The sequence below is a fragment of the Pinus tabuliformis genome, chromosome 5_2 (genome assembly GCF_031772625.1).
Source record: "Pinus tabuliformis cultivar Carrire ecotype Pingquan chromosome 5_2, CPIR1, whole genome shotgun sequence".
Taxonomy (NCBI): Eukaryota; Viridiplantae; Streptophyta; class Pinopsida; order Pinales; family Pinaceae; genus Pinus; species Pinus tabuliformis.
Genome location: NC_142306.1, coordinates 579,883,383 through 579,955,471, shown reverse-complemented (window position 1 = coordinate 579,955,471; position 72,089 = coordinate 579,883,383).

The window sequence follows — 72,089 nt, the reverse complement described above, 5'->3', positions numbered from 1 at the left end:
TCATCAATGTCCAGCAGAGTGGCATACTACCACGAACTTGGCAGTGGGTGGAAGCAAGTACACTGCATAGAAGAAGAAGAAGGAGGCCAAGTTGAAGATCGCACAGCTAAGAGGAAAAAGGAGGCCACTGAGAAGGCCTAGGTGGAGCAGGTAGGAAAGCAAGCAGGAAAATAGACAGGTGGAACAGAGTAGGGCTCTGATAAAGGCACGAGGTCACCTTCACCTGAGCCAGAAGAGGAAGAAATAGAATAGCACGGTGCAGACCCTCAAGAGATGTCCGCCTACATCAAGCGCCCAAGAGAGCTGAAGAAGGGGGGGTCTAGGAAGAAGTCAAACGTGACCAAAACCTTGTTGGACCCTATCACATTGAAAAAGGGAAACTTACATGATATTGGTGACACAGTCAGGGATGTCACCACGGAGGCCCTGCAACAATTTGAACAACAGCAGCAGATCATCCTAGGGGCCATCCAAACCAGGTTGTAGGAGTTGGAGACCTGCGCGTCGCAAGCTAGAATAGTGTCCACAGGTTGGCTATCAGCACTTCAAAGGCTACCGATATGTTGCGCATGAAGGCTTCCAGTGCAATAGTGCTACCAGATGGAGCACTGACCACAGAAAATGAGGCTGATAGGCCCACTTTCAGCGCCTTGAAGGGAGTTGGGTTGAACCTAGTAGCGCTTCTACGTGAAACACTCCACCTCTTGTAGGATGGAGTAATTGTAGAACTGAGCGCTCGAGAGCATAGTGCCATACAAATGATCAATGAGCAATGGATCAACAATGAACAAATGGCCCTACAAAGAAATGCTTCCATCGCCACTGATACTAAGGCGACCAATCAAATCAAGAAGATTATGTAGGTCATTGAGGAGGCATGTAGAATGGTCCCAGAGTTGGCCATTCCAAAGGAAGAGCCAGTCAAGGTACACATCCGCAAGTTGGCCATAGGGATGTGTGACACTCAAACTGAGATGGCGCGAGTTCAATTGGAGTTGAACCTGAAAATTATAGAGCTACAGTTGAGGGCCCAGCCTTCAACACCGCCAAAAGTAAAGGAACAATGAGCAACCGTTGTCGCAGAAGCAATCGCAGAGGTGGAGAGTGCAGTAGCAGACTGCACACAGTTGTTCGAGCAATCATTTAAGGTTCTAATAATCTTACAGGAGGACCCAAATATACAGAGGCTGGAGATGGAAGCGTGCGAGCTACAACAATGCTACGATGAAGTCAAGGGCACAGCACAAACCGTCATGCTAACATAGAGATTAGCCAAGCTGCAAGAGGCTAAGCAGCTGAAGGAACAAGTGGATGCAGCACTACAAAAGGAAGCAGTGCTGAAGGTGAGACTAAAGCCCTAGATGGAGTAAGCTTATGCAATCACAGGATACATCAAAGGCAAGCTTGCGACTCTGTAAGCGACGCAACAAAATCTTCAGGCTGACAGCGCAAGAGCAGTGACCGAGAAGACAGTGGAAGATGCGAAGCAGGCGGCAACTCATTGCATGGCCAAGGTTGTGGTCATATGGGTCAAAATGGACAGGATTCGTGCAAAGATCTCCACACCTACCAAGTGATTTAAGGGCAAGTCACAATGTTTGTGTTGGGGGCCTATTGGGAACAGGATCCCCCAAGGGCAGTTTTGGGGCTAAAAGCCCATGTTTGAGTCAAATTTTGTAGTAAAAATGTAAAGACTCCACATTTTGTGGTCACGGACCGCGAAGGTGTCATGTGTCATAAAGGGTAGTCCACCCTTAGTTTTGTAAAGTCGACTGTAAGAGATCTACCCATGGTCCACGGACCATGGGATTGTATAAAAAAGAGCCAAACTCTAAGTAGTTTTAGAGATATACAATGATGAATTATGTAAGAGAGTTGTAGCTCTGAAGTAAAAGGTGTAAGTCTTGGGTCATAGCGTAGGTAGAGGCTCTGCAGCTGAGTGCGCAGACCCCTGTAGTTGTGTGTGCAAGGTGGACAGAGTTTGTAAACACTTGGAAGATATTAATAAAGGGAGATATTCTACAATTTCTGTGTCTTTGTTCTGTTGATGCATCTTGATATGTTACGTATGAATTTCCTTTATTATGCTTATGAGCTACACGAATGAATGCAACTACATTGAATAACTGAACGCCTTTATGAATATCTATTTACGTGGTGTTAAATATAAATTGGTTGATAAGATAAGTAAGTAACTTAGAGTAATTAGGGAGTCTGCACAGCAAGCTTCCATAGCAGCGCGAAAGTACCTGAGCAGCAGGCTAGGGCTGTGAAGGTCGATTGTACCCTTCCATGGAGGTATTGAAGGATGGAATAGAGGGCTCGTCTTGAAAAGCCCTAGAGCGAAGCAAACTACGCAAAGGTAGGGATAGAGAGAATCAAATGACATCACAACCATCTCAGGGTGTGGAAACTTGGTTCTAGCATCCCCCCATACTGCTTCAGGTGAGAATTTGGTTCACGCTCCTCGGGCTGATGCTGAAATGGCCAGTAGTGTAGGGATTTGTTTGGCTAATTAGCATTGAACCTGGGTCAGGCCCCCTCAAGCCAACAAGCATCGTCATCACGACAGTGTTCAAGGTGATAATAATTTGTTATTGTTTAAGTTTCCTTTGATTAGAGACTGAGGAGGGAATGTGTTTATTACTTCAAAGGAAATTTGTTGTTCTGCATATTCTGGGAGATTGCAACAAGATTTCATCTATCATAGCAAGATAAGGACTCCAAAATCAGGGAAAGTGATGTCTTTTCATGAAAAGCTCAAAATGAAAAATTCAAGAAAAAATTAGTGGATTGAGACTAGAAGGGTGAGGTAATTGTACCCTCATCTATTTGTTGGCTAATAAAGAAGTTTTGGAGGTCCAAAAGCTTCTAATAGGGAGGAGTTATCCGGTGGATCAAAATAATGCTCAAAATTGAAACTATGCAACAAAGCTCAAAACTTGTATGATTAGATAGATCCCAACGACCTGAATCCAATGCAACTTGTTTCAATCCAATCTGAAATTGGATGCTCCCAAAATCGCGTTCTGATCGATTTGGGAAATAACTAAAAACTTTGGAAAATGAGTTGGAGGTACACCTAGTCAGCAGTCTATATGCTGATTAGGCCATGACTTGGTAGGTGACTGGGTTCTTCAACGGCCAATGGTTGGTTGACACTTGGCATCATTTGATTGGTTGAAGTGTGGTTTTTTTTTTATTTGTTAATGGTTGGTTTGGGTGGACCAATTAGGAGGAGCCATGTGAGCCAATCCTTGGCTACCACATGGCCTCCTAATGGCTAATTAAAATTTTATGGAGGCCAAACAACACCCCCGTGAGATTCGAAACATAGACCACGTGCCAATTAACCAAGGCCCACAACAATGCACTACATGTGTTACTTATTACCATAACGTTGAATGGTTTTATTTAACATTGGTTAAACATGCCATATGGGAAGGGGTTAGGCTAAGCCTAGCCCTTGGTAGACCTTGCGCTATAGGACCATGGGGGGGGGGGCCAAGGGATAAGGTCTATCCCAGCCCTCACGACCTTCACATAGCCATATGCTCGCATGTCAGATACTAGCAGTGAAAAAGGATATGGGGGCTAGCCCTAAGCCTTATGGGGCCTCATGTGACCAACAGTCCGTACGGAAGAGGGACCATACCACGGTCACCTGCACTGCATGGAACCAAGGGTGCACACCAAAGATGGGGGCCAGACAGAGCCTAGAATACTCCGCCCCCTATGTGGTCACATGGCACCACGTGACCAAGAATTTCAAGACTGGGGGCTTCATGGCGCCCATAATGGTCCTACAAATTCACTCGTTGAGCGAGAATTGTGCCAAGTTCAGTGCGTCAGTTCTGTGTTTGGGGCGCTCAAGACAGGTTGAGGCCGAATTTTAGGATGGTTAGTAACAAAATTTGGGAAAATGAAGAAAGAAGCATAACTTTCTCATTTTTTGGCCAAATGAGGTGCATAAATAACCCAAATAAGGCTTTCTTACAGTGTTGGATCCATTGGAGGCATCAATTCTTCTATGTGAACTATGTAAACCATGTAAACATACTTTTGAGCATTTTTAATGAAAGATGCCCTACATTGGAAGCTGGACCAAGAGATGTAGCCCAAGAGAGCGATGAACTCCTTTATCATGCTTTTTGTTATGTGTTTCATATATGCTATGATTTGTCTCTATTTGACTATAAAATTTAGTTAAAATTTACTTGTGTATGTGTTTAGTAAATTGATCATATACCCAAACACATATATATTTAACTTGTAAATTGTTTAAAATATTCAAGTTTACACATTCAGATCACCCCACCTTGGATTTTTCATTTGTTTTGTAGCTTGGGGGCACCTTTCCCTTGCTTTGGATTCACAGATCCAAAGTATCACTTCCTCTGTTTAAATCTATGCTCGATCTTAACAGTGTATCGATAGGAAGCACCAAGCAATGAGATGTCCAAGAATTCCCTCTCATCCTGGATGTACTTTTGTAAAAAACCGCGGAACTTGAGTACCAAATGCTGCTCAGAATCCTTTATACCCAACTTCGTGTGAAGGATATGAAAAATATTTGTGAACTCTGGCACATATTGGTTCTTTCCTTGCCGCATCGTGGCCCACTTTATGTATTAATCTTCATAGCTCCCGATAGGGTAATACTACTCCTTGATGGCATCATGGAAAGAATTCCAAGTGGGTGCAACTGAGAATAATGAGGGTTCACTCTCATCCCTCTTCTCGTAGTAGGTTTCCCACCAATCCTTAACGTGGGTGGAGGATTTGAGGAGTGCAAAGTAATCTTTTCCTAGTTGGAAAAGTCATGAACTGAGAAACATCCTTCTAACAGATTTAACCATTTATATACAACATCCACATTTATCTTACCTTCAAATATGGAGATGTCAAAATTAACTTCTACCTTAAAGGGAGTAGCACTCCCAGAGTTGTTGTCAGAAGAAGATGCAACGCCTGTCAGTAGCTGTTGAAGGATCTAGGCAAAAATGTCCATCATCATGTTCCTCTGTCACTTGAGGGCTTCTTCGAGAAATATTTTGAAAAGGTCTCCTACTCCCTCGTCTTTCTTTTCTTCCACCATGGGAGGTCATCAAGGTTTGTGAGGCTGGTCTTGCAAGGGTTCAACCAGTTCAAGCTTTAACTACTTGTACCCCAACCTCGTTGGGGACATGCAAAGAAAAACAGAGAAAGAGTATACCGCTCTAATACCATTGATCTGAACTTAAATAGGAAATGCAACAAATTACATATATAACCACAAATACATAGATACAACAGAAATAACACTTCATTTCATTAATATTAAATAACTGAAATATGCTTACAAACAAAATGGAAATAAACTAGCTCAGGTGATGGTAGCTTATCTCTTTACATGCCTCTGAACTATGTTACAATGAGGCTCAAAGGCCTATTTATTATTGAGAAATGACGGAAAACCCTAAACATCCAAAAACCTAACCCTAGGAGATGAAGCGCCAAAATTGTGGGCTCCGTTTGGGTAAATTGGTACATCAACTTCCTGGGGTCGTAACTTTGGCATACGATCTTCGTTTAACGTGCACAATACCTCGCTAGAAAATATTTGTCCGAGGACTACAACAACTACAAACATCTACCATAATTTTATGTGTTTATTTTTTCCAAAACAATGTTGTTTAGGGCCTCAAAACGACTCCAAAAGTTCAGGACTCGAAAAACTGCCAAAAATAGTAAATTGTGCTACAATTAAGGAAACTGAAAAACTGAAAGAATCAGCGGTGGGGATCCAAGTGGAATAAGCAGGTGGCCACAAATATCCACTTGGATAAGAATTTGAATTGAAAAAATATATATAACTAACTAGAACACCATATCCAACGATAACTTGACAATTTTAAAAATGAATCGTTTGCCAAATCGCAAAAAGCAAGGGGGCATGCACATTACACGACTCAATATTTATGGAAAAAGAAAGTATTAATGTGACAAGGCATTCGAAAATAGGACACAAATGGAATTAATCATGCACTTAATTCCATGACTATAAAATCAAGAGAGTGACCAACCTCTGATTGCTACAAGACCAGTGCCTAGAACATCTAGATTTGATGTGTCTCCAATAGTTCTTCAAAGAATAGAGACATCATATATAACTTTTCATATATAAATAATTTGACTGGTTTAGTCATCAAAGAAAGACATAGTCCATGATCTCTTCGTCATTCACACACACACACACACACACACATATAATACCCAGAAATATGAATGATAAATCGAGAAGGCCAAACAGCTCAAGGAATTACAGATGAAAGTAGACAAAAAAGAAGGAATAACCCATCACGTAGAGCTCAAAATATCAAAAAATATACACTTTTTTGAGTTTAGAAAGACATAATGGATAAGCATAAGGAATGAATGCAAAGATTCACGGAGCACAATTAAAGAGTTAACTTCTAGAGACTCATACAGGAATTTGTACTAATATCTTAATTCAAATGAATCTATAACAAAGCAAGAAACATATATGGTAGCTACATAACGTGGAATCTGAGAAGAACATGAACATTATGGAATTGTAACAGAGAGAAGACATATTGTAATCCTAGAATGAAGGAGTCACCATGATTTTCATTAATAGTCTCAGAGATACATTCTTCAAAAAGTAGAGATTTTCTCAAAAATAACCTAGAGTTTTCTTTCACCAAATTCTGAACCTGTTTTCCTTTGTCAAGAGAATATATATACAAAGACATTAAAACATAGGCCATTAAAGAAATATTCTTTCTTGATATTTTCCATCATTGAAAAAAATCACGTATCAAAATTTTAGCATGCGCAAGGGCACAACCCTTCTAATCATAATAAAAAGTCTTGTTAAAAGCATAGTGAAATATAGAGTAAAAATAACTAGAAAATAGAATAAAAGGGCATAAATGGAACAATAAGAATGATCTTTCAGGGACAATGAGATGAAGTTGATGCTTTGTGAGAAGCAGTTGAACCCCGAGGATGAACCATTTGAAGTAGAGGAGGGTTGGAAAATTATTTGCATCACTGCCACATGGTTGGAGGAGGTGGAGGGATAGAGTTGAACTATCAATAATGAATTATGAGATTGATCACCCCTACATAATCTAGTTTGTGTTGAAATATACCTCTAACCATCTTGAGAAGGCGAAATTATTTCTCAAGGAAGTTCGTTATGGTCATTTCTTTAAGGATCGATCTTTTCTTGGGAGCTGCTCCAGTCTTGCTTTTAATCTTTGTCATTTTCTAGGTATATAATTCCTTTGTGAACAACTATCCATTGCCCCCCCACAAGTTAGGTAACCCAACTTCAAGGAGATGATTGAACTTGCCATTGAAAGCTGCCACCTCATTTTGTAGCTTTTATAAGCTTTGTTCTGCTTTAGCTCTAGCTTCTTCTTTTGAAATAACCTTTGAAATTTCTGCCACTGCATCCATTCTATCAGCTATATCAAGTGGCCTTAACTCCTCGATTGATCTCTCAGTCAAGAACTAAATATACTTCTTAGCATACTGTGATATGGTGATGCTAGCTTGTTTTCCATTTAGGAGAGAAGGGGAATATTTAGCACTGAGCACTTTTTGATCTTGTATCAAAGTTATTTGTTCCCAGCTTTGGTTGATCTCATGAATGATCTTATCCTATACCACTTTCATGTCTTCAATGAGAGACAGATTTCCTTTGAGCCGGGTATTTAGGTCTTTTTTGTCTTGAGCAGAACTCTGTAGATCCTTCATGAGATTCTCTATGTTTGTATTCGAAGCTTGAAGCATCTTCTCTTTCTGGGCTACCTGAACTCTGGCTGCATCTAAATCACTCTGAGCTTTTATCAACTCATTCTCAAATAGTTTGAGCCTGGTTAATGCCTAGGCAAGGTGATCAATGGGGTTTTGTGTATCATTTGGGAAAAATGTTGTGCAAACATGAGAAGTTATTATGTTCTGTAAATCTGTTACTGTCAACTCTAAGGTAGTAACTTTGTTCCTGCTTTCGTTTAGCTCCTGCATTAAAATTTCTTTCTCCTTTTCGCTCTGGATCAACTTAGGGGTTTGAATGTGCTCACCCCAAGGCATCTTTAATTGTTGTCTGAACTCCATATTCTCTTTCTAAGTGGCCTGTATGATAGTTTCCACTACTGCATCATCTTCGAGATCCATTCCCATCTTCATGATCAGTTCTTTATATACTTATTTCTATTGAAAAATAGCACGGGACCTGATCTTCTTAGACTTTACCTTTTCAAAGATTTTCTCTATATAGACTTGAGCCCAATCAATGGTCATCTGGTGCTTGTTGATGTCATTGTACAACATCTCTCCCACCTGCCTATGTAGATTGACTTTGTCTACTAGAGGGACACTAGTCAAATCGAGAGACACATCTAAATCTTGGAATTCGGAGCCAAAAGGCAGGGTTTGGATGGAGGGATGCTTCAATCTGATTTTCATCTCCTCCCTCTCTAAGTCCATCGCAGCTAATACCCTGGTGTGTTGAGGGGTGATTTTGGAGGCCATTTCTTGGTGTAACTTTTCTTTTTCTCTCTTGTTTCTCACTTGGATGACCTTGCCCTATGACCAACCTATTCCTGCAGCATAAATGCTTTCCTCAAACTCTAGGAAAACCACCTTGGTCGAGGATTTTGATGAGGAAACTAGTGGTATTTCTAGGTTGACACGAAAACTTGGATTATCAGGCACTTGTGTTTCAATATGGATGCACTATTCTTACTCCTCTTGTTCCTATTCCTACTCTTGTTCTAGCCTTTGACTTCTAGCCCTTTTATGAATCGGTCCTTCTTCCATGTCAGTTGTCTCTGAAGTGTCAACAATCCTCTTTTGTGCTTTGTCCGTGCTAACTAGGGACTCAATCTCCATTTCTGTATTAAGAGGCCAGGAATCAAAGTTAGCTTTCCATTCAACCTCGAGCTTAGGATCATGCACATAAGTTGAGGCTTTAATATTTTCCCTTCTCCGAGCAAGGAGGCCTCGGGGATCGTAATGCCAAATTTGTCCTTTCTCAAACTCCATGGCTTTGAGCAGGGCCTCAACTATTTTGAAGGCTTGTCTGGTACTTATCACAAAAGGACCTACCGGCTATCCCATTTTAAAAATGTAACCTTTCTTGGCCGGTACAAAGTGGAGCAGGTCAACACTAAGGATTTGCCTGATGAACTCAAGGGTGAATATCGCCATTGGCAGAAACACTAGCAGATGATAAGGAGGGAGTTCACACCCTTAAACCTAAATCTTTGTGTGGTCCTCATAGAGGTACTAATCTCCAATGGTATCTTCCTCGTTGAGTTGGAGGAGTTATATTTGCTCTAGGAAGATTCTAGGGGGTGGGACTCCATGGGTGATTTTGTAAGCAATGAACATAAAGGACGAGAGGAAATGAGAGTACCCACCCAAACCTAGGCTCTTCCTTACAGAGATATTACAGTCAAAGAATGTTGAAAATAACAATTTGTAATAGTTAACCAAAGTGAGTTGACTTAGTTAACTTACGAATTTCGAGTTGGAAGTCTTTCTAAAGTCATGTATGTGTTCTTCCTATATTATAGGGGTTGAGGATGAGTTAAGTATGAGTGGTAATTAGTTAACTTAGTTTACTCAGTTAAGTCCAGTTAAATTAGTTCCAAACTATTTGAGGAATTAATAATGAGTTAACAATTAGTTGGTGCACTAATGCATTAACTAGTGCTACTCCAGTTAATTGAAGATTCCCTCATCAGAAACTCATGCATGTCGATTCTGAGAAAGACCCAATTGAGACTAGAGTGCAGGGGCAATGTACTATTTGTTGCATAATTTTCTAATTTGTACTGATAGTGGATGTAATCAAGAACTGATCCTTGAAGGGATTATGCAATTTTGGATGAGGAATTTCCCTTTAAATATAGGCTAATTCTCTTAGGAATTGTGCAAAGAATGAGAAGCTTGGAGGCTTGTAAATTTGGATAAGTATTGGCCAAAGGAAGTCATCAGGCGAAGGATAGGAAATACTTGTGCAGGTTAAGCTCAAGGGTTATTAGAGAATATTGTATTTATCCAAATTCTTTGACCAAGGGCACAAGGAAATAGGAGGCTTGGAGAGCAAAGAAGAGGCCTGGATTTGGCTTGAGCTTGCTTGTGAGCTAAAAGATTGATTTACTAAGTGATGGAATTGTTCTTGTGATAACAAGCATTATATTATAATCTTGGATTTCTGATTAATGTGATACAGATAGTGGGGTTTTGAGTTGTGGCTTTCCCCATATATTTATTGTGTTATGTGTCATTGATTCTCTTCCTCTATTGATTATTGTTTGCTCGATGTTTATGGATGCCACTTTAAAAAGTAGAAGTATATTCTTGTCTCTTGCTTTAGAAAATTGCATTAGCTTGTGAATCTACAAAAGAAATGCTAAAAATAGAATCCAGAAATTCCAGTTTAATTTGTCCTTGAATTAAACTGAGAATTAAAATCGAATTCTTTTCTCATAGCAACTTGTAAATAGTTAATTAAGTTTAATTAACTTAATTAGCTTACGAATTTTGAGTTGGAAGTCTTTACGAAGTCATGTATATGTTCTCCCTATATTATAGGGGTCCATGATGAGTTAAGTATGAGTTGTAATTAGTTAACTCAGTTTACTGAGTTAATTCCAGTTAAATTAGTTCCCAACTGTTTGAGGAACTAATAGTGAGTTAACAGTTAGTTGGTGCACTATACTCAACTAGTGCTAGTCCAGTTAACTGAAGATTCCCTCATCAAAAACTCATGTATGTCAATTCTGAGAAAGACCCAGTTGAGACTAGAGTGTAGGGACAATGTGCTACTTTTTGTATAATTTTTTGAGTTGTACAGATGGTGCATGCAATCAAGAACTGAACCTAGAATGGATTGCGCAATTATGGATGAGGAATTTCCCTTTAAATACAAGCTAATTATCTTACGAATTGTGCAAAGAATTAGAAGCTTGGAGGCTTGGAGGCTTGGAAATTTAGCTGAGTATTGGCCAAAGGAAGTCATCAAGCGGAGGATAGGAAATACTTGTGCAAGTTAAGCTCAAGGTTGAGCAGAGCATATTGTATTCAACCAAATTATTTGACCAAGGGTGAAAAGAATTAGAAGCTTGGAGGCTTGGAAATTTGGCTAAGTATTGACCAAAGGAAGTCATCACACAGAGGATAGGAAATACTTGTGTAGGTTAAGCTCAAGGTTGAGCAGATCATATTGTATTCATCCAAATTCTTTGACCAAGGGCGCAAGGAAATAGGGAGCTTGGAGAGCATAGAAGAGGCCTAGATTTGGATTGAGCTTGCTTATGAGCTAGGAGATTGATTTTACTTAATTTTGGGATTGTTCTTGTGAGAAAAGCATTGTATTATCATCTTGGATTTCTGATTTAATGCAATATAGATAGTAGGGGTTTTGAGGTGTGGCTTTCCCCAGATATTTATTGTGTTATGTGCCATTGATGTTCTTCCTCTTACCGATTATTGTTTTGCTCGATCTTTATGTGCTTTCGATGTAAAGAGTAGAAGTAGACTCTTGTCTCTTGTTTTAGTAGATTACATGAGCTTGTGAATCTACATGATTTTTCTACATGGCATCAGAGCTGAACACAATATACTAGAGGAGATTTCGAAGTTTTGAGTTTTGGGCCATGAGTTTGAAAAGCAGATCTGAACATTTTTGTGGAAAATTAAAAAAAATAACAGATCTAGATTTCTTGCAAAAAAATACCCAAATTCAAAAAAAAAAAAAAAAATTGGCCAAATCGGAGTTCAGATGAAGGAGATATCTCTGATTTTAAATCAGCTCTCTTTCATAAAATTCCATGACAGGGGGATAGATGAAACAGATTGGTGTGCTAGCCAAGAAATTGTATGCACTTGAGGTACAAGATGCATGTAAAGCCTTGAGGATCAATGAAAATGTTAGAGACTTGGTGGTTGAGAGGGAGAGTAAATTACCTCTCAACATGCAGCCCTAAAAGAAGCCTTTGAAGCAGCTTCAAGAAGTTTTGGAGCAACCACAGCTATAGAAGCTGAGAGGAGACCAAATGGAGAGATACAATCAAGCAGAGAAGAAGAATTCTCAGACAATTGTGGAGCAGCCACAATTGGAGAAGCCAAGAGGATACCGAGTGGAGGCATCTAGTCATGCAAAGACCTCCAGTAGGGGCAAAGACCTCCAGTAGGGTGAAATTTCGAGCCAGGTGAGCAAAGGGATCACATGTAGTCATAGCTCCAGGTGTAAGGTGGGGTGATTTGAAGTGATATTCCCATGAGAGATGAAATTGGGCAGGGTCCATTGAGTGGTTTTATCTCATGGATCGTACCTTGCGACGAGAGCCCAAAATACATAGTGGTGGGAGGAATCAGCAAGATTGACGCAGTCAGAATTTTCAGTCGATAGAGGCAATATAAGTAAGATACTTTGACGACAGAGGCATCATTTTGATTAAGGTTGGATGTTTTTTGTTTCTGGAGTTGTTGGAGCAACAACACTAGAGAGAAGTGTTGCATGCAGAACATTCCAAAGGTTCAGGATCAGGATCAAGTTGAATTCCTTTCTTGTTGAGAGGGAGTGTTGAAAATAGCAACAAGAAATGATAAAAATGGAATCCAAAAATTGCAGTTTAATTTGTCCTTGAATTCAACTGAGAATTAAAATCAAATTCGTTTCTCATAGCAGCTTGTAAATAGTTAATTAATTTAATTAACTTAATTAAATTATGAATTTTGAGTTGGAATCCTTTCTGAAGTCAAGTATATGTTCTCCCTATATTATAGGGGTTCGAGATGAGTAAAGTATGAGTTGTAATTAGTTAACTCAGTTTACTGAGTTAAATCCAGTTAAATTAGTTCCAAACTGTTTGAGGAACTAATAGTGAGTTAACAGTCAGTTGGTGCACTAATGCACTAAACTAGTGCTACTCCAGTTAACTAAAGATTCCCTCATTAGAAATTCATGCATGTCGGTTCTGAGAAAGACCTAGTTGAGACTAGAGTGTAGGGACAATGTACTATTTTTTGTATAATTTTCAGAGTTGTACAGATGGTGTGTACAATCAGGAAATGAACCTAGAAGGGATTGTGCAGTTATGGATGAGGAATTTCCCTTTAAATATGGGCTAATTCTCTCAGGAATTGTGCAAAGAATTAGAAGCTTGGAGGCTTGGAAATTTGGCTACATATTGGTCAAAGGAAGTCATCAAGCAGAGGATGGGATATACTTGTGCAGTTTAAGCTCAAGGTTGAGTAGATCATATTGTATTCATCCAAATTCTTTGACCAAGGGTGCAAGGAAATAGGAAGCTTAGAGAGCAGAGAAGAGGCATGGATTTGACTTGAGCTTGCTTATGATCTGGGGGATTGATTTTACTGAGTCCTGGGATTGTTCTTATGAGAACAAGCATTGTATTATCATATTGGATTTCTGATTTAATGCAATATAGATAATAGGGGTTTTGAGTTGTGGCTTTCCCCAAATATTTATTGTGTTATGTGCCATTGATGTTCTTCCTCTTGTCGATTATTTTTTTGATCGATCTTTATGTGCTTCTAATGTAAAAAGTAGAAGTAGATTCTTGTCTCTTGTTTTAGTAGATTACATGAACTTGTGAATCTACAAGATTTTTCTACAAACACTTAATTTCTCTCTTTATTGGGAGAAAACACATCCAGGTGGAGATATTGGAATTCCTTAAAATGGGCATAGAGGAACAAGTAAAACAACAATGAGTAGTAGCAGAAGAAGGAGGATACCCTAAATTAGTTGAATTGGAAGAGAATGGAAATTGAAAGGTATTCTGGGATGTTCAACTGACATCTAGGCTACTTCATCTTATGCAAACACCCCAAGGAAACCCTGCTTATTTTTAGGGTGGTGTCTTCACCCAATATATAAGAAACAATGGTTAGGACCAACTGAATAGAGGTCTTAAAGAGAGTTAATGGAAATTGAATGTTTGGGGGCAGGGTTTTGACATCTGGAGCAAGAATTTACTCCAAGAATGATTACTGCTCTCCAGTTGGGAGTGCGATGAAATAATTGACTAGGCCTGCATCAGTGAATATGTACATAGTGGAAGATGCAAGGAAATTGAGAGCTCTTTGGATTAAGAGGGGGTTTATCTCAAGGATTACCACCCCTGAAGTAGAAACAAAGCGATTTTTCTCCTTCTGATAAGAGTCAGCCAGCCAAGTTACGAATTCAGGGAGGTGATGGATTGGAGGGGAAATTTGATAGTACAACCAAGAAGTCACGACCTTAAAAGGGTCCTCGTTCCTCACATGATCGGTGAAATCAGTGAAAATTTTGTAACGGAGGTCTGCAAGTGGAAAGGCATAGACAAGGTCATTTATGTGGGCTTCGGTGTCTGTTAAAGGTCCAGCATCGGTGCTTTTGACCTCATGGGTGTTGGAGGTTGTAGGTGTCACACTCTTCATCCCTATGAATAAAAAAAAAGCAATCAAAAAAGGTGGTTGGGGTTTCAAGTTACCTGGAGCTTGCAAGGGAATGAAAATGACTCAGGAGGGTGTGTGTGACCTTTGGGACTGTGCACAGAGGAATCTTGCATTGTTTTCCAGATGAGAGGTTCTTTGACTAGGGCTGAAAGATCATTGTCAGGCGGTAGATTTAGGGTTTAGGGGATTTATGCAAAGGACAAGGATATATGCCCAGGTGGCAGGAGACAAATGTAGGTGCGGGAAACACGTGATCATTCAAAATTGGCTCAATATGACAGGGGATGAGCTTATGTTTAGAGGCAGGTAATTCCTAACTTCATCATTACTTATCCCTATACCTCTTTACTTGATACCTGATACCTAATTTCTTCTCCTTGCGGAAAAAATAGGAGAAGACCACATGTCCGAAGGCCTCTACCTTGTTATGACAGAGTGTACTATGGATCGAAAGCAACCTTCATCGAGTGTTGGAATGAATCGGGACCATCAGGTGAGCGTTGACAATTCAACGCTAAGGTTCTGTGCCTTCGCATGCGTGCTTCCGGAGTTGTGGTTAGGTGTCAGCGTATTAGATTCGTGGGCAACCCGATCCTTGGGTTTCACAGTTTATAAGCCTTGATCAAAACTTCAAACCATTTTCTTGAACCTTTAATCATCACCTAAAACTTCTTTCATAAATTCTTCCCTCCCAAACCCGATATACATAACCTTTATGGGTTAAGGTACCTGAAACAGATCTCTCTTGCCACCTTACAGATTAACATCTCATCTCTTTTCTCATAAGAGACCTTTGGGCGAGATGGAGATAATCTTGGCTCCACCTAGGGACGAGGCATTGGATTCCAATGCATCGAGGACCTACAGTCTAGTAAATTCCTTTTTGGGCATGGAGTTTTATTCAACAAACATTTTTTTTTATGGAAGCAGATATTTAAAAGAAAACTTGAAACTTCAGAGGGTATTTACAATGCACACACCTATATTTACAATGTGTGAGGGAGTAGTACCTTTAATTTTGAAAATAGAGTTTGAGGAACTGACCATTGACTGGTAGTTCCAATGACTCTCCTTCCAAATTCTCAACCTGGTACGCATTATTTCCTTTCTCTTCAGATATTTTGAAAGGACCGAACCACAATGGATCAATTTTCCTGTGCTTGCCTTTATCTTCCCTTTTGACATCCCATTTTAGGACCAAATTGCCTGGCTGTAAAGGTCGATATTTGGCCTTCTTGTTGAACAAAGATTTCATTTTTTGCTGATATTTTTCCAATTTTGTCCCTACCTGTTCCCTACTCTCATGGAGTTCAACCAATTGATTTATCCTTCGAGTCATGGCGTTTGGTTCCTCTTCTGATTCCTACAACAACTTTTCCACTAGCATTGCCAATTAGATTGGGAAGATTGCTACCTTACCATATACTAGCTCAAAGGGTGACTTTCCAGTGGTTCATTTAGGAATCACTTTGTTAGACCAGAGAGTGAATTTCAACTGATTATCCCAGTTTCTATGATTCTCTATGATGGTTTTCTTCAACACTCTTACCACTATTTTATTTTAGGACTCAACTAACCCATTCCCTTGAGGATAGTAGGTAGTGGAATGTCCAATTATGATATTAAACTTCTGACAGAAACTGATAAATTTAGTGGACTTAAAGACCTGGGCATTGTCTATAATGATCTTGGTAGGGAAACCAAAACGTGATAAGATGTTTTCCTCCATAAAATTAATCACCACAGACTCAATAGAATTTCAGGTTAGGATGGCTTCCACCCACTTCATGAAATAGTTTGTGGTAGTTAATATCCATTTATGCTGGCCACTGGAAGGTGGGTTTATCTCGCCTATGAAATATAACCCCCATTGTCTAAAAGGACCTTCCACATGTATTGGGATTAGAGGGAGAGGGACCAATTTTTGCTTTTCAGTGAAGACTTGGAACTTCTGACATGCCCAGACTTGTGAATGAACTTCTCCAAAGAGCGTGGGCTAGTAGAATCCAGCTTTCAAGATCTTGTGAGAAGTGGTCTTCCAGATGTAATGACCTCCACAAACCCCTCCGTGAAATTCTTCAATTACTTTGTGGGTTTCTCCCTCCACTAAGCACAGCAACAAGATCCCCACAGGGTCCTTCCAATAGAGTTGGCCATTCGATATGATAAAATTTTGAGTTTGCAGTCTCAATGTTCGGTATTTGGACTTATCCATTCCTAGTGGACACCTCAGAAATAAGAGATAATGGATGATATTTTTATACCAAGATGATGTTTCATATTTGGCATAGAATTTTTGTTCTGAGGTTTTGATATCATTCTGTTGTACTTCTACTTCATATTATTCATTTATCAGATTTATCCACAAATCTTGACAGTTGGATTCTGATAGGATCTTGGCTAGTCCCTAGCCTTTTATGAGCTTAGTAGGTTTTATGTCCAATTCATATTCCTGAATCTTAGCGATCCACCTTCCCCTTTTCCCCTCATTGTCTCCTTGCACCAGGATATCTTTAACTGTTGTTGTTGGAACATACGTTGTAATATATGATAGTAATACATATACTCTGAACACCTTCAAAGCTTTGACTAGAGCATAGGCTTGTTTCTCCAAGATATTTTATTTCAGTTTGGCATCCTGCAAGACTTGGTTGAAGAAGGAAATGGGTTGATCATAACCAACTTTATTTTTTTTAATAGAACTGCAGCAATAGTATGAGGAGAAGTGAAGGAAAATATATAGAAAGGTGTTGAGTAGTCAGGGCTGACTAGTACTAATGCTTCAACAAAGGCTTCTTTGATCCTAGCGACAGATTCTCGAGAACCAGGACTCCATTTGACTTCATTTTCCTTTTTCAGCATATGTGTAATACTCTTCACTATTTCTGCATAATTGGGTATAAATCTTCTCAAAAAATTAATTCTTCCCAAAAGCACTTGGATCTATTTCTTATTTCTGGGTAGGGGAATGTGACTGATAGCCTCTACTCGCTTAGGGTCAATTTTCACTCCTTCCTGTGCCATTGTGTGTCCTAGAAGTTTTCCTTCCCTTAAGGAAAATTGAGATTTCTTCAGATTCAGAGATAATCCATATCTCATGCATTTTTCAAAGGTGAGTTTCCAATGCATGATATGCTCTTTATCAGTGTTGGAAAATACAGTGATGTCGTCTAAATATACCACTATGAACTTGTCTTGTTCCCCCACAAAATCTATATCCATAGCTCTTTAAAACGCGGCTCCTACGTTTATAAGACCAAAAGGCATGCGAGCATACATGAAAGTTCCCCAAGGGGTAGTGACTGTCGTTTTCTTCTAGTCATTTGGGTGGAATACCACTTGATTGTAACCTAAGAACCCATCCATCATGGACATTCTGGCTGATCCAACCACTTTCTGTAGTATGTAGTCCATCTTAGGCAGTGGGTAGTTATCTTTCAACAATGCCTTGTTAAGGTTCCGAAAATCTACACATAACCTTATTTCCCCGTTCTTTTTTTGGACTGGGACTATGTTTGCGACCCACTATGAATACCTTAGAGGCACTATGATTTTAGCTTGCAGAAGCTTCCTTACTTCCTTCTCAATAGAGGGGAATAGGAGAGGATTGATCTATCTGAGCTTCTATTTACAAGGTTTCATTCCATTTTTTAAAGGGATCTTATGATGTATAATGTTAGTATCAAACATATTCAAATCATCATAAAAGCAAGAAAAAACGTCTTTATAGACTTTGAAGAGATTTAAATACATTTTTTTATATTGAGAGTGGATTTCCTTTGATAATTTGACCATCTGGGGTTCATTCTCTGGTTCAATATTGCAGTCTTCTACCTATTCGTCCATCCCTATAGTTGTTGGTTTGAAGGCCACATCATTCTTGTTAAATAATCTCTCAAGCAGAGCTAGACCACAATGAATGGTATTCCCATTCAGTTGTAGGACTCTATGCCTAACAATTATGCCTTCCCATGAGGTTGGCCATTGGTCTGCCACTTTTTCTTCTTCTTATTCAATAGTTGAGTTAGAAAAATCCCCAACTACTTATATAAATTGTTTGATCTTCTCATCATCCTTGAATACCTACCAGTGCTTCACATTATCAGGTATAGAGGGTATGTGCCTAACTTCCACCTCATACCTGAGAAGCAAGTTTTGAGGAAGTTTGAAGTTGCTTGTTGCTATAGTGAGGGAATTGGCCATTTTGTTTCCTTCCTTGGACAGAAATTGTACATTAAATGTGAAAAAGAGGTTTTCTATTAATTCCCATATCTCATTCTTGTAAGTTCTCAATCTGGGGTGCTTAGCCTAGCACTGATTTTTAATCTGCTTCACAACTAGCTCGGAATCCCCATATATAGTCAAGCACTCAATATTCATGTTCTTTGTTATTTGCAACCCAAGGAGAAACACTTCATATTCTGCCACGTTATTTGTTGCTTCAAATTCCAGCTTAAATGAAAGCGGGATCAAGCTACCCTCAGGGGATACCAACAATACCCCTACTCCATTTCCTTCTTCGGAATTAGCCCAATCAAAGTATAATTTCCATACTTTACCTTTATCTTTGTGCTGATCAAATGACTGGACCACTAGATGTACTTGTGTTTCTTTTGAAATGATCTCATCGTCTTCTAATATCATACAAGAACGATTGCTCTCTTTCCCATATACAGGGGAATTCTTTGAGCCCTCAGATCTGGTCACTGTTTTCATGAACCTTGACTCTCTGTACAACCTTCTTTATTCACCTCCAAAGGAGGGAATGGTGGCATAAGTCATATCTAACTTGATAGAAACTCCTACTTTGGAACCCCGGGACCTAGATAGAAGCATGCCAAATCGAGCAGGGATATCAGCTACCAAAATATCCATTACTACTCTCTTAACATGAATCTAAGCCAAATTCACTATCACGTCTTTTATCATCCCTAAGCATTATAATCTCTTAGAGTCGAAGGAGTAGAGGTCCTTCTAAGGTCTGGTGATTTGTAAACCAAGTTGCTCCATCACAATCAAGGGCATGAGGTTATGTGAGGCACCATATTCCAACATGCAGTTATGAAGTAGGAGGTCATGTATCACAAGGGTTACATAGAAGGGTGTAGTACAAGGATCTAGCTGTTCAACATGAGGTCTAAAAACAACCATGGGTCTTTCCTCTTGAAGGCTTAAACAATCATGGTATGGTGAAGAGGTGGATGGAAGCATGAACTGAGATACTTGGGCTTTATAAGTGGGTTGTTTTAGGAGTTCGATTAGAGGAACAATATTTTTTACCTTTTCAAGTTCCCTCTGAATGTTGAAGGCAGATTGGCATTTCTCCATGCCCCCATATTCTATTTGTTCTCTTTCTCTTTCACAAGTAGATTTCACCGGAGCCGATGACTTCTCCTCTATGTGGTCTTCAAGTCTATTTCCTTCTCGAGTTAAAGAGGATTTTACCTTGGATATGTTGGGGTCTAGTTGCCCCTTTTTTGGGGCTGTGGGAGTATTTTGGGGAGAAACGCCTTCTTGTTGGTCTAGTTCCATTAATCTTTTTCTTGAGGATCTGAGATCATACCTCCGGTGTAGCTGCACATGCATGAAATCTGTGAATTATTTGCAATAGTCACCTATTTCCTCCTCATTGACTATTCCATCCATATCGTGGCCCGCCTTGTGATGAATTTTGTTTTCTTGTTCCCCTTCTGAGAAGGAAGAGTACAAGTTACCCTGCATCTCATGGGTGTCTTGTGGTTGTTCATCTGGGTCATCTTATATGTATAATGGAGGAGGGATCTGATCGAGATGATCTTTTCTTTCCCTTTGTAGTATCTGCAATGGTGGTCTTTTGTATTGTGGACTATAACCTCGATTTGGGCCATGGACATTCTGTTTGGGGAGACTTTTGTTCTCTAGCTCAAGCTTTACTAATTTATGTGATAAGTTTTTAATCGGATTATCCATTTCTTTGTATCTGAACGTGTGGGGATTTCTAAAAGCTAGGATGATATTTGAGACTAAGATTTGTGGAGTTGCCAAGGCGATGAATATGCAATCAAGACATCTTTTCTCACCTTCACAAAGAGTGCCTCAATGTCGTAACCCAGGGGAAATATCCTCTAATTCTTCGGACGACAATGGTGCCAAAAGATGTTGTTGATTCTAGAGACAACCTCTGATTGCTACGAGACCAGTGCCTAGAACATCTAGATCTGATGTGTCTCTGACAGTTCTTCAAAGAATAGAGACATCACATATAACTTTTCATATATAAATAATTTGATTGGTTCAGTCATCAAAGAAAGACATAGTCCATGATCTCTTTGTACATTCACATATATATATAATGTTGGGTTGTGTTATATTCTTTCCATGACTAGCCACCCTAGTTTACCGGGGGGTTAGAGGGGGGGCGGAGCCCCTCCTTCGTTGTACCGACTATGCAACAGGCAGGTTTGAGGGGGGTGGTTATCCCCCCTCTATAGGGTCCAAGACAGCGCCCCGGGGAAATTTTTTTTGGACCCTATATTAGGTGGGCGGACCTACCTATGGTTTTCACACATGGTTTTGGGTATGATGGTTTTCAGTCCATGGTATTGGATGCTTCAGCATATATATATATATATTGTAACATTGAAAGGAACATAATGAAAAATCAAGCTGGTAGTCTCAAATTTAGGATCCAGGGGAAAATCTCTGTGTATATGTGTTTTATGTGTTATTCTCTTGCATTATTTATTTTCTGTGTTTTAGAATTTATATGTAGGTAATTTATGTATGGGATTGAAACCTACATTTGGTATCAGAGTGGTTTTCGCTTCAAGGGGAAGCTTTTGTTGCTAAGGAGTTTTTCTTGGGCCTGCACTAGACCCTGTTCAGTGGGAGATCTGCGGGATCAATTCTGGTGGTGAAAGAAGAGGGCGAGCAGTGGAAAGATAGAGATCGAGAAATTTAATGGTCAAGGTTTTGAGTTATGGAAACTCAAGATGGAGGATCTATTGGTAGATAAAGATCAGTGGATCACGGTAGATCCAGGTACTAAGCCAACGAGAGTGTCCGATGAAGAATGGAAGAAGTTATATCGAAAGGCAAAGAGCACAATGCGATTATGTGTCTCAGATTCAGTATTGTTGAATGCATTAGGGGAAGCTACTACTAATGCTTTGTGGTAAAAGTTAGGGACTTTGTACCAATCTAAGTCTATGGTGAATAAATTGTTCCTACGGAAAAAGATGTACAACCTGAGGATGAAAGATGGAGACTTGGTGACAAAGCATCTGAATGCATTTAATACTGTGGTAAGTTAGTTATTATCTACTGATATTAAAATTTCAGATGAAGATAAGTGCATCGGTTTGTTGTTTTCTCTACCAGATTCATGGGATAGTCTAGTTATTGCAATAGGTAGCAATGAACCTGCCTTTCATTTTGATGAAATAGTCTCATCCTTACTGACGAAGGAGATGAGACGAAAAATATGGAGAGCCAGAATGGTGATTCCTTGTCTGTACGAGGAAGGTCCCAGAATAGAAATAAAAATAAGTCATCAAATGGGAGATCTAAATCTCCAGGAAAACCTGTAAAGGTGTGCTGGAAATGCAAAAAGGAAGGGCACTACAAAAGGGACTATAAATCTAAAGCTCCTGGCAAAGGAAAGGGATCTGGTGATGCTCCTTCTGCAGAGGCAAAAACCACCTCAGATGAAGGTGGGGATGTGTACTTGGCTTCTTCAAGTACACATGTAGATCATGAGGCATGGTTGATTGACTCAGGTGCATCCTTTCACTTCACTCCCCATATAGAGTGGTTCTACGAGTATGAGAAATATAATGGTGGTGATGTCTTCTTGGAGGATGGAAGGAAGGCTAGAATAGTTGTTTGCAGAAAATTCAAGTTGAAGTTGCAAGATGGAAGGATTAGAACACTTCCAGGTGTTCTACATATTCCTACATTAGCCAGAAATATGATTTTTGTAAGCAAGCTGGATGTTGCAGGTGTAAAAACAGTGTTCGAGAAAGATACCTGCAAGATGGTTCAGGGAGCACTGGTATTCATGCAGGGAGTTCAGATTGTAACTCTGTACAAGCTGCAAGGTAGCATTGTTGATGATGGGTGCACCAGTTCTATGGTTCCTAAAAGTGGAGCAGAAAATCTAGTGGTCTCTGGAGAAGAGACCATGCTATGGCATCAAAGGCTTGGACATATTGGAGAGAAGGGCCTTTGAATACTTCTTAGTAAAGGTATGGTAGAAGGTATGACTAACAGCTCTCTAGATTTTGATTTTTGTGAAAATTGTGTATATGGAAAGTAGAATCGAGTGAGTTTCCCCTCTGGTGGTAAGAGGGTGAACAAATATTAGAGCTTGTGCACAGTGATGCATTTGAACTTGTGAAGGTTACATCACTGGGTAAGTCTGTGTACTATGTATCATTTATAGATGACTTCTCAGGGAATAAATGGATATATTTCCTTAAGAAGAAATTTGAAGTCTTTGACAGGTTTAAAGAATTTAAGGCTCTGGTGTAAAACCGGACAGAGAAGAAGATAAAGGTGTTGAGGACAGATAATGGTGGAGATTTTTGCAAGAAGGAATTTGGAGAATTCTGTAAGAAGTGTGGTATAGCAGGGAAAAAAGATTACTCCATACACACCTGAGAAAAATGGAGTTGCAGAAAGAATGAAAAAGATGTTAATGGAAAGGGCAAGAAGCATGCTCAGTGGTGTTGGGTTAGGACATGAATTATGGGCAGAGGTGGTGGAGACTACATGTTACCTAGTCAACAGATCACCTTCATCAGCATTGGAGGATAAGACTCCATAAGAGGTATGGACTGGTAAGAAACCCTCTCTTTCACATCTGAGGGTATTTGGATGTGATGCATATGTACATGTTCCAAACAAGAAAACAAAAAAGCTGGATAGTAAATTTGAAAAGTGCATATTTATTGGGTATAAGGATGGTTTAAAGGGTCATAAGATTTGGAACCCAGTAACAAGGAAGGTTATGTATAGACGAGATATGGCGTTCAGAGAAGTGAAAGATGTTATTAAACATGAAGTCCCATCAAAGGAAACTGAGAAGATAGAGTTTGAGCTTAAGGAGGAAGAATAAGGCTATACAGCAGGAGAAGAATCAGAAGATGAAGAGCCACAAACTCCGGTTGTGAGAAGATCAGTTCGAGAAAGAAGGCATCTAGTATGGTATAGTCCATTTGCTTTCTGTTCAAATTTTTCTTTATCTATTATTGATGATGATCCCATAACTGTGAAGGAAGAAGTAGATTTAAAGGATGGAAAACTTTGGAAAGAGACCATGGTTGATGAAATGGAACCTTTGCACAAAAATGAGGCTTGGGATCTGGTGGAGTTGCCAACTGGAAGGAAACTCATTCGCAACAAATGTGTGTTCAAGAAGAAGACAAATTCAAAAGGAAAGGTGGAGAAATACAAAGCTCAGTTAATGTTATTCCCAGGTGCCAAGAATTGATTTTGGTGATATTTTTTCTGCTGTTGCCAAGGTAGCTTCTATTAGATTACTTTTATCTATTGCTGTTGCTTTTTATTTTGAGGTAGAACAGATGGATGTGAAGACAACATTTCTTCATGGGGATCTGGAAGAGGAGATCTACATGAAGCGACTTGAAGGCTTTACGATGAAGGGTAAGAATGAACTGGTATGCAAGTTAAAAAAATCTCTGTATGGGTTAATACAGTCACCAAGGATGTGGTATCAGAAATTTGATACATTAATAAGGGGACTTGGCTTCACCAGAAGAAAAGCAGATCACTGCATGTATTTTAAATTAATTGGTGACCATGTTATTTATTTGCTCTTGTATGTGGATGATACATTGTTGGTTGGAAATGAAAAATAAATTATCTAGGATTTGAAGGCCCAATTTTCCTCCAAATTTGACAGGAAAGATCTTGGTGATGCAAACTATATTTTGTGCATGGAAATTAAAATAGATCGAGAAAAGAGGAAGCTCTGGTTAAACCAAAGGAAGTGTGTCGAGACAATACTACAGAGGTTTAATATGCAGAATAGTAAAATGGTGAAGGTTCCTATTCTTGTAGGTGTGAAGCTATCTGCTAAACAGTGTCCCAAGACACAAGAAGAGGAAGAAGATGTGTCCTGTGTTCCATATGCAAGTGTAGTCGATAACCTAATGTATGTGATGGTCTGTACTAGACCAAACATTGCACATGCAGTGGGAGTATTGAGCAGGTCTATCTCAAAACCAGGGAAGGAGCACTAGACAACAGTGAAGCGGGTTTTCAGGTATTTGTGTGGCACTAGTGATTATGGTTTGTGCTACCAAGGAAGACCAGGATTGGATAGAGTGTTGGATATTCGTGGCTTTGTTGATGTAGACTAGGGTGGAGATATGGATCAGAGAAGATCTACAAGTGGGTATGTGTTTAACCTATTTGGAGGTGCAGTCAGTTGGATGAGTAAGAAACAATCTGTAGTGGCACTATCAACTATAGAGGCAGAATACATTGAAGCCACTCATGCAAGAAAGGAAGCAGTTTGGTTGCAGAGATTGTGTTCAAGTATGGGGTTAGTACAAGGAGCTATAAGGATAGACTGTGACAGCCAAAGTTAAATTTTCTTGGAAAAGAACCCTGCTTATCATTCAAAGACAAAGCACAATGATGTTCAGTATCAATTTGTGAGGTATATGATAGAAGAGAAAAAGGTGTTGTTAGTAAAGGTGGACACTTTGAAGAATACTGCAGATGCATTGAAAAAATCAGTGAGCTATGAGAAGTTCTCTTGGTGTAAAGAAACAATGGGCATTTCAGGGCTGGATAAATGACTAAGCTCTCCCGTGGAAAGAAAACAACAATTGGGAGAATTTTGGGTTGTGTTATATTCTTTCCACGACTAGCCACCCTAGTTTACCGATGGGTTAGAGGGGGGACGGAGCCCCCCCTTCATTGTGTCGACTTCGCAGCGAGGGGGTCACAGGGGATTTGAGGGTGGTGGTTAGCACCTCTCTATGGGGTCCGGGGCAACACTGTGAGGAAATTTTTTTTGACCTTCTATTAGTTGGGTGGACCTACCTATGGTTTTGTTCATGGTTTTGGGCGCGATGGTTTTTGGTCCATGGTATTAGATGCTTCGGAATATATATATATATATCTATATATATATATATATATATATATATATATATATATATATATATATATATATATATATATATATATATATATATATAGATATAGATATATATATATATATATGTATGTATGTATTGTAACATTGAAAGGAACATAATGAAAAATCAAGCTGGCAGTCGCGATTTTGGGATCCAGGGGAAAATCTCTGTGTATATTTGTTTTATGTGTTATGCTCTCGCATTTTTTATTTTCTGTGTTTTAGAATTCGTATGCAGGTAATTTATGTATGGGGTTAAAACCTTACCCAGAAATATGAATGATAAATCGAGAAGGCAAAACAGCTCAAGGAATTACAGATCAATTACTTTAGTAGTGGACTTATGAAAGAAGACAGAAAAGAAGGAATAACCCACCACGTAGAGCTCAAAATATCAAGAATTCTACACTTTTCTGAGTTAGGAAAGACATAATGGATAAGTAGAAGGAATGAATGAAAAGATTCATGGAGCACAATTAAAGAGTTAACTTCCAGAGACTCATACATACATTTTTACTAATATCTTAATTCAAATGAATCTGTAAGAAATCAAGAAACATATATGGCAGTTACATAACATGGAATCTGAAAAGAACATGAACATTATGAAATTGTAACAGAGAGAAGACATATTGTAATCCTAGAACAAAGGAATCACCATGATTTTCATTAATAATATGAGAGATACATTCTTCAAAAGGTAGAGACATTCTCAAAAATAACATAGAGTTTTCTTTCACCAAATTCTGAACCTGTTTTCCTTTGTCAAGAGCATATATATACAAAGACCTTAAAACATAGGTCGTTAAATAAATATTCTTTCTTGATCTTTTCCATCATTGCAAAAAATCACGTATCAAAATTTTAGCATGCGCAAGGGCACAACCCTTCTAATCATAATAAAAAGTCTTGTTAAAATCATAGTGAAACATAGAGTAAAAATAACTAGAAAGTGAAATAAAAGGCCATAACTGGCACAATAAGCATGATCTTTCAAGGACGACGAGATGAAGTTGATGCTTGGTGAGAAGCAGTTGAACCCTGAGGACGAACATTTTGAAGTAGTGGAGGGTTGGAAAATTGGTTGCATCACTACCACATGGCTAGAGGAGGTGGAGGGATAGATTTTAACTGCCAATAATGAAGTATGAGATTGATCACCGCTGCGTAAAATAGTTTGCACTGAAAGACACCTCTAACCATCTCAAGAAGGCGAAATTATTTATCAAGGAAGTTCGTTATCATTGTTCCTTTAAGGACCAGTGTTTTCTCGAGAGCTACTCCAGTCCTGCTTTTAATCTAGGTCATTTTATCGGTGTATGTAAACAACTCTGCATTGGCCCCCCACAAGTTAGGAAACCCAACTTCAAGGAGTTGATTGAAATTTCCATCAAAAGTTTCCACTTCTTTTTGTAGCTTTGCTAAGATTTGTTCAGCTTTAGCTCTGGCTTCTTCTTTTGAAATAACCTTTGAAATATTTTCCAGTACATCCATTCTATCAGCTATATCAAGTGGCCTTAACTCCTCGATTGACCTCTCGATCAAGAACTAAATATACTTCTTAGCATACCGTGAATTCTTGATGTTAGCTTGTTTTCCATTCAGGGGAGAAGGGGAATATTCAACACTGAGCTTCTTTTGATATTGTATCAAAGCTATTTGTTCCCAGCTTTGGTTGATCTCATGAATGATCTTGTCCCAGACCACTTTCCTAGCTTCAATGGCAGCTTCCTTTGAGCTGAGTCTTTAGGTCTTTGTTTTCTTGAGTGGCACTCTATAGATCCCTCGTGAGCTTGTCTATGTTTGTATTCGAAGCTTGGAGTAGCTTCTCTTTCTGGGCTACCTAAACTCTGGTTGCATCTAAATCACTCTGATATTTTATCAACTCATTCTCAGATAGTTTCACCTCAGTTAATGCCTGAAAAAGGAAATCAAAGGGGTTTTGTGGATCATTTGGGACAACTATTGTGTAGACATGAGAAGTGATTATGTTCTATAAATCTGTTACTATCAACTCTAAGGCAGTAACTCTGTTCTTGCTTTCGTTTAGCTCTTGCATTAAAACTTCTTTCTCCTTTTTGATCTGGATCAACTCAGGGTTTTGAATGTGCTCACCCCCAGGCATCTTTAATTGTCATCTCAACTCCATATTCTCTTTCTGAGTGGGTTGTAATACAGTTGCCACTGCTGCAATCATCTTCAAGATCCATTCCCATCTTCATGATCAATTCTTTGTATACTTCCTTCTGCTGAAAAATAGCACGGGACCTAATCTTCTAAGTCTTTACCTTTTTAGAGATTTTCTCTGTATAGACTTGAGCTCGATCAATGGTAATCTAGTGCTTGTTGATGTCATTGTACAACATCTATCCCACCTGCCTGTGCATATTGAATTTTTCTGCTAAAGGGACACTAGTCATAACCAAGGACACATCTAAATCCTAGAACTGAGAGCCAGAAGGCAGGGTTTGGATGGAGGGATGCTTCAATTTTATTTTCATCTCCTCCCTCTCTAAGTCCATCACAGCTAATACCCTGGTGTGTCGAGGGGTGATTTTCGAGGCCTTTTCTTGGTGTAACTTTTTGTTTTCTCTCCTATTTCTCACTTGGATGACATTGCCTTGCGACCAACCTATTCCTGCAACATAAAGGCTTTCCTCGGACTCTGGGATAGCCACCTCGGTTGAGGATTTTGATGTGGAAATTGGTGGTGTTTCCAAGTTGACCTGAAAACCTGGGTTATCAAACACTTGTGTTTCAAGATGGATGCACTGTTCTTCCTCCTCCTGTTCATGTTCTGCTCCTATTTTATCCTTTGACTTCTATCCCTTTTATGAACCGGTCCTTCTTCCATGTTAGTTGTCTCTGAAGTGTTAGCAATCCTCTTTTGTGCTTTGTCCGTGCTGACTGGGGAATCGGTCTCCATTTCTGTATTAAGAGGCCAGGAATCAAAGTTAAATTTCCATTAAACCCTGGGATTAGGATCATGCATATAAGTTGAGGCTTAAATCTTTTCCCTTCTCCAAGCAAGGACGCCTCAGGGATGGTAATGCCAAATTTGTCCTTTCTCAAACTCCATGGCTTTGAGCAAGGCCTCAACTATTTTGAAAGCTTATTTGGTACCTATCACAAAAGGACCTACCGACTATCCCATTTTTAAAATGTAATCCTTCTTGGTCGGCACAAAGTGGAGCAGGTCAACACTAAGGATTTTCCTGATGGACTCGAGAGTGAATATCCTCATTGGCAGAAACACTAGTAGATGATAAGGAGGGAGTTCACAGCCGTCAACTCTAATCTCCATGTGGTCCTAATAGAGGTACTAGTTGTTTGGTCAATTTAGTATGTCCTAAATTGCTATTTAAAATTTCAATCCGGGATTCATAAACTGATGAAGTGAAGTGCACTGTATGTGTAAGATAACCGTTTTCTTAGTCTTTTGTCGTTTTTGAGTTTTTTTAGTTTGTTTTTGGGTTTATCTTCTGTGGATTCCCTAGTGTGAGATGGCGAAATTGAAAGTTAAGTATGGATGGTAATGGTGATTTCTACAATGATTTTCCAAACTTAAAAGTTCTCAAAAAGAAGGTTTCGAGCTGACTGTAATGAAATCAATTCTCAAAAGGAAGTAAATGTACCAAAACAGTGAACTAGTGACAATGGCCCAGTATCCTTACTGCTGTATGAAAAAAAGAAAATAAAAACTGAACTTAAAGCAACTCAAAGACTGAAAGAAAAGCAAACAAAATCACACTACTTCAACCCACATTCTGACCCTTCACCTTTCAACTTGCTCCGACTATAGGAAGTAATCATAAACAAGCTGAGTAATATGATATCTAAATTGAAGGAAATTAAATTGCATAAAAGGAAACTAATATTTAACTACTCATTCATATTTCAACTCTTGAAAATGACATAAGTAATTCAATCTCTAACTTGCAAGAAAGCAAACTAAATCATACTACAACAAGTAATATTCTGATTCCTTACTAATTGAGTCGCTTGGCTATAGAAAGGAAATCATAAACAGATGAGTAATATGATGTCTAAGTAGCAGAAAAGTAAATAAGCAAAACAAGACTTGAAAGAAATGACAATGCTGGAATTAAACTCAGGAAATGAAAATCAGCAGAAAGGACAAGATGATCTCATGTCAGTAGTTATCAAAAATATGTAAATTTGCCCGGGCTGCCTACAAAAACCTGTAAAAGAAGCACTGATCAGCTAACAGTTATAAAAGAAAACATAAAGGAAATATGGACAGCAATGAACATCAGAATAACGCAATATATATACAAGCAATGATTATAAAAACAGTAAATGAAAGCAAGTAAGAAACTATACAAAGCTTTGGTGTACAAGGGCCCTCTGCAACCTCGGCCAGTCAATCACTTAGTCACAAATTGAATTCAGGAATGTTGTCTTCTCATATATTTAAAGTGCAGTAATAAAACAAAGTAAAGCACAGTACAGTGGGCTGATAACAACAGTCAAAATTACATCTCAAAAGCTAACTATCCAGCGTATATCAATGCGTTATTTATAAGTGAAAATGCTGCAACTAATTCCTAGATTTTATGCTGCCAAGAGACACGTAAATCTCCACGGCCTGAGATCTAGCGTTATGGTCATCATGACAGTTGAATCCATGGAGTGGTGGCTGCTTGATTCAGTTCACGGGCTGATCTACAGGTGTGCCAGTACCTCCGAAAGCTAAGGATCGTGCCACGCAAACCTTCACGTTGGCAAAACAGAGCCGTGCCACCACAAAACTCCTCGTTTGGCCCTTCCTTTGACCGTCGTTGACCATGACCGTTTATGAGTGATTTGGCTTAACTGAGGGGACACACTCCATGTACATGTCACTTGCAGCTTGCCCATGTGGCTGATTTCTCCATTGGACACCTGTAACATAGCCTTTAACAAAATGGCTACGGAAACTTGGGCTGGCTGCGGAAAGTGACAAGTTTCTGCAGCTGTTTGAACAAAAATCTAAATCAAACAACAGTCATAAACATAGTTAGGAAACCATTTCATAAGCTCTTTTTAGAATAATATGCAATGATTTGACAGCTTGGTAGATGAAGTAAATGGAAAAAGAAGGCTGAAAGGGTATATAGGGAAGTGCAGGTTTGGGACTCAACATACCCCCACTGTGAAGGTGTTGCATGTCCTCATGCAACCAAAATTTAGTCATTCCCCTCTAATCCATATGTTCTAATGTTTCTGCTAGGACATCTAGCCCTCTTTTCTTCTTCTTTGGCGCTACCACCATCCTTGGTTTCCTTATTAGACATCTGAATTTGAGATTGATCAATGCTCTGCTCAACTTTTTGCACTTTTTCTTCAGTTTCTTGTTTTTCTTTTGCCATAGTCCCAAATGGAGCATAGTGTTATCATGAATAATTTTATCTACTTTGCTCTGCTCCTTGAGTGCTTCATTTTCCTGCTTGATATGCCTGTTTAGGACCTCTAATTCAGATACCTCCTGCTTTAAGGACTGAACTTGTGCATCTAGTGGCAGAGTGGTACTCGGACCTACAACTGATTTTTATAATGATTCCAAGTAGTCATATACCTCCTGTTGATTGGGATCTACTTCAGGTGTCTTTCTTGGACTGAGTTCAAAATCTGGTGGAGGAGGAGAACTGCTCTCTAGCTCTGGCCGAGAAGGGCTTTCATCATGTGGAGGACTAGTTTCAATGCTTGGCTGAGGACGAGGTGGACTACGACCAGCTGGAGTTTTCTCAGGTGTCTCTCCACCCAAGTCGATGAAGTGGGGCTGTTTTATTTGTGTTTTACTCCCCTTTCCTCTTAGCCTTGTGCTTCTCCTTAAGTATGGTGGACTAGTACTCTTTTCTTGTATATTTTGTTTCCCTTTTTCCTTTTCTTTGCTATAGCAGCCTGAAGATGTACTAATATTTCTGACAGTGGTTGATAATCCTCCTCTATGGATGGCTAAGGTGATTGGTAGACTTGTTGGATGGTCCTTTTGCCTTTCTCTTTCCTCTATTTCTTATCTTTAGTTCTGTTTTCTTCTTCTTTTTGACCAACTTCTTGAGTTTCTATAGTAGGGGAGTCTTGGATTATAGTGCTCTTTTCTCTTCTCCTACTTTTTCTTGGTGTCTTTGGTGTACTACTTTCAGAGGCCTCAGATGGCTCTTGGAAGTAGTTTCTTATCAAGAATTGTTCCCAGGTATCTTTGTTTTTCTTTAGTTGGTCTTCAATAAGAATTTTTATAAGTCCATGATGATATAGATGAGGTTCTATATTGCCTATGTGTTTTTGGACTGTAATACTCATCTTCTTCAAACTCAACAGTAAGAAATAAGACATTAAGAGTCTGATTCTCTAAGAAATTCATCAATGGTCTAGCATGGTACATGTACATCGAACCAAAGCATCCTTCACAAGTAACAAATTTTTGGATAACTAATAGCAGACTGGCCCATTCTTCCTTCAATGCATGAACAGGAATTCCTTTAGTAAACACAGTGGTGTCCATACCTGGGTTTCTTAGCATAATTCTCCATGCCTGTTCATCCACACTTTTGTTTTTGAACCATCGCTCACCTTCCTGGGGTAAGCCTGTGGCAGCTGCTACTGTTGTTTCGGTCACCGTGAGCTTCAAATCTCCAATCTCCACCATTTGACCATCGAAAGACCGTGCAAAAGCCTTGGTTACCTCTTTGTTATAGCCTTTAAACTTTTGGATGAAGCGTAACCATTTGGCTTTCTTCAGCAAATCCTTTGCTTGAGGGTAACCTTCTAGATATTTCGGTCCTTCTGGCTCTGCCCTTAGTAGTTTTCCCATTCCTTTCTCTGTTTTGAATTTCAACTGAGGATGCAATTGCGTATGAGGATTTAGCAGAGGGAAGGTAGCTCGGTTGTAGGGTTTATGGTAAAATGCAGTGGCTGCAATCGGTAGCAGGTAACGGGAATGCTGCAGATTACAGGCGGAACAGAGGATAAGCAATCGCAAATAAGTTCACAAATTGAAATGCATGTATATGAAAAAGAAGATCTTTAATGAAATGGTAAGTGAACGGAGTGGAGGCGAGATATTTTTTTGAATTAACGGCTGCGTACGGGAGATCACACGTTTTGATAGATGGCTACGGGAAATGCGGTGGAGAGGAGCCGTAAAGGGATTGGTCACATCTCATGAGCGCAGGTGGCAAATGAAAGTGCAGTCAACTTGAGTTTAAACCTGAAAAATCCATCATGAGACCGTTAAGAACTGAATGCATGGTGTATGGAGTAATATCGTGGAATAGGAGTGGGTAATGGAGCTATCATATCGAATCATTGCACATAGTAGAACTTTTCATGGTTTGATAACTATGCATAATCATGACTTTAATTATTATTTGATAAAAAAATTTGCTCATACCTTTGGAAACTTTGTCATTTCTTGCTCATAGCTTTTAACCAACTGTTCTTTCTTGATGTCTTGGAGATGCTCCATGTCTTCATGGCATTTTCTCAATTACACCTGCATTTTCATGATTTTTGCACTAACATTTTGACTGTGAATTTGAAAAACAGAGTGGTGGTAGCTGCGGAAATCGTTTCTGGCTGCGGAAATTGTTTCTGGCTGCAGAAACTACTTCCAGCTGCGGAAACTAGGACAGCACCCACTTAGCTGAACAAAGATAGTTAGAAAAGAACTAACTGAGTGAAAATAGTTGTGAAAGGAACTTTTATTGATGAAATGAAAATGAAATGAGTGGAATGGAGTGAAAATGAGGCGGAGTGAAGTGAAGTGAAAATGTGAATGAGATGGAGATGGAGTGAAATGGCAAATGAGGTGGAGTGAAGATGGAAAAAGAAGGAGAGGAGATTTTTTTTTTTTTGGAAAATATAGAGTGTCAGGTGTCCCTGATTTTCACTCTATATTTTTTGTATAAAACTGCCAATCTATGATTGGTTTTCAGGCTTATACAATTTATTTATTTATTTATTTTTTTTATTTTTTTTTTCAACTGAAAGAAACAAAGGCTAGGCTGGTGGGGAAGAAGGATTCTTCTCCACCAGCCTTATTGCAGAATTCTCTTGGAACATCTTGACAAATTCCTCTTTTGAGAGTGGCTTATGATAAGTTTTCAATCGGTGGCCATTCACAATAAGAGGAATCTGAAATTCATCAATGGTCTTGATTCTTACCGCTCCATTGTTAAATACTTTTTCAATTTCATATGGCCCAAGCCAATGGGTCTGAAATTTACCTTTGAAGTCTTTGAACTTGGAATCAAACAGTGGCGCCCAATCTCCCTCTTGAAACTTTCTCTCTTTGATGTATCTGTCATGCCACTTAGCTCTTTGATGTTGAACTAGATCAGTCCTTAAAATTTCTTCTTGTCTGATCTCATCTAGCTCATTCAGCTGCTCCATTCTGTGCTTTTGGGCTTCTAATAGATTCATCCCCAACTGGACTGCCATCTTGAAAGTCTTGACTTGAAACTCAATGGGGAGCAGGACTTCTTTCCCATAAACAAGTTCATAGGGAGAATGTCTTGTTGTATTCCTCCATGTAGTTCTGTAGACCCATAAGGCTTCAGGAAGCCTTTCTGCCCAATCTCTTCTGTGTAGATGAACAGTTTTGGTGATGATGCTCTCAAGAACTTTGTTTGTAGACTCCACTTGGCCATTTGCTTGCGGATGGTAAGGAGTAGATTTTCTGTGCTTGATTTTGTATTCTTCCATCAGCTTCTCCATCAAGTTAGATGTAAATTGACTTCCCTGATCTGTCACAATTTCTCTTGGGACACCAAAATGAGTAAAAATATCCTCAAAAAGAAATTGAACAACTGAATTTTCAGTGGCAGAAGGCAATGCTTTGGCTTCTACCCATTTAGTGACATAATCAGTGCATACCAATATATACTTTTTCTGTTTAGATGGTGGATTAATGGGTCCAATGAAATCTAAAGCCCATTTTTCAAAGGGTTCAATGAGTACCTGTGGTTGTAATGGCATTTCATTTGAAAGAGTCGGTCTCCCAACTCTTTGGCAGCTGTCACACCTTCTGACATATTGTTTTGCATCTTTGAAAAGGGAAGGCCAATAATATCCTAAAGAAAGGATTTTATAGGCCGTTCTTTTGTCAGCAAAGTGTCCACCGCATGGTTCATCATGACATGCCTTGAGGATGTTAGGCATTTCATCTTCCCGAACACATATTCTAATCACACAATCTAGCCCTGTTTTAAACAATTCATTAGAAATCCATGAATAATTCGAACTCTCCTGAATAATTCTTCTTTTTTCACTAGGAAATAAATGTGGAGGTAGCTTTCCTGTAACCAAATAGTTAGCAATATCTACATACCAAGGAGTCTTAGTAGTTACTGCAAATAAATACTCATCTGCAAACTTATCCTCTACAGGAGAATCTTCATTAGTATTTTGGATTCTAGACAAGAAATCAGCTATTGTATTTTGTTTCCCTGGTCTATCCAACACAGTAATATTGAATTCTTGTAAAAGTAAGAGCCATCTTGTAACTCTGCCATTAGTAACAGGTTTGTTCATTAGATATCTAATTGCAGAATGATCAGTATGGACAAAAGTTTCATAGCCTGTTATATAATGTCTAAACTTATTGATTGCATGAACAACAGCTAAGAACTCTTTTTCAGTCACAATATAGTTTAACTCGGTGGGAGTCAAATTTTTACTGGTGTAGTAAATGGCATAAGGAACTAAATCCTTTTGACCCAACACAGCTCCTAGAGATGTATCTGAAGCATCTGTGGAAATATGGAAAGGAAGTTTCCAATTTGGCCCTCTCAAAATGGGTGCTTCAGATATTCTTGTTTTCAAAGTTTCAAATGCAGATTGACAATTAGGATCCCATTTGAATTCATAGTCTTTTGTAAGTAATTTGAAGAGTGGAGATGCTATTTTGGTGAATTTTTCAATAAATCTTCTATAGTATCCAGTAAATCCAAGAAAACTTCTAACATCTTTTTGACAATTTGGAATAGGCAACTTGGAGATGACTTCAACTTTTGATCTATCAACTTTAATCCCATCCCCTGAAATATGATGTCCTAAAACAATCCCATCAGTAAACATCATAAAACATTTTTCATGACTCAACGATAGGTTTGTTTCTTTACACCTTATAAGGACTTTTTCCAAATTCTCTAATGCCTCTTCAAACGAATTACCATAAACTGTAAAATCATCCATATAAACCTCTACACAATCATGGATTAGATCATAAAAGATTCCAAGTACTACCCTTTGAAATGTTGCGGGTGCATTACATAATCCAAAAGGAAGTACTCGGTAAGCAAAATTTCCCCATGGAAAGGTAAATGTGGCCTTATCCTGATCTTCAGGTGCTACCTGAATCTGATTATAGCCACTGAAACCATCCAAAAATGAAAAATACTTTTTGCTTGCTAAAGTATCTAATACCTGATCGATAAAGGGTAAAGGAAAGTGATCCTTCAAAGTTGCTTTGTTTAATTCCCTGTAATCAATGCATACCCTCCATTTACCATTCTTTTTAGGTACTATAACCAAAGGAGAAACCCATCGGCTATTTGAAATTGGATAAATGAAGTTTACATTGAGTAGTTTTTGGAGCTCTTCTTTCACTATCTCCCTAAGGTTTGGATTCATCCTTCTCTGAGGTTGTCTGATTGCTCTACTATTTTCCTCGATGTAGATGTGATGAATGCAAGTCTTAGGGTCAATACCTTTTATATCAGTATACTCCCATGCAAATGCAGTAGAATGTTTTTGCAAGATTTTGGTTAGCTCTCCCTATTGTGATCTTTCCAAGTTTTTGTTGATATTCAATGTTTTACCTGGAAAGATCTCAACGGCGGAACTACCAAACTCTTCCATAGAGAAAAGAGACATTTGTCTAGATGATAGATACTCAATGTCAGAATCTAACTGAAATTGTGTGTGGTCATATTCTGAAGATATTTCAAAGTTTTCTAATGTGTTCAGAATTTGACTATCTTCACTGACTTCAGAAATGGTAAAGACAGGTTGTATAGTATCCTCATCATCAACCCACTCATTATCTCCTATTTCTGTAATTGCTTTTGCTGGAGGATACAGATTGAATTTCTTTGTCGAATTACCATTAGAAATATACATATCCCCAGACCTACAACTGATAAAGGCATTAGCTGTGGCTAGCCAAGGTCTTCCTAAGATAAGAGGGTGTCCTCCTAAATTACTCTTGGGAGTTAAAATCATGAAATCTACTGGATATTCCCAAGAGTCTAAGGAGACCGAAATGTCTTCTAATACACCATCTGGTTTGATAATTGATCGATCTGCAAGTTGCAGTAAAGTAGGTGTAAAAAGAAGATTAGGAAGTTTCAGCTGTTCCATAGTCTGTCTACTCATTAATGTTGATAGCAGCCCCTAAATCAATCAAAGTATTTGGAATTTCTACCCCATTGATATGTGTTTTGATAATTGGACTACCAGGATCTACATACTTCTGCATAGTAATTTTTCCCATCATGATATCTGCAATTTTTCCTACCAGGTGGATTCTTTTTGTATCTCTTGGTTTCCTTCCTAGTCTTTTAAGACTCAACTCCTTTATTGTTTTTGCTAGAATAGGAATCTCTCTAATGGCTTGTAACAACGGAATCTTGATACATACATTCTTCAATTCATCTAGAAAATCATAGTCAGGCAACAAGATTTGTTTTTCCACCCCTTTGTCAATTTGTAATCTTTCAGGAAAAGGAGGTGTGGATGAAGATGCAGATTGCTCAACTATAGGAGTTATGGGGGTTAACTCTTTTTCTTTTTCTTTCTGAGTGCTTGGGTTTTGAAGAGATGCTTCAGAACCTTTATTAGCTTCAAGAGAATCTTCCTCAGAAATGCTTTGCTTTTGGGCATCTATAGAAGGTTTATCTAAAACTCTACCAGATCTGAGTTGTACATCATTGAGAGGAACAATCATATAGGTAGGAAATTGTTGACCTTCTACCATGTAAGAATTTTGAGGGTTTTTATTGTTGGGGTTTGGCAATGGCTGGGAAGGAAGTTGATTTGACTTCTGTTGGAATGGAAGCAAGAGTTGAGAATTTGGATTCTGTTGAGAAGGTTGTTGTTGTTGTGGAAATGGCAATGATAGTTGTAGATTTTGATTTGGAAGTTGTGGAGCTTGTTGGTTTTGAAAAGATGGAGGATATTGATAAAATTGGGCAAATCTCCCATAAGGATTTTGCATGCCTTGTACCCATGATTGAAAAGGATTTTGAGGTTGGGACCAAGGTTGTTGCCAAGGATTCCAATTTGGTGGGGTTTGAAAGTTCATAGAGTTGTTAAACCCTTGGTTTTGTTGCCCCTGCCAAGGTCTCCTTGCAACAAAACAGAGAGACTCAATTGTATTTGGATCTTCTTGAAAGACAGCTTTGAGCCCAGGAATTGAAGGACAATCCTTGGTCTCATGATTCTCTGAACAAATCACACATGTTTCTACAACTTTTGCATCCAAGGGACATTCCCTTAGAGCATGTTTCTTTCTACATTTTGGGCAAAAGATGGCCAAAGCTTCAGCTTCTTCTTTCTGCTTATTGTGTATCTTAAGAGTGTCTAGTTGCTCACTAAGACTCCCTAAGATATCAGTTTTGAATTCATCAAGCATATTGCCAATCTCAGCCCTACTTACTGATCCAGTTGCAGATTTGTTTGCTCTGATGAGAGAAGGATCTCTAGGCCCTTTTCCAGTTTTAGATTTTCCCCTTGAGAGATGGACACATAGCTCTTCTATATCATGAAGTGGAAGTTGAGATATATCTCCTTTTCCCATCATGTTCAAAATATCTATCCATTCATCTCTAATGGCTTTTAATAGAAGAGCTTTCAAGGTTTCCTCATCTAAGTTACTCATTTTTGCTCTTTTCAGGTTGTATTGGAATCTTTAAAGTAAATCCTCCAAGTTTTCATCTTCTCTTTGCACCATTTTGAATACTTCATCTTTGTGTGATTGGCGGGCATACAATAGTCCAGGTATCTATCCAAAAATGTTTGTTTCATATCATTCCAAGTCCTAATGGATTGGGTGAGTAATCCCATGAACCATTTCAAAGTAGCTCCTTTCAATGTTGAAGGAAACAGTTTGAGTTTTTGAGAGTCTTCCAGATAATCATAAGTTCGACACACGACCTCAAACTCAAATAGAAATGTTTCAGGATCCTCATTTCTTAACCCATGAAAGTTTGGGAGGACAGATGGTGAAATATTTTTCATTGTTGCTCGAGAATCCTCATCGACTATAGGAAATATGAATGAGTTATATCCATCCCTATTTCCCCCATTGTTACCTCTACCTCCTCCATTATTTCCTCCTCCCCCTCCTCTACCTCTACCTCTACCAAATCCGTTAACTACCTCCTCTGTCATGATAGCTTCCTCAGAGATTTCAGAGTCCTCTGGTTCCTCTACTAATGGCGAACGAGGAGGAATTTCTCCCTCTTCTTCCTCAGGTGATTCTACTTCTTCAATTACAATGTGTCTTCCTGTAGAAGGAAAGAAAGGATCTTTTCCTAATTCAAATTCGATGGATGGTGTGGCAGAGTCTCCTAATTCAACTACTGCCTCTTGAATTCCAGGAATCCTAAGGCTAGGAGTGTGGGTTGGAGATGATGGAGGTGTCTCTTTTCTATTCCTTGAAGTAGATGGAGTTGTGAAAATCGAACTCTTGGCTCTAGCTAAAAACCTTCCCCTAGAATCTCTTGCTCTATGCATGTCATTTTTTTTATTTTTCTTCAAGTCGGGCTAATAATTCTCTTTCTAATCTTCCAGGTCATTCTAGGTGCAAGAAGAGAGCATACTCAAGAAACTATTAAACCAATAAATTTCTCTTTTCTAATCCTCCAGGTCACACTAAGTGCAAGAGGAGAGCATACTCTGAGAGGTTATCAATTTTCCTTCCTTGAATTTTTTTATTATTTTTTTTAAGAAATTGGCTACCTAGTTTCACTTCCCCGGCAATAGCGCCAAAATGTTTGGTCAATTTAGTATGTCCAAAAATTGCTATTTAAAATGTCAATCCGGGATTCGTAAACTGATGAAGTGAAGTGCACTGTATGTGCAAGATAACCGTTTTCATAGTCTTTTGTCGTTTTTGAGATTTTTTAGTTTGTTTTTGGGTTTATCTTCTGTGGATTCCCTAGTGTGAGATGGAGAAATTGAAAGTTAAGTATGGATGGTAATGGTGATTTCTACAATTATTTTCCAAACTTAAAAGTTCTCAAAAAGAAGGTTTCAAACTGACATTAATGAAATCAATTCTCAAAAGGAAGTAAATGTACCAAAACAGTGAACTAGTGACAATGGCCCAGTATCCTTACTGCTGTATGAAAAAAAGAAAATAAAAACTAAACTTAAAGCAACTCAAAGACTGAAAGCAAAGCAAACTAAATCACACTACTTCAACCCATATTCTGACCCTTCACCTTTCGACTCGCTCCGGCTATAGGAAGTAATCATAAACAAGCTGAGTAATATGATATCTAAATTGCAGTAAATTAAATTGCATAAAAGGAAACTAAGATTTAACCACTCATTCATATTTAAACTCTTGAAAATGACATAAGTAATTCAATCTCTAACTTGCAGGAAAGCAAACTAAATCATACTACAACAAGTAATATTCTGATTCCTTACTAATTGAGTCGCTTGGCTATAGAAAGGAAATCATAAACAGATGAGTAATGTGATGTCTAAGTAGCAGAAAAGTAAATAAGCAAAACAAAACTTGAAAGAAATGACAATGCTGGAATTAAAATCAAGAAATGAAAATCAACAGAAAGGACAAGATGATCTCATGTCAGTAGTTATCAAAAATATGTAAATTTTCCCGGGCTGCCTACAAAAACCTGTAAAAGAAGCACTGACCAGCTAACAGTTATAAAAGAAAACATAAAGGAAATATGGACAGCAATGAACATCAGAACAGCGCAATATATATACAAGCAATGATTATAAAAATAGTAAATGAAAGCAAGTAAGAAACTATACAAAGCTTTAGTGTACAGGGGCCCTCTGCAACCTCGGCCAGTCAATCACTTAGTCACAAATCGAATTCAGGAATGCTGTTTTCTCATATATTTAAAGTGCAGTAATTAAACAAAGTAAAGCACAGTACAATGGGCTGTTAATAACAGTCAAAATTACATCTCAAAAGCTAACTATCCAGTGTATATCAACACATTATTTATAAGTGAAAATGCTGCAACTAATTCCTAGATTTTATGCTGCCAAGAGACACATAAATCTCCACAGCCTGAGATCTAGCGTTATGGTCATCATGACAGTTGAATCCATGGAGTGGTGGCTGCTCGATTCAGTTCATGGGCTGATCTACATGTGTGCCAGTACCTCCGGAAACTAAGGATCGTGCCATGCAAACCTTCACGTGGGCAAAACAGAGCCGTGCCACCGCAAAACTCCTCGTTTGGCCCTTCCTTTGACCGTCGTTGACCATGACCGTTTATGAGTGATTTGGCTGAACTGAGGGGACACACTCCATGTACATGTCACTTGTAGTTTGCCCATGTGGCCGGTTTCTCCATTGGACACCTGTAACATAGCCTTTAACAAAATGGCTACGGGAACTTGGGCTGGCTGCGGAAAGTGACAAGTTTCCGCAGCTGTTTGAACAAAAATCTAAATCAAACAATAGTCATAAACATAGTTAGGAAACCATTTCATAAGCTCTTTTTAGACTAATATGCAATGATTTGACAGCTTGGTGGATGAAGTAAATGGAAAAAGAAGGCTGAAAGGGTATATAGGGAAGTGCAAGTTTGGGACTCAACACTAGTCTCCAGTGGCAGCTTCCTTGTTGATTTGGAGGAGTTATTTTTTCTCTAGGAAGATTCTGGGGGTGGGAACCCATGGGTGATTTGGTTAAAAATGGCCATAAAAGATGAGAGGAAATGAGAGTACCCACCCAAACCTAGCCTCTTCCTTATAGAGATATTCCAATCAAAGACTGAATTTCTCTCTTTACTAGGAGAAAACACATTCAGGTGGAGACATTGGAATTCCTCAATATGGGCATAGAGGAACAAGTAAAACATCAATGAGTAGTAGCGGAAGAAGGAGGAGACCCTGAAGTAGTTGAATTGGAAGAGAATGAAAGTTGAAAGGTATTTTGGGATGCTTAGCTGACATCCAGGCTACTTCATCTTATGCAAACAACCGAAGGCAACCTTTCTTGTTTTCAAGGTGGTGTCTTCACCCAATAGAAAAGCAACAATGGCTAGGATTGACTGAACAAAGGTCTTAAAGAGAGTTAATGGAAATCAAATGTCTAGGGGAAGGGTTTTGACCTCTGGAGCGAGAATTTGCTCCAGGAATGCTTGCTTCTCTCCTATTGGGAGTGCGATGAAAAAACCGTCTAGGGATGCATCAGTGAATGTGTGCATAGTGGAAGATGCAGGGAAATTAAGAGATCTATGGATTAAGAGGGAGTTTATCTCGAGGATTATCGCTCCTGAAGTAGAAGCAAAGCAATTTTTCTCCTTTTGATATGATTCAACCAGGCAAGTTATGAATTCAGGGAGGTGATGGACTGGAGGGGAAATCTGATAGTACAACCTAGAAGTCACGACCCTAAAAGGGTCCTCGTTCCTCACATGGTCGACGAAGATTTCGTAACGGAGGTTTGCGAGTGGAAAGGGACAAACAAGGTCAACTATGTGGGCTTCGGTGTCCATTAAAGGCCTAACACTGGTGCTTTTGACCTCATGGGTGTTGGGTGTTGTAGGTGCCACGTGCTTCATTCCTCTGAATAAAACAAAAGAAATAAAACAACGAGGTTAGGGTGTCATGCTACCTAGAGTCTGCAAGGGGAATGAAAGCAACTTGGGAGGGCATCTATGACCTTTTGGAGTGTGCATTGAGGAATCTTGCACTACTGTCTAGACGAGAGGTTCTTTGACGGGGGCTGAAAGATCATTGTTGGACAGTAGATCTAGGGTTTAGGGGATTTATGCAAAGGACAGGGTATATACCCCAGTGGCGAGAGACGGATGTAGGTGTGGGAAACACGTGACCATCATAGATTGGCTCAGTATGACAGGGGATGAGCTTATGTAGAGAGGCGGGTAATTCCTAACTTCATCACTTACTTACCCATTTACCTCTTTACCTGATACTTGATACCTGATGTCTTCACCTTATCGATCAAATAAGATAAGAACACCTATCGAGTGGTCCCTACCTTGTTACAACAGAGTGTACTATGGATCGGAAACAACCTTCATCGAGTACCTGAATGAATTGGGACCATCGGGTGAGCACTGACAATTCAACATCGGGGGTCTATGCCTTCGCTAACCCCTTCACATATGTGTTGCTAGAGTTGCGATTAGGTTTCAGCGGGTGGGCGACCCGAGCCCTAAGTTGCATGGTTTATAAGCCTTGATTAAAACCTTGGACAATTAGCCTAAACATTTAATCATCACCTAAAACTTCTTTCGTAACTTCTTCCCTTGCAGACCCAATATACATAACCTTTGTGGGTTAAGGTACCTGAAACAAATCTCTCTTGCCACCTTACAGATTAACATCTCATCTCTTTTCTCGAAAGGGACCTTTGGGCATGATGGAGATAACAGGTTGCAAATGGAATTAAGAGTGCACTTAATTCCATGACTATAAAATTAAGAGAGTGACCAACTACACTTTTTATTTCTCCTGAATTTTCACAAAGTGTTGCATTGAAGCTACCAAGCTCCCAAGAAACCCCAATCTAACGATTTTATATTCAAAGCTTCTTGAGTGCCTTAGAGAACAATAATTCAAAGAATATTTCAAAATGAAGAGGAAGAGAGTCCATTTTCAAGTCGAGGAGATGCCCACAGAATCGAGAACTAAGGCTTGATTTGACAAAAGCACGATGACAGAGTTGTATGTTCAACTCCATAATATCAAACAAAACAACCTGGGAAAAGTACTTTGAAGCTTTTAATAAATGGGGCATGTTCAACAATAAATGGACCGTGAATGTTCAGATTATTCACCAAGCTAGCATATGGGACTATTTGGGTGGACCGCTAATCGCGGACTTTCAAGGCCTGGAGGAGGAAGTCACGAAATTTATCATTCCTCAGGACCATGAGGGTACTATGTGGATGGAAAAACCATTAAACATTACAACCACAACCATTTATAACATTACCAGTTTGTTGCACACTAGGGATAAAATTACCAAATATAGTCAACTTGACTGCCTGGATCAAAGTGTTTACAGGTGGAACAATGGAAAATAAATCTAAAGGATTAATTATTAGTCAAGTCTAGGATCCCTAAGTGAAATGGGAATGAATCATAGTCACCCTATGTCTTACCCCCGTTGGACAAACATCTGATGTAACACTAAGCATGCTTTAAGCCATTGGCCAAATCACAAGGTTGGGGAAACAATATAATTAGGCAGACCATGTTGTTAACATGGGTAAAAATTTTCCAAGACTGCAAAAATTTTGGTAATGTTATTTGGTTTCCATTTTTTTTATTTGACTAGCCATGATGTAAGTATGGTGAAAAAATATTTACAAAATTAAATGTCCCTATGATGAATAACTACAAGAATTTTTCACACAATTGGTTGGGAACCCCTGAGTCGGTCTCCCCGCAACATTTATTCAGGAATTGGTTGATGACTTAAAACTTGTGACAAATAGAAGTATATTCTCATAGAAAATTAGATGCATGCTACAAATTAATTCTCATATCCAATTATTCCTTGACATGACAAAGGTCGGTTACATCGATTCCATCTATGTTAATCCCCATGAACTTCGATACTAACCTTCAAATCATTAGATTTTTCACGAGCTCAGTTGAAAAAAAAATATAGTCTTCCCAATATCACCACCTGCTTAGGAAGCCAACACCAAAGTATTTTTTCCATTAACAATTGGGGAATAGGAGGAAGAACAAGAAGCATAAATTTATACATCTTTCTATGTCAACTTTTCGGGCCCCTTACTAGAATCCTTAAATAAATCGATAAGAAAAGAAGTTGGCAGATCAGTTGAAGTCAAGAAGAAAGGAGTCAATTTGATAAAAGATCATTTCACATCAAGCATTCATATAGAATTTCATTTAAAATAGCATATAACCATGAGCGCATACACATAAAAGAGGATGAAATAAAAAGGCAACCATGAGAAATATGGACACACACAAGTTGATAACAGAGTTCACCCAACGTGGGTTACGTCTCCAGGACCTGCTCAAAGTCGGGAGGCCACTTTCATTAATTCTCAGCAAAATAAAAAAAATGCATAAAATTCAAATTTACACCTTATGCCTCTACTTTCGAGGATGGCTTGAAAATGCACTGCTCTGCTAAAGAAATGGACAACACGATTGAATTCGTGGCAAAATTTTGTGAAATTTGACTGTAAACTTGGCCCAATTATGTTCTGGTGACTTCTAGATCTCTAGGGAATCTAAATATTCCCTGTAGATTCTCTGTGGAACATTCCATGGAATATTCTATAGAATATTCCCCTATAATATGTCTTAAAATTTGTTCCCGAGCAAGGTTCGCATGGTTTCTGGTCGTCGTAATTCCACAGGCTCAATTCCACCTCTTCATCTCCTTGGCCCTCAAAAAATGAATGGTTAAATGGGATTTTCATGGTAGACATAGCAATGGTTTCCTCTTGGCCCAGCGACAATGGGCTTCTCGTTGGTCTGTTGACTTCCTGTCAGTCGCAGGGTCGATTCCCTAGTGGGTCAGTTGTTGTATTGCATTGTTTTGGTATTGTGTGGTTGGAGCCACTGCATCGTTTGACATCATTGAACATTCGATCGATGGTCACACGGGGTGGTTTCAACTCCCACTGATGCTAATATTAAATATAATATATGATGGTTGGAGCCCATTTGATGGGGTTTTACTACCAACCAATTGACCCATTTATTATTTTTTTGAATTTGAATTAAAAATACTTCCAAAAACTCTCATCGTATTTTTAGGGGTCATTGGGAAAATTAAGTAGACGAATATTTGGCAATCTCCATCACTGCAAAGGTCTAAAACATTGCTCCATTAAGAAACCCGATTAGCTGCCAATTGGGTACCACGTGACGCATCCTGATTCGTCTGCATTGTTGACCAGGTTGTTGACATAGCATGACATGTGTTGCTTTCTAATTGGATGTCTGCTAACCATACTGCCACATGACCTTGCAAACATCATCATCCATATGGATGACATCAACATTCGTACTACTAATAGCAATTGCCACATGGCAATCTATGGGTCCTGCCTACAAAAATTTTAGTTGTTTCACAAAAAATTTAGCGGGCCATAGTTTTCACATACAATATCAGATTCATGTGTCGTTCATGCCATTATATTCAGAATGACGAGCTCTTCAATTTGAGATAGGTTTTATTGATTTTAGAGGAATTTGAAAATTTGGCCTATTAGGATCCTCCTGAACCACATTTCAACTGGTGAGAAGTCTTAACTAATATTAAACTCGATGACCCAAAATTGCGACAACGCCTTAACACAATAGCAAAGTAGGTGTTGGAAGAGACAACAACAAAGGGAAAAATGCCGAAGAAGCCAAGAAAGACAACAATTTTTGGGGCCATCTATATGCCTAGACAACTTACAGTCTTTGGGCTAAGCCAAAAAAAAAAATTATCGAAACATTAATTAAACAAAAGATGATGGTGGACAAGGATAATGAAGCACATCAACAATCAATGCTAGTGAAATCGAGTGCCCAAAAGAGCACACCACCACAAAATCCAAACCAATTTCATTCTAGTGGAGGTGATAAATAGAAATAATAAGTCCCCAACATCGACCTTATGACAAACTTTCCACTTGCCACTCACCCACCAATTGTAGGGGTGAATGATGGTTAGTAGACATAGAATGGAAATCATGTCAACATCCAAGAAATATCATCAAAATAATTTGAGCCAATCGACTTAGGTAAGGACACTCCAGTAAAGATTGAACTAGACATAGAGGACATACTCAACACACCCTAGACTCAGCAGCAAGTAACATAATCAATCCCAGTCGAGACATCTTCCCAAATAGCAAGGCCAAGATCGTTGAAGAATCCGCCAGAAAAGATGAACAAGGAAAAATCCCTAGAAAAAATTTTAGGGCTAAAATGGGCCTCCTAAGGAATATTATAAACCAACAGTGGAAATAATAAAATAAAATTAGATTACATCATCAAATTTTAGAGGGAAAAATGAAAAACTACTTTTTTGACTTGTATTTTCAACTTATCTCCCTACGATTTTACTCAAATTTCAAGTGGGAGCACTTATTGGATGTGGAATTTAATTCCTCAGCTAAGGAGTACACATGTTGCATAATTTTGATGGATTTTGCTACATGGAAAATGAGAAATACATGAAAACTCAGTGACAGAGCATCTGAACGCATTTAATACTGTGGTAAGTCAGTTATCATCTATTGATATTAAAATTTCAGATGAAGATAAGTGCATCAGTTTGTTGTGTTCTCTACTAGATTCGTGGGGTAGTCTGGTTATTGCAATAGCTAGCAATGCAATTGCCTTGCAGTTTGATGAAATAGTCTCATCCTTGTTGTTGAAGGAAATGAGACGGAAAAATATGGAGAGCTAGAATGGTGATGCATTGTTTGTATGAGGATGGTCCCAAAATAGAAACAAAAATAAGTCATCGAGTGGGAGGTCTAAATCTAGAAGGAGATCTAAATCTCCAAGAAAAAGTGTAAAGGTGTTGTGCTGGAAATGCGGAAAGGAAGGGAACTACAAAAGGGATTGTAAATCTAAAGATCCTAATAAAGGAAAGGGATCTGATGATGCTCCTTCTGCAAAGGCGAAAACCACCTCATATGAAGGTGGGGATGTGTACTTGGCTTCTTCAAGTACACATGTAGATCACGAGGCATGGTTGATTGACTCAGGTGCATCCCTTCACTTCACTCCCCATAGAGAGTGGTTCTGCGAGTATGAGAAATATGATGGTGGTGATGTCTTCTTGGGGGATGACAGGAAGGCTAGAATTGTTGGTCACAGAAAAGTGAAGTTGAAGTTGCAAGGTGGAAGGATTAAAACACTTCTGAGTGTTCTGCATATTCCTGCATTAGCCAGAAATCTAATTTCTGTAAGCAAGTTGGATGATGCAGGTGTAAAAACAGTGTCTGAGAAGGATATCTTCAAGATGGTTCAGGGAGCACTGGTATTGATGCGGGGAGTTCGAATTGGAAATTTGTACAAGTTGCAAGGTAGCACTATTGTTTATGGGTGCAATAGTTCTGTGGTTCCTGAAAGTGGAGCAGAAAATATAGTGGTCTATGGAAAGAAGACCATGTTGTGGCATCAAAGGCTTGGACATATTGGAGAGAAAGGCCTTCGAATACTTCATGGTAAAGGAATGGTAGAAGTTATGAGTAATAGCTCTCTGGATTTTGATTTCTGTGAAAATTGTGTATATGGGAAGCAGAATCGGGTGAGTTTCCCCTATGGTGGTAATAGGGCGAAACAGATATTAGAGCTTGCACATAGTGATGTGTTTGGACCTATGAAGGTTCCATCACTAGGTAAGTCTGTGTACTGTGTATAATTTATAGATGACTTCTCAAGGAACACATGGATATATTTCCTTAAGAAGAAATCTGAAGTCTTTGATAGGTTTAAAGAATTCAAGGCTCTGGTGGAAAACCAGACAAAGAAGAAGATAAAGGTGCTGAGAACAGATAACGGTGGAGAGTTTTGCAGTAAGGAATTTGAAGAATTCTATAAGAAGTGTGGTATAGCACGGCAGAAAACTACTCCATATACACCTCAGCAAAATGGAGTTGCAAAAAGAATGAACAAGACGTTGATGGAAAGGGCAAGAAGCATGCTCAATGGTGCTGGGTTAGGATAGGAATTCTAGGCAGAGGCAGTGGAGACAACATGTTACCTGGTCAACAAATCACCTTCATCAGCGTTGGAGGATAAAACTCCACATGAGGTATGGACTAGTAAGAAACCCTCTCGTTCACATCTGAGGGTATTTCGATGTGATGCATATGTACATGTTCCAAAGGAGAAACGAACCAAGTTGGATAGTAAATCTAAAAAGTGCATCTTTATTGGGTATAAGGATGGTTTAAAGGGTTATAAGCTTTGGAACCCAGTAACAAGGAAGGTTGTGTACAACCGAGATGTGGTGTTCAAAAAGGTGAAAGATGTTATTAAACATGAAGTCCAACCAAAGGAACCTGAGAAGATAGAGTTTGAGCTAAAGGAGGAAGAATCAAACTCTACAGCAGAGGAGGAATCAGAAGATGAAGGGCCACAAACTCCGGGTGTGAGAAGATCAGTTCAAGAAAGAAGGTAGCCAAAAAGGTATAGTCCATATACTTTCTGTTCAAATTTTGCTTTATCTATTATTGATGATGATCCCAAAACTGTGAAGGAAGCAGTAGATTTAGAGGATGGAAACTTTGGAAAGAGGGCATGGTTGATGAAATGGCATCTTTGCACAAAAATGAGGCTTGGGATCTGGTGGAGTTGACGGCTGGAAGGAAACCCATTGGTAGCAAATGGGTGTTCAAGAAGGAGACAAATGCAGTAGGAAAGGTGGAGAAATCAAAAGCTCGGTTGGTAGCAAAAGGTTATTCCCAAGTGTTGGGAATTGATTTTGGTGATATTTTTTCTCCTGTTTCCAAGGTAGCTTCTATTAGATTACTTTTATTTGTTGCTGCTGCTTTTGATTTTGAGGTAGAACAGATGGATGTGAGGATAGCTTTTCTTCATGGGGATCTAGAAGAGGAGATCTACATGAAGCAACCTGAAGGTTTTGCGGTGAAGGGTAAGAAAGAACTGGTATGCAAGTTAAAGAAGTCTCTGTATGGATTAAAACAGTGACCAAATATGTGGTATCAGAAGTTTGATACATTTATACAGAGACTTGGCTTCACTAGAAATTAATTGATGACCATGTTATTTATCTGGTCTTGTATGTGGATGATATGTTGCTAGTTGGAAATGACAAAGAAATTATCCAGGATTTGAAGACCCAATTCTCCTCCAAATTCGACATGAAATATCTTGGTGCTACAAACTATATTTTGACCATGGAAATTAAAAGAGATTGGACAAAGAGGAAGCTTTGATTAAACCAAAGGAAGTATGTCGAGACAATATTGCAGAGGTTTAATATGCAGGATAGTAAACCGGTGAAGGTTCCTATTGCTGTAGCTATAAAGCTATCTGCTGAATAGTGTCCCAAGACACAAGATAAGGAAGAGGATATGTCCCATGTTCCATATGCAAGTGCAATCGGTAGCCTAATGTATACGATGGTCTATACTAGACCAAACATTGCACATGCAGTGGGAGTATTGAGCAGGTTTATGTCAAAACCAGGGAAGGAGCATTGGATAGCAATGAAGCAGGTTTTCAGGTATTTGTGTGGCACTAGTGATTATGGTTTGTGCTACCAAGGAAGACCAGGATTGGACAGAGTTTTGGATATCCATGGCTTTGTTGATGCGGACTGGGCTGGAGATCTCGATCAGAGAATATCTACAAGTGGGTATGTGTTTAACCTATTTGGAGGTGCAGTCAATTGCATGAGTAAGAAACAATTTGTAGTGGCACTATCAACTACAAAGGCAGAATACATGGCAACCACTCATGCAAGTAAGGAAGTAGTTTGGTTGCAGAGATTGTGTTCAAGTATGGGGTTAGTACAGGGAGCTATAAGGATAAACTATGACAGCCAAAGTGCAATTTTCTTGGAAAAGAACCCTGCATATCATTCAAAGACAAAGCACATTGATGTTCAGTATCACTTTGTGAGGGATATGATAGAAGACAAAAAGGTGTTGCTAGTAAAGGTGGACACTTTGAAGAATATTGCAGATGCATTGACAAAATCTGTGAGCTCTGAGAAGTTCTCTTGGTGTAGAGAAACAATGGGCATTGCATGGCTGGATAAGTGACTAAGCTCTCTTGGAGAATGTTGGGTTGTGTTATATTCTTTCCACGACTAGCACACATAATTAACCGGGGCGTTAAAGGTGGGGCGGAGCCCCCCCTTCATTGCGTTGATTGCGTAGCAGGGGGGTCACAAGGGGTTTGAGGGGTGCAGGTAACCTCACTCTATGGGTCCGGGGCAATTCCCCAGAAAATTTTGGTTTTGGACCCTATGTTAGGTTGGGCGGACCCACCTATGGTTTTGTGCATGATTTTTGCACATGTTTTTGGATGCAATGGTTTTCGGTCCATGGTTTTGGATGTGATGGTTTTCATTACATGGTTTTGGACACGATGGTTTTCGGTCCATGGTATTGGATGCTTCGACATGTATAAATATGTATTATAACATTGAAAGGAACATAATGAAAAATCAAGCTAGTAGTCTCAGTTTTGTGATCCAGGGGAAAATCTCTGTGTATATGTGTTTTATGTGTTATGCTCTCACTATTGTTTATTTTCTGTGTTTTAGAATTCGTATCCAGGTAATTTCTGTACAGGGTTAAAACCTATATTAAACAAAGTCTTTCGGTAGAAATCACATGAGAGATCTAGTCCTGATGATGAACCACACTTGTTGGTTCGAAACACGTCAGCCAAAAAAATTCTCTCATGTGATTTCTACCGAAAGACTTTGTTTAATTTTTCATGTAGAAGGGTCCATGAAAAGTATGAAACATGGGTACTCCTTGGATGAAGAATTAAATTTCACATCCGATGAGTGCTCCCACTCGAAATTTGAGTAAAACCATATGGAGATAAGTTGATAATACGAGTTGAAAATTAGTTTTTTTATTTTTTTTATTTTTTAATCTGATTACTTTTTTACTCCAAAAATAGTGAATCATCCTCAAGGTTGACATCGTCATCTTGAATCCTATTCATTCTTATAAATTTCATTTTGGTTGTATATTTTTGTTTTGAGGCCCATTTTAGACCTCAAAATTTCTCTAATGCTACCGAACCAAAACAACAGATCAAAACAACCTTTCTACCCTATGATCTTGCTTATGCATATGACGTGCTTGTTTTCTCTTGTTTATAATATAAAACAAAAGAATCTAGGGGTATGTTGAAAAAGAAAGTGACTGATAATGAAAAACTAAAACAAAGAAGCAACGAGACTCAAGAGAACTAGTCAAACTATATGAGCCTAAAAGAAAAAAAAACTTAACTTAGACATTACATCCCAGATTGATGATCCACTTGTTGTTATTCAACAATTGATGTACCAATTGGTAGAACTCAATGTGAAAATAAATGAATAGGTCACCTAGCTCCATTAACATGCAAAGGAAGAAGGAAACTAGGAACTATCAATCATGATTTAGTAGGAATATAAAACATTCATGAAAGCTAAACAAAGTTTAGATAAAAATTTGGACAGGGTTGCCACACTTGGCACAATTCTGAACAATTTGTTGACCTACATGTCAAATACATGTAGTTGGATACAAGCACAACATATGTTAATTTGTGACTTATCGTCATAACAACATACAATATTTGAAAGTCGAGCAAGCTAGAAAATTAAATTTCACGAGAAAAGAAGTTAGAAGTGTAATTAATTGAGGAAAGGAAGTGGCTTAGGGAAGGAAAGGAGGAACAGATTAAACTAGCTAATTCCACTAAGAAGCTATAGAGAATAAACATCAAAATTAAACAGTTAGAAAAAAACAAGGCACACTCGACCAACAATTGACCCAACATAGTTCAGTGGTTAACAAATTACAATATTTGGAAGATTTGAAGACTTTGGAGGTGCAAGCCCAACAATCTATAAAAGATTGGTTGATATTCAACCAACACCTTCTAACACTTAAATCGTTCATTTATCAAACAACTTTCATAAAAGCACCTATCCAAGCATAATTAGCCCAACCAACCCCCCTGACCCAAGTTTTATTTTTTCAAGCCAAGTTTGTTGGAATGTGGACATAACGGCAACAACCTGATATTCTAGAGTCAGAAGTCAAGGAGTCCAACTGGTCACCCAAAGAGAAGAAAACAAGAGGAATTCACATTTTAAGCCCCCAAGGGAGAACATAGGCAGTGAAGGATGACCAACCCATAGTGTCCATTGACCAACCAACCTACAAGCATCCAAAAGCACAACCATTTCCATCGAAAACAAAGTGATATTCAACTAGTCATGTTCTTCTTTGTCTCTCTCTTATTTTTCTATCTTCTTCACTATAATTCTCAAATTTTGTGATTCATAAAATCTCCACCTTCTATGGGATGAACAAGGAATTGAGGGTGGGTGAGGCGTTGGAGGGGCTAGTCAACTTAGTTAACTATCCCAGTCAATTTGACACACATAAGATTGTATTGTAAGTTGGTTGACTCCTTAGTCGCATTGACTAATCATGTCGGTCTGGTAAATTCGGTTCAAACATTTAAACTATCATAACTACCTATTCAGGATATATATATGCATGTACTCAACTTTATGTACTAGTATTGATTGGTTTTTGAGGATATATAATACAAGTTTTGATTCATTTGCTCTCCACTACTTTGCATCTCTTTACTCTTCCATATATTGGATATGATTATTACTTTTTGTTCCTTCCTACGGGTAATCAATGCATACTTTTTGCTAGATTACAATAAATGATCACTCAAGTATTGTTCTAGTCATATTTTTAATTGATATGTTCCTAATTAATTGATTCACTCTACGAAATCAAGATATGAATCATGATTCAAAAAAAAGGAACTATGGTGCTTATTAATTCAATGCTAAGAAAAAAGTTGTGAAAGAGTTGGGGCCTTTTCCACCAAGAAAGGTGGTGGATGGCACTCCCGATGCTTTACTCAACTTTTCAACTAACTTATCCTTATAAGAAATAACTACCCTATGATAAGTAAATATTATGAACAACACTTCAAATCATGGTATATAAACAACAATATGAAACAAGGTATAGATAGAAATATGTTATTGAATATGGCAGTGAGCTCACAAATAAACTACAAGCATAGTATCATGAAGCAACTACTATGAACAAGGTAATTAAAAAAAAAAAAAAAAACTAAAATTTAAAGAGTATAAACATAAAAATAACACATACAAACACGTTATATTATCATGTACAAAATGAATGAACAATGCATAAAATGTAGTGCACAAGATTTGGTTGGGAGGGACCCTCAACAAGAACAGCAAATGTCTACTAGTGGTTAGAAATCAAAACAAAAGAATATATTAAGTGAAATAACCTTGGAGAGAGTTTCAAAAGGCTAAATTCTGAGCTACAAAATATTTCCTCAAAGTATTCAAATTACAAACTTTTTTTCAAACATTGTTTACTTGCTTTTATAAGGAAAAATACAAGTAAATACCCAAAAATCCTCTTTTATTGTGATTGTGGCATATTGTGGGGATGTACTTCGTTCAAATAAACATTTTTTAGTGCTTATATCATGGAGAAAATAGAAAAAATCATATCTAAGTGAAATTACCAAATTTCACTATATTTTTGTTGTTGAATTGGACGTGTGGACCAAGCATCTCGAGATCGATTTTCAACAAGTGGATAGGTATTTATCTATATCAATCTAAAAAACCCATGTACGAAATTAACCCATTTTTCCTGCATATTTGAAAAAAATGATCATTTACAAGATATGTTGCATCCTGTAAATCCGTGTTACAATGCAATTATTTCATAAATTTTGAAAATAAAAAACGTCCAACAAAATACCTTAGGGAATAAATTTATTAGGCCAAATATGACCAAATTTCATCAAAAACAACTTAAAAAGGGTTTTTTTTAACATTGAATAAGGTAATAAACCATAGCAAAAATTTATGTCATAAAAGAAGACTAACAATCTTGTATTTCTTTTCTTGTCTTTATGTCTAGCCTATGTTAGGCCAGTTGTTGTATCCTATGTGGTGATGAGAAGATTGGAAAGTTGTTCTCTACTTAAAGGGCCTTGTTTCCTCAAGGTATAAGCTAGAATTCTAGCCTCTCTATTTGTAGGTTTTATGAGTTGAATTTTGAATTTTGCAACCTGATGGAGTGAGAGAATCTCATTTTAGTTGGGTGAAGTTGTGGTGTTTTCCATGGGTCGTATATTTTTCTTCCTTAGAGAAACAGGATGGTTGTGACAGTGTTCTTAGAATATCTTTATAGATTGTTGAATATTTTTAATCCTTTTTAAGTAAGTGGTCAATTTTATACCTTATTAGAGTTAGTTCATACCCTTGGAATAGGGCTAAAAATATTGATGGGAGTTTTGAATTCTAGGGACTATCCCTTTTGTTTTTGGGGATTGAGTTTGAAATTTTGGGATTTTTGGATTTAAACCCCAACCCCTAGTCATATGGGCCAATAATATTTGTGATCGAAAGATTGACTATAGAAGGGACTTAGTGGGGAGGTCACAATCAAACTATCCTCAAGTCATTGAGACAATCAAATATCAATCCCCATGGATAGGTGGAGAGTAGACTTATCCAAATAATGATAAAGATGAGTCCATTAGTTGACATCCACTGATGAGATTTGGAAGAGGTGTGAGCAAAATTTTATTTTTTCTCTGTTGGCATGAATTATTGGTGGGTTGTTTAGTTAGCGCTTCCTAATGTCAAGTTAAGAAACACCACTTGACAGAGATGGACTTTGTCAATTTTCATCCATAAATCGGATTGGTTAAACTCTATTAGAGTTTAATTGTTATATTATCTAGTGTCTTGATGAACTATCAACTAGCCCAAAAAAGGGAGATTTGGATTTCATTAAATGGAACTGACAAGCCTAGAATCTGTTAAGTGATGGCACTAAAATTTGTTGATAATTGGAAGTTTAGGCATATGGAAAAATGAAATAGAGGTATTGATTGGAAAACCCAAATTCAAATTCCAATGTAGAAAACCGCATGGATCCCACATAGACATTCTCAAACCCTACAACTAGGTTAGTGCTAATGTTGCATGATGATGTGTCATGTTAACATGACATATAGGGAGGGTTTGGGATGGCATGTCTTATTAAGTTAGCATGTCAATGCAATAGAATGACATTACATTGTGGTGCAAATTAGTTAATGTGGTAATTAATGCAGTCTCGCCTATTGTGGCTGATGTTGTGGAATCCACAAATCTAAAAGTCCATATTTTTGTAAAATGATCCCTTTGGGGTCTTCCTAGATGCAAATTGAATTGGATAAATGTGAAAAAACTAAAACCCATAACATATGGATAAGTATGATTTTGATTGCATGGACTTAGGTTGAAATGGATCAGAGTGGTCCAACAGTGCTAAGGTGGAGAATATGTGGCAGGTGAGGTGATTTAACATGGATGGAAAAAGGTATGGATAGTAGAGATTTGGAAATAAAAAAATATTTTAAGTGGTACTTTTAGTTTTTCCTAGATATGAATGTGATTATTTACCATAGCAGAAAAAAGGAAAACCTTCAATCTGAATGGATTCAAAAGTTTTGAAAATATTAAATGAATCTGAAAGGCTAGAGATTCAGAAAAGTGTTATAGCAAGGATTTTTGGAAACCTTGAATGTGGATGTGAGCATCAAGTTGACATATATTTTGAGCACATGGTCCTATGCAATTTCGACAAATGGGTAGGTACTTACACGCACCAATTACGTGTATCTGACATGGAATTGTATGATGGGGACACAAAAACATAAGGATAACCATATATCTACGACATGGTAATGGTACAGCTGTTGGCATTGTGCTTGGAAGGGAAAATTTTCAAATGGGCATAACTTTGTGTCTAGAACTCAAATTTTGATGAAATTTCATATCATTGGAGAGATCTCAAAAAGCCAAAAATGATGATGATACTAGAGATTAGTTTCAATATGGTTGAATAAATAGGAATTTTGATGACCCATCTTCATAAAGTAACCTTTGAGGTCATGTATAGACACCCATTCCCTTAAAAATACTTTAAGGAGGTCGATGTTATTACAACTACCACCAAAGTGGGAAATTGATTCTCCATTCAAATTAAATCTAGTATAGTATGTATCTCCAAGGATCTACCACATGAATACACCTAAGTTATGAGAATTACAGGTGTAGCTTTAGGAGTTCTTGGTTTTGGGCATGATTACACCTAGTGTACATACATACTCTGTTGGGTTGTGTTATATTCTTTCCACAACTAGCCCATGTAGTTAACGGGGGATTAGAGGGGGGGTGGAGCCCCCCCTTCATTGTGTCGATTGCATAGTGAAGGGAGTTATAGGGGGTCTGAGGTGTGAAGGTAACCCCACTTTATGGGGTCTGGGGCAGCGCCCCAAAAAATTTTGGTTTTGGACCCTATGTTAGGTTGGGCAAACCTACCTATGGTTTTGTGCATGTTTTTTGCACATGGTTTTGGATGCGATGGTGTTCGGTCCATGGTATTGGATTCTTCGGCATGTATAAATCTGTATTGTAACATTGAAAGGTACATAATGAAAAATCAAGCTGGGAGTCCCAGTTTTGGGATCCAGCGGGAAATCTCTATGTATATGTGTTTTATATGTTATGCTCTCACATTGTTTATCTTCTGTGTTTTATAATTCATATGCAGGTAATTTCTGTACGAGGTTAAAACCTTCCATTCTTCATAGACACTCTTAATGGTTGTACAAGGTATCCATATCAAACCTCTTAAGTCACCTTAAGGAAGAGGGGTTATATAAAAAGGTATTCCTTTAACGAACCTCAAACCTATTTTATAAGGCCATCATTTTCTCCTGCCCCTAGTTCTTTTTTATGATATAAATTTTATCTCATTATGAGCTTTGAGCACAAATTTATGGCCCTTTAAAGATTTATCATTTTATGCCATGTCAGAAAATCGTACAGTTGACATGTCATAGTCTTACGTGCATGTTTCACCATTGCATAATGCCATATCCACACACTAGACACATCAACTACTAGGTCACATCGAGATCCAAGTTTTCATTTATCTCTTCCCATGGGTTGTTTCCTATCCTAGATCCCTAGATGTATAGATCATTTGAAACCTGGATCTTGGAAATGTTGCTTCAATAATCAAGTTCAATATATAAATATCTATATTCTTATATATTTGGAACATTTTCTATCTACATTTCTACAAAATTTTGTTTTACAGGAAGTCCATAACCTAGATCTTAGATCATGTGACCTCCCATGGTGACTACCACCTATCCCTCCACAACCGCATTGTAACACCCTCAGTTTCCACATCATAATAATAACACTGAAACATCATCAACATGGGTCAACTTCTTCATTTCTAGATATATAGATTCCTGGATATCTTAACCATCTAATATCTATAAAACATGAAAAGGCGATTTTCTCAAAACCTAGGATCCTAAATTTCCAATCACCATGTCATACACCACAATGGATTCCATATCAGTTGGTACATTAGCTCCTTCACACCATCATTTCACATCATCACAACAAGTCATCATTCCATGTCAACATGCCACATCACCCTACGTTGTCTTTATGCCACATCATACCCATGTTTACCTACATGGAATAGAGCTTACTTATGCAGAATCCATATGTCCACCATGTGTTATGTCTTTCCTACATACGAATTTAGTTTATATGCTTAGTTAAGTCCTCACTCATTAGTGATTATATATCCTAGATAGGCTATGTAATCTCTAATTTCAAGGTTTCCTATCTTCCAAGTTTCAATGTCATGGGGTTCCACCCATTCGAACCATCCACCATTCAGTATTTCAAATGGATGATAATAAATGGAACCCTAAATTTCCAAATATCTAGATATCCATATATATGACATCCTAATCATCCTGCTAACACTATGTATGCAACAAAATCTAGGATGCCTAGATATCTAGATTTAGAAATGGTAAATCCCTTTGCAAACATTCCTTTGAGGACATTGAGGTTTTCCCCAACTAATAAATGCATCCAAAAATCCTCTATCCATAGAAATAACCAATTTTTTTCTAAAGGAGTAACTTCAAGCCACTTGTTCATATTTTTCTCATCTAAGTGAAACCTCTCACTCATCTCAATTAAATAAACATGAAGTTTATATTTCAATACAATATCAGCTAAAGTCCAACATCGAGGCCTACTTTCACAAGGAATACAATCCTTCTAAGACATAGAAACAAAAATAACTCCAAGTTTTCTTATCTCAAAACATGGATACATTTCAGATACTAATCCATACAACCATCCCAACATGGATTCTTAGCATTCACATTCATTCTAATGTCCATACAAAGCCCAATAATTTATTTCAACAAATTTTCACTAGCTCACAAGTTCATTTGTGAACTTTTCAACAACCTTATATCAGATGTTCTATCAAGACTCCTTTCTTTGAGTCTTCATGCTAAATTCAAGATGTTTATTCTTGCATTTAGGTCCATGTCATCAATGAAACACCCTTTTCATAAGAAATATATTCAAGGCTTCCTTTGCTTATCTAGAGTAGACCTAATTCCAATGGATATGAATCACTAAGAGTATTCCACAACCTATCATCCATCATGGTTGTTCAAGAGTCAAAGGGTTGAAATCCCCTATCTTCTTAGTCATAAAATCTTGCTTTCCAAAAGGCCTATTACAACCATAAATAAAGGCTAGACAAGGCATTAACAATTTCTATGAGATCTATCCTCCATAACCCATTTCATTTAGAAATCACCCTTCCAATATAAATTACAAGATCACATACAATTCAACAACAAAGCACATAAATATACACATCCATATTCAACATCATTTCTATTTCATTAACATAATTTACATTAAATATTTTAAGTCCAAAAGGGAATTTATCTGATCATGATTCATAGTGGCTTGAAACTAATGAAGGGTGAGCCATTTTCTACCCAACCATAGTCTCATTTTCCAACTTAATCCTTTGCAGTTGACCACCTTGCACAAAAATATGAATCCATGATGTAAGTTTCTCTCTTAGACACATTCAAGGTGGAGTTCATGAAGGCCACTCTACTTCATCATTCATACTTAGATAGTTCCCCCTCAAACCTATCTAAGCCCAAAGCCAACACATCCCTTTAGGTGGTTTCTCATATGGTTACACAACATAGGAGAGCCTCTTTCATTTCTCCCATAAATCCCTCAATTCTCTCCCTCTCAGTGCTTATTTTACTTTCCCAATAAGCACTTAGAACTTAACCTTGTTTGTAGCTTGGGTTAGGAACACTCAAATCAACATTTCTTAATTAATTTAGGTTCTATTGATTCTTCACTTTATTTCCATAGTGTAATACCTTAAATAAAACCCCTAAATAATAATGTATGTGCACATATTGATACTTAGGTTGGTGAGATAGTACCTACTAATTAAGCTATTAAATTTAATTTTGTTGATGCCTACATGCCTATGTATATAAATGTGTTAGGTTGGTGACCAGTGTACAAATGTGTTATAAGGCCAAGGTTCTTGTGTGCTTAGGCCAAATAGCTTGTGTATTAAAAGGATAATGGTCCTAGAAAATATATTATGTAATCATGTTGACTTAAAAATAACACTATAGTAGCCCCAAGGGTTAGCGCAGTTGGTCAAAAACCGTGCCTCACCATCGGGAGGTCACAGGGTCGAATCCACCCGAAGCCCTTGGGGTCAGGTCTTGCAGTAGGCTGAGGGGCGATTTAGCCTAGCTATCGCCTAGATTTTTCCGTGGACGTAGCGATCACTCACTGACCAGGGTGCTCGTGAACCACATGCCAAAAAAAAATAAATAAATAAATAACACTATAGTTATAAACAAGGGGATGAAAAGAGTATGCGGCAATAAGACTCCACAAAAAGGGAAAACTGAGGTGCTATAAAGGAGAAATGGTTCCTAAGAGAAATAATGATTATTCTTACAATATCCCTAAATTAGCTTCATGTGATAATATTAAACTATATTTTAATAAGATGTTATAATATATTATTTATCCTAATCCATAAACAAAAGGTAAATATTCAGAAATGGCAACAAGAAATTCTAGTTTAATTTGTCCTTGAATTAAACTATGAATTAAATTTGAATTCTATTCTCATAAAAAATTAAAATAGTTAAATTAAGTTTATTAAACTTACTTAACTTAGGAAATTTGAGTTGGAAGTCTTTTGGAAGTCATGTATATGTTATCCCTACTCTGTAAGAGTTCAGTGTTTGTTAATTGTAAGTTGTAAAATAGAAGACTCAGTTTCATGAGTGAGTTTAGTTAAAATAGTTCTCAAAATGATTGAGAGAACTAATAGTGAGGTAACAATTAGTGGTAACATTAATGAAATCCACCAGTGCTACTCTAGTTAACTGAATATTTACTCATCAGAAACTCATGCATGTCGATTCTAAGAAAGACCCAGTTGAGACTAGAGTCTAAGAACAGTGTACTATTTGTTTTAGACTTTTCAAGTTGCATTGATAGTGCATGTTGGCTTGTTAGTGCCCGACCCAAGTTCGAAGTTAATTAGCCAAACAAATCCCTGTACTACTGGCCCTTTCGATAACAATCCACAGAGCACGAACTGAGGTCTCACCCGAAGTAGTATGGGGGGGTGTTGGAACTAGGTTTCTGCACCCTTGAGATGTCTGACAGTTTTGAGTGGGTCCAACCATTAATCCCTTCACATGGGTTACTTCACGCACTTCCCTGTCCCTTGTGCCCTGATATACTTGCCTTTGCATAGCCTTCACCAGGGGTTGCACTGTTGGAGCAGCGCTCTGCACTATTTACTTATCTTCCTACACCAGTTAGTGATTTTCGCGCAATTGGATGCCTTATGTTATATTTATTTATACAGCACATTCATATGAGTTCACACAGCAAATAAACATTACACTTGTAATTCATACCCAATAATACATAAAACAGGAAAAGACACACAGAAATATGGTAAAATTTCTCTTTATTGATGTTTCCAACGGCTACAGACTCGCCCTACCTTGCGCACTCAGCTGCAGGGGTCCGCGCACTCAGCTGCGGACTACTAGGCCTCTGTGCACTCAACTGCAGAGCCTCCTCCTACTCTACGACCCAAATACACACTTTACACTTCGACTCAAGCTCTTAAACTCATCATGCTTCTATTTTATTCATTTATTCACTATCTTATACACTTAGAGCCTCACTCTATTTATAAAATCCCATGGTCCGCGGACCATGGGTGGATCTTTCAAGCTAAGATTACATTACAAAACAAGAGGGGAAAACCTTGTGACTCTATTATGACTTCACACTCCACGCCCACAAATTGCGGAGTCTTTACAATGGACTTGGTCAAAACTTGGGCTTTAAGCCCCAAAACATGCCTTGGGGGGATTCCATGCCCAACAGGCCCCCAACACAAACATCATGACTCGCCCTTGATTCATTCTGTCGGTGCGGAGATCTTCACATGGAGTCCCTCCAACTCTGTTTGAACCGCTGCAAGGTCAGCAGCACATTGACTGACTGCCTATTGGATTTCTTGTACACGTTGTTTCGAGACCATGGTGTTGGAACTGCTTCCCTGCATCTATTCCTACGTCCCCAACATTTGTGTGAGCTTGCCTTCAATTGTTGCCGTGATGGTGAATAACTCGTTGATTCAAGGTTGAACGTGCGCTTTCAGGACTGCTTCTTTGTGCCATGTTGCATCCACCTATTCTTTTAGTGCTTTGGCCTATTGCATTCGCGCGAGCCTCTGAGTGAGGGCCACCATCTACGCAGTCCCTTTGACGTTGTCGTACTACTGCTGGAGTTCATGCGCCTCTATTTCTAAGCGCTGGATGTTGGGGCCCTCCTGCAGATTCGTGAGGACCTCAAATGACTCCTCCAACATTCTGGTGCAATCCCTTACTGCACTACCGATATCTTCTAGCCCTAATGTAATAGCGCCAGCATGTTGTTCTCTTACTTCCGAAGGGGTGGACAGTTGTGCCTTCAACTGCAGCTCTACTATTTGAAGGTTCAGCTCTAGATGAACCTTAGTCATTTCTTCTCGCGCCTCATGCACCCCTGCTACTAGCTTGTGGATGTGCGCCTCTATTGGAATGTCGGTTGGGATGGCCAGCTTAGGGACACTTTGATAGGATTCTTCCAGTACCTATACTAGTTGCCAATTCTGGGACACCACTTCATCGCACTGCAAGCTCAACTGCTCCATGTTGATATTTTTCCCTCTTAGTCCTTGTAGGACTCGGCTTTTCCTAGCCCGCAGTTCTACAGTAATCCCATCCTGCAGAACGTGTAGTGTCTCTTGCAGGAGTGCAGCCAAGTTGATCCCAATACCCTTCAGCACACTAATCGTAGGCCTTTCGACCTCATTTGTTGTCACCAGTGCCCCTTCCAACAACACTGTTGTATTTGTCGTCCGAGCAGGCAACATCTGCTCTACTACAGTTGTCCCTACTGTGAGGCTAGTTAAAAGGGTACCAGCCTGAGGAGTGCGCACTTGCAGCTCTTGCAACTGCACTCTAAGGGCCCCCAACACAATCTGGTTCTCTTGCGTAAAATTTTGGAGGGCCTTGGAGGTGACATCGTGCACCATCTCACTGATGTCATGCAGATCACAGTAAGGGTGATCGGGTCAATAGACAACTTTGATGCCTTGACCTTTTTACGCGGCCCCGTCCACTCGCTCGGGCGCTGACGTTTTAGTTGTATTGACGTAGTTTGTGGGTCCACACCACCCTTATCTTCATCTGATTTCTACCCATGCGAAGGCGACTTTGGCCCTCACATGCCTTCTTGGCTACCTCCTACGCTACTGCTGTTGCTGCGGCCTTTTTCTGTTCTGACACTGTTTGTGCAGCGTCCTACACTTGCTACGCTTTGGTTGTCGCTGCTTCTTGCCTTCTCTTCTCTGCCAACTGTTCCATGCACAGTTTAGCCTCCTCTTTATTCTTTTGTGCCGTAGACTTCTCCATTGCCATGATGTTTGGGGCGCACCACTCCGACAGCCATGTCTCCAGTACATCAAAAATTACATCGTTTGTGGCTACGAAGGTAGCTCACTCCATTTATTAGCTGGGTCTTTGCGTGCTCTGATGTATATGTTGTGGAGGTTCGCTTTAAACTCTACAAAACTTTGCAGGTTGTTGTAGACAGTGGGTGATAACCACGACTTTCGGTTAATCCCCATCTTGAGGTTCATTTCCATGAACAATCAGAATATCTTGCTGTCGTGGATCCGGTTTGCGTCCTTCATGGCCTAGAGTGAGGCGCACTTCGTTGCCTCCAGCAAATATCTGTCAATTGTGGGGAACTGACTGTCCTCTGGCAATTCCCCTTCCACGAGCACTGTGGACAGTAGAATCCATGCATAGTGGAACGTTTTGCCTTGTTCTTGAGCCTCGTGGAAATTTTCCAGGAACTCCTTGCAGAGGAACTCAGACCAATTAAACTGGACCCCCTCCATGCACTGCTCAGCAAGTGCTACCACTGGTGCGGGTACCTCGTCCGCGCGGCACTTGCGCATAACCTTACTTGCCAGTATTTGGGTCACCACTTTTACTGCTTTGTTGTTGATGTTGGATATGGCATAGCCCCTTTTCTTCTTCTCCAGTTTATATTTCTTCTTCATGGCCTCCACGATGGCCAAATCACTGTTCTTCCCCTCCGAGATATTTGCGAGGTCCTCACCTTTGCTTGGGATTTAGGTGATGCGGTGAATCAAGTGTTCCGTGATGGGGATGGGCTCCTCTAGCCACAAACACCCACCATGCACCAGGCAGAGCAGCTGCTTGATAACGAAAATTTTTATTGGGGCATAGTGGAAATGTGGCACCCAGAGCAGATTTAGTAACCCTGGCTTTTCCACTCCGCGTAACCACTTTCGTGGCTCTAATTCGGTAACCCCCACCGTGGTGTTCTGCTTGGGCTTCATGAGCTACACAGTCTCTAGGTGAGGGAACTTCTCATGGTCAGTGAGATCCCAATCTTCAAATTTCAAGCTAGGCACCCATCCTAGTTGCGTGCCTTCAAAAATGATGTCATCCGAGAGGAGCGGGGTTCGGAGAGAGCTCTTGCTCTCGTCAAGATCCTTGGGCACTTTAGCCTTCCCCTTCTGTGGGGGGATATAGGCGAGCAGCTTTGTTGGAGAGTGTGCAGGCTTAGTTTCTTCCTCCATGCCTTCGTCCTCATCTTCTTCTATGATAAGGTCTTCCAAGTCTTCCTCCTCCTCGTCAGTTTCTACATTAACGGCTTTCCCCTTCTCCTCCATCATTAGCCTGGTGCGTAATGGGTTTCGCAGGAACACACATACGGGAACCATCGACTATTTGTCTTTCTTTGGCCTTGGCGTGCATGGGTGATTTAGGTATTTCTGCCACAATCTCAGTGCCTTCAGGGGCATCCCCCATAGTCACGGTCTGCACGGCCTCTTCGACAGTCATCTCTACAATTTCCATAACTTCCTTAGATGCTGCCATCGTGTCTGACCAGAAATCTATCACTAGCGTAATCAGGGGCTCAATCAATGCTCTACAAAGGACAAACAGGGCTCTACTCAGAATACATGGGGTATACAACAACTCAATTCATAAATGACCAAGTGTTGTTTGCTAGGCAGCCCTTTGTAATTTATAGCGCCTTTTGAATTTGAATTCGACCGTTCCCCCAAATCTAGTTCATTAATGCTCCCTTGGCGGCAGATTTTCCCAAATCTTACCAATAAAGTGCGTCTTAAATGCCTACCACCTACTCCATTTGGTCTCAAATCGAGCATCACATTGTGAATAGTGACTCCAACGGTCACTTTCCAGCCAACCCGCATGGCAGCATAGCCCCCCTTGCGTGGTCATGGACCTTGTAACACTTTACTCCTGCATGCATCTCCAATATCGTGCAGCTCCTGGGTAGAGTAGTTTATAGTCCCATGCCCCCTTCCAACTACTAGGAGCGCTAAGACTGTACCTCCTACAGTTAGTCAGGTGGCCATGCCACCTGTGTAGGGTTTCATTTGGTCATCCATCACTTTTCCTAGAACATACCCACTTTTTATTGTTACTGGATGCGTCATGCATCTTATCATATGCGGCGCACCACCATGGTCAATTTGTTTAGTAATATGTGTTCCAATCCAAGGCATCAGGCTGATCAATTCACGGTGATAGTCCCCAAATTTGGCAATGTGATCATGTGCACCCTGCTTTATCATCCTAGTCTCTTTATCAAGAAAATCCTTCTTAATCCCGTCCTCCAACTCCTTGGCTTTTACTTCCACTAGAGTGCTCTTCTCCCTTAATCGCACCCTTTCTTTCCCAAGTTCTTGGAGCCTAAGGTCACCCTGTCAGATTTCCTCGTCAGGTCCCAAGTGTTTTGCTCCGTTTAGCTGCGGTCCTTCTTCCCAGGTTCCACGAACCTTCATATCTGGTGGGGCTGCCGTGTGCGGACTAGGCATTTTAGGCTCTATGGGGTTTGTAGCATTTTCTCAATACTCTAGCCTCGGAGGTGCCTATGCCGTCAGTTTTTTTCACGTGGTCCTATAAGCCCATAGAATCGCTGGTACGTGCAGGTCCCAATCAGTCTGTTTGTTATGAAACCAGCTCACAAAAAGATAGAAAAGAGAGATCCACGCCTTAGAATTCAGCCTCTTCGAGGGGGCAACCTCCTTTACATTACATAGATGAACAATTCTTGGATGATACAAATGAAAATACCTCCTTTCTATATATAGGAGTCTAAGTGGTCCTAATACAATCAAAGCCTACATAACAATAATATTGTAGGGCACAACAATAACAATAGTGGGCTTCTATGTGGCACAATAGTAATAATATGGGCACTACATGGGTACATCAATATAAATAAGGGGTATAACTACAATAGTAATGGGGTAATCACTAGTATTATAGGGACCCAACATGCCCCTCTCCTTGAAAAAAGTGTTGTCCTCAACGCTTGAGTAGTTCAGGATACTTCTGCATAAAATTCTCGTCCTCCCATGTGGAATCTTCAGCGGATAAGTTCTTCCACTTGATAAGGTACTCTGAAATTGATCGATTTCGTAGCTGTCGAGTTCTTATTTCTATAACTGCTTCCGGTTCCAATATAATTTTTCCTTCTTCGTCAAGTTCTGGCAATATTGTTTGAACTGGGAGCTTGTCGCCTATAACCTTCTTTAAGCATGAAACATGGAAAACTGGGTGCAATCGAGAAGCTGCAGGAAGCTCCAATTTGTATGCCATAGTACCAATCTTTTGCAACACCTTGTACGGACCATAATACTTTGGTGATAATTTATTATCCTTCTTAGCTTGCTTGAGGGACATTTGCTTATATGGTTGTAGCCATAGGAATACCCAATCACCTACATCAAAACTTCTTTCACTGCGATGCTGATCTGCCTGTTGTTTCATTCTATTATGTGCCAACACAAGGTTATCCTTTAAGAGTTGGAGGACTTGTTGTTGATGTTCGATGTGATGTTCCACTGCCTGAACCTTAGAATTTTCTCTTAAATATGATGTGATGGATGGTGGTTGATACCCATAAAGTGCCATAAATGGGGTCATTTTTGTTGCTGTATGAAAGGAAGTGTTATACCACCATTCAGCCAGAGGCAACCATTTGACCCATTGTGTCTGTTTATCAGATACAAAGCAACGAAGGTATCCTTCCAAACATTTGTTTACTATCTCAGTTTGCCCATCAGATTGAGGATGATAAGATGAGCTATGAGCTAACTGAGTACCAAGACAAGAAAATAATTCTGTCCAAAAATTTCCAGTGAAAATGGGATCTCTGTCACTTACAATAATCTTTGGGTTTCCATGTAGCTTTTGAATTGTTTCCATAAATGCAGTAGAAACTGTACTGGCTTTAAATGGATGTGATAATGCACAAAAGTGTGCATACTTGGTAAGTCTGTCAACTACCACCATGATGACACTCTTTCCCTCAGACTTGGGTAAACCTGTGATAAAATCCATTGATACCTCCTCCCAACGTTGGCTTGGAATGGATAAAGGTTGTAATAGACCCGGTGTCTTAATTGTTTCAACTTTATTTTGCTGGCAAACCAAACATTCTGCCACAAACTTTTGAATATCTGATTTAAGGCCATCCCAAAAAAATTCCTTCTTAACCCTGTGGTAAGTTTTTAAAAATCCTGAGTGCCCTCCTAAGGGAGAAGTGTGCAATTCCATAAGAATCTTTTGTTTTAGCTGGGAATTCTTACAGAGGTATAAGCGATCTTTGTACCATAACGAATCATTTTTCCAGCTAAATGTATCAGACGTACTGGAATCTTGTTGTAGCTTTCGAATAAGTGCCCACACTTCTTCGTCATTCTTCCATTCCTCCCTTGCTTCATTTATCCAATCTGGTTGGATGATAGAAATAGCGCACAACAATGCTTCCACATCCTCATCCTTTCTTGAGAGTGCATCTGCCACCACATTTTGCTTCCCTTTTTTGTAGATGATTTCAAAGTCATAACCCAACATCTTTGTGACCCACTTTTGTTGCTCTTCAGAGGATAATCTTTGTTCTAAAAAGTATTTAAGGCTATCATGATCCGTTTTTACCTTGAAGTGTCTTCCCATTAGGTAGGGTCGCCATTTCTTAAGTGCATGGAGTATTGCCAACATTTCCTTCTCATAAATAGCTTTTCTTAAAAACTTTCCCTTGATTGGACGACTTTCAAAGGCAATGGGTCTTTCATCTTGCATTAGAACAGCACCAATTCCATTTCCTGAAGCATCACATTCCACAATAAAGGTTTTTGTGAAGTCCGGTGTAGCTAAGACCGGTGCTTGGCACATTGCCTCTTTAAGATGTTCAAAGGCCTTTGTTGCTTCCGGAGTCCATGAAAATGCATCTTTCTTCAATAATGTTGTTAGAGGTGCTGCTATTCTCCCATAATTCTTAACAAACTTGCGATAATACCCTGTCAACCCAAGAAATCCTCGCAGATGCTTTATGGATGTGGGGATTTTCCATTCCTTAATGGCTTTAATTTTGCTAGGGTCTACCTTAACTCCTTCATGAGATACAATATGACCCAAATATTCCACCTCCTGGACTCCAAAGAAACATTTGGATCTTTTTGCATATAATTGTTTCTCTCCAATAGTTGTAGCACCCTGTCAACATGTTCAACATGATCCTTCCAAGACTTGCTGTAGATTAGTATATCATCAAAAAATACTAACACAAATTTTCTAAGGAATGGTTTGAAAATTGAATTCATCAAACCTTGAAATGTTGAAGGTGCATTGGTAAGGCCAAAAGGCATGACCAAAAATTCATAATGACCCTCATGAGTTCTAAATGCCGTTTTCGGAATGTCTTCAATCTTCATTCTGATTTGATGATATCCTGAACGAAGATCCAACTTGGTGAAGTAAATTGATCCATGCAATTCATCCAGTAATTCATCAATGACAGGAATGGGGAACTTATCTTTAATAGTGAGCTTGTTGAGCTCCCTATAATCCGGACACATGCGCCATGATCCATCCTTCTTGTGCACCAATACTACTGGAGCAGAGAAAGAACTTTGACTCGGTTGAATTATACCAGCCTCTAGCATTTCTGCAACCATACGTTCAATTTCACTTTTTTGGACATAGGGATATCTGTACGGCCTGATGTTTGGAGGAACACTTCCTGGAATCAGATGAATAGCATGATCATGATCACGCATAGGTGGGAGACCTTTGGGAGTCTCAAATACCTTGGAATGATTGTCCAGGACTTTTTGGAGATCTGGAGAAATAGATGATTCCAATGTGGAAACATCTAGCGAACATAATTGTGCAATTACACCTCTTTGCTCCTTTTTTAGAAGCTTTGTCATACCATTAGAGCTGATTATCTTTCCTGGTTTCCCTGCAATACCCCTTAATTCAACTTCCTTTCCTTCCACAGAAAATTTCATGAAAAGTTCTTGAAAATTAAAAGCTATTGTACCCAAGGATTGTAGCCATTGGACTCCTAGTACAACATCAGCACCTCCCATTGGAATGGAAAGCATTGGGCTAGTCAATACATATTCTCCCATGGATAGCTTGATATTATGGCACTTTCCAGAGCAATTTATTGTTCCTCCATTTGCAATCATCACTTGACACTCTGGTGCTGGATATAGGAAGCAATTCAATTCTTTTGCTACCCTACAATGAATAAAATTGTGGGTGCTTCCTGAATCAATCAACACTATTACCTTTTTCTTCTTGATTTGTCCTTCTATCTTGATGGTTTGAGGAGTGGTAATTCCCGCCAATGCATTACAAGATATGGTCGGATTTATTTTTTCTTCATCTAGGCTTTGTTCCTGGAATATATCCTCTTCTTTTGACCTTTCTTGCTCCTTTTCTTCTTCCTCTTCACAATCTATGTAGAATAATTTCTTCTCAGCACACTTATGACCTTTTGTGTATTTGCTATCACAATTGTAACAAAGCCCTTTTGCTCTTTTTTCTTCCAATTGTTGTGGTGTCAACCTTGTAGGTTGTGGAAGACTATGGGCAACAACACTTCCATCTTTATAGTTGTGAATGGTATGCTTCCTAGTTGCCATAATTTTGCTTTCCATTTTTCTTGCTAACCTGAATGCCTTCTCTAATGAATCAGGTTCCCAAAGGCGCACATCATGTTGGATATTATCCTTTAAAGACCCTATGAACACATCAATCCTATGCTCCTCTGGAATATCTTTTATCCTTATGTTCAATTTTTGGAACTCCTCAATGTGCTCCATTATTGAACCCTTTTGTTTGAGACTTATCAATTGGCTAAAAAAAGTGTTGCTTTTTGTATCCTCATAATGTGCTATCAATTCTTCCGTAAAAATTGCCCAAGTGATAAATTGTTTACGAGAACAAAGCCATTGATACCATACAAACTGATTTGGTTCCAAATATAAAGTTGCCATACGTACCTTTTGTGTGTTTTGCACATTATTGAGATCGAAGAATTGCTCCATCTGTAATATCCATGTGGCGGGATCCTTGCCATCAAACTTCCTCATATCGATTTTTGGAACATGGTGAGTCTTCGATCCAACATTAGCGTCTATGGAATCATGATTAACATTTCTTTTTTCTCATCATGAGTTTCCTTTACTACCTTTTCACCATTAGTGACCTTTCTTGTAGCAACTTCTTCAATTCTTCCATATCTGTCTTCAAATCTATCTTCAAATCTGCCATGTCTCTCTTCAAATCTGTCTTCAAATCTATCTTCAAATCTGCCATGTCTCTCTTCAAATCTGTCTTTGAATCATCCATCTTAGCTTCCATGCCCTTTATCTTAGATTCCACGCCACTTATCTTAGCTTCTGTTAGCTTTTGTGAGCGTGACATTTGTTGCACTTGTTCTTGTAATTTTGATATATCATGTAGCATTTCTTCCTCTTCTTCATGAGTCATGCTAGAGTTTTCAGGTTCCTTACTAGGTGTTTGCATTTTCTTTCCTCGGGGCATCAGTTACCGATAATAATTCTTTACTATGCCCTTTGAATTCCTTTAAACCAAGCTTACACAAAAATTTAAAAAAAAAACTACACACCTTTTTTTCACTTTATAGAAGCCTGATATTGAATCTGATGTATCTCTGTAATTTCGAATCATCCAGTTTTGAAATTGCTACCTGCAGTAGCCTTCTGCGTCCTCTTTCCAATGCCACAAGTCTGAGCCAAATTGGATTCTCCAAGGAAGAGTTATGTGAAATCTCCCACAGTGACTTGCTTTTAGACTGGTTCAGTAGAGCGAACTTGTACGACGTGCCACGAGCCACTGTTTCAACCTTTGAATCTAAAAAACACATACAAGAAACTACAGTCCGTCCTCTTTCTGCACCTTTTTACGAAATTTCAATCCGATCCTCAGAGAGAGAGTTATGACGATTTTCCCCAGGTCACCTGTTTTGAATGTAATTCAGGAGTCTGCAAAAAGGCCAACTTCCTTAGATCATATCTCCGAAAATATCGCTCGAAAATCTCTAAAATTCGGACCCAAGGTTCAGCGCCAATTCTTCTCAAATGGGTTTTTTTTGCGACTTCTGAAACATCACAGAAAAAAATTATAGCGAAAATTCCACGATGACCTGTTTGGAGCAGCGAAACCCTAGAATCCAAAGCTCTGATACCAAATGTTATGAAACCAGCTCACAAAAAGATAGAAAAGAGAGATCCACGCCTTAGAATTCAGCCTCTTCGAGGGGGCAACCTCCTTTACATTACATAAATGAACAATTCTTGGATGATACAAATGAAAATACCTCCTTTCTATATATAGGAGTCTAAGTGGTCCTAATACAATCAAAGCCTACATAACAATAATATTGTAGGGCACAACAATAACAATAGTGGGCTTCTATGTGGCACAATAGTAATAATATGGGCACTACATGGGTACATCAATATAAATAAGGGGTATAACTACAATAGTAATGGGGTAATCACTAGTATTATAGGGACCCAACACTGTTGTGCATCATGCATCTTGTTCAGTGCTTCGCATACTTCAT